The sequence below is a fragment of the Hyperolius riggenbachi genome, chromosome 2 (assembly GCF_040937935.1).
Source record: "Hyperolius riggenbachi isolate aHypRig1 chromosome 2, aHypRig1.pri, whole genome shotgun sequence".
Lineage (NCBI taxonomy): Eukaryota > Metazoa > Chordata > Amphibia > Anura > Hyperoliidae > Hyperolius > Hyperolius riggenbachi.
The window spans coordinates 101,234,693-101,306,781 of NC_090647.1; the positions used below are offsets into that span (position 1 = coordinate 101,234,693).

The window sequence follows — 72,089 nt, forward strand, 5'->3', positions numbered from 1 at the left end:
GGAACACGGGAACCTGTATAATATGTGACACATGACCTACCTAGATGGGGCACATGGGAACCTGGATAATATGTGACACATGACCTACCTAACTGGGGAACACGGGAACCTGGATAATATGTGACATATGACCTACCTAACTGGGGCACATGGGAACCTGTATAATATGTGACACACTACCTACCTAACTGTGGCACATGGGAACCTGTATAATATGTGACACACTACCTACCTAACTGGGGCACATGGGAACCTGGATAATATGTGACACATTACCTACCTAACTGGGGCACATGGGAACCTGGATAATATGTGACACATGACCTACCTAACTGGGGCACATGGGAACCTGTATAATATGTGACACATTACCTACCTAACTGGGGCACATGGGAACCTGGATAATATGTGACACATTACCTACCTAACTGGGGCACATGGGAACCTGGATAATATGTGACACATTACCTACCTAACTGGGGCACATGGGAACCTGGATAATATGTGACACATGACCTACCTAACTGGGGCACATGGGAACCTGGATAATATGTTACACATGACCTAACTAACTGGGGCACATGGCAACCTGTATAATATGTGACACATGACCTACCTAACTGGGGAACACGGGAACCTGTATAATATGTGACACATGACCTACCTAGATGGGGCACATGGGAACCTGTATAATATGTGACACACTACCTACCTAACTGGGGCACATGGGAATGCTGCTATTTTAGTTGTTGGATATTACTTCCTCCTCTAAATCCTCCTTTCACCTACAATCTGGGATCGCATTATTTAATTTGGGAAGGGCGGCTTGTGAAAGTGGCCCTTGGGTGATGAAAAGTATTTGGCCGGGGGGCTTTTTTAAGTTTGAGCACCCCCTGCTTAATGATCCTCAGGTCAAACAGTAAGCAAGTGTGAGTTTGGTCATTTTTCATTGCATGCTTTTCAGTCCAACTTTCAGAGCACATGCAATCTGCCAGTCACAGGGACTCTCGCTTTTTCAGGGTTATTGAGATACTTACTTTCCACTGCCTGCGCTGCAATGCACCACGATCAGGCCACAAAAGCAGGTGAAGTTCAGAGGGAAAACTGTTGAGTTCTCCCATGTGCACTTGTGATTTGAAGAGGAAAAAAGGGCTTAAGCTAGGTGTTCAGTGATTGTGCCGCATCAGTTGCCATCCAGATGTGCCAATGCAACGTAATGATAATGCACACACAGCACACTGGTGGATGCATTTGTAGCGCATGCCATTACATTGAGACAGGCACAGAATCTGCCCGGCAACTGATGCACTGGCACAGTTTCGCTGCGGGGCACCATGAATTGTAGCTACGCTACTCCCCCAGCCTTTAGGCTACCTTCACATTGGTGATTTGCGTATGACAAATTTATAATCGCATTGCTGAAATGATGCAACTATACTATAATGGTACGTTCACATCGGTGTATTGGCTGTACGGGTAAGTGTCGCATTGTGCAGCACATTTGCAACATGTAGTACATACAAAGTATGCTTCACCGCAAGTGCTAACATAAAGAGGAGACACCGTGAGCCCAATACAGTGTAATATGTACTGGTAAATGGTTAATAGATGGAGTAAATATTAATACTCACAAACCAGGGTTATCCTTCAGGCACCCACTGAATAAGCAGGTGGGGAGATTAGACCTGTCTCACTTGCATGAGTTATATGCTCCGCTCACAGCCTGAGGAAGAGGGATATGCCTGCGAAACGTGTTGAACTTTCTGGAGTATGTAAATAAATATTTTTGTTGAATATTATCAACAGTATCTTGTGTCTACTTGGAGAAGGCAAGTCCACCTTGACCGCCTCTTATTTTATCTTTTTAGTGATTTTTATCCTTTTGGCACCTCGGTTTTTGCCTATACATTGCAAGCAACATTATACATGCATTACACAATGCATGCACATTATACATGCATACATCATATTATTCAACTGCACCGCACTGCTAACAGGTCAACGGGCTCTATTCTCAATGATCTTCCGCATGCGGAAATGCACTTGCGGTAAATTTCCGACTGAAAAAAAAACATCTTGACATTCACAAATGTTTACGCATGAAATTTACCGCATGCATAAAATTTTACGCATGAATTACCCGCATGCATAAAAAATGTAAAAGTCCGCAAAAGTCGGTAGTTTCCGCAAAAAAGTCCAAATTCACAAAAAAAAAGAGGCGCCTTATTTCTGACTTAACTACCAAATTTTTATCACCTACTAGTACTTGGTGATATATTTTGCTTCCCATTGGCTTAGGGCTCGTTTCCACTATCGCGAATCCGCATGCGTCCAACGCATGCGGATTCGCACATGTAATGCAAGTGGATGGGCCTGTTTTCACTGTAGCGTTGTTAAGGTGCGTTTTTTTCAGCGGTGAAAAAGAGCGGCAGAATTTGCCTGCGAGTGGAATGCATGCGAATCGCCGCTAATGTATTTAATAGGAAATTCGCATGCTGATTTTGTATGCGAATTTTCATGCGGATTCGCATGCGAATTCGCATGAAATCAATAGAAAAGCACACCGGCATTGCCATGGTTAAATTCGTATACATCGTCATCCATGCGAATTTTCATGCGAATTCGCACGAAAATTCGCATGCACACGCATGCAAAATTTGCATCCGCATGAGGATTTTGACGCAGCGACTTTGCAACGCAATAGTGGAAACGAGCCCTCAAATGGAGTCTGGAGCCTTGAGTGCTGTGTTTGGTGGACTTAAATTTTTTTTTTTTTTGGACAAGTTTTTTTATGCAACTTTTTTTCCGCATGGTTTCCGCATGTTTACTATGTAATTACGCATGTTTCTCAAATTTTTTTACGCATTGTACCCGCTTGCGGGAAACATGCGGAACATTTTTAGTGAATGTAGAAATTTTTCTGTGTTTTCCGCAGGCGGTAAGTTTACGACCAAAAAAAACCATTACCGCTAGGGTTGCCAGGTGTCCGGTTTTACACCGGACAGTCCGGTTTTTGTGCGCTGTGTCCGGTGCAAAAAGGCATGCTAAACCGGACAATTAAGTTGTCCGGTTTAGAGCCCCCCTGCAGCGCAGGAGGAGAACAGCGCAGCAGAGAGAGAGCTGGGAGCAGCGGTGGAGAAGGGGGGCAATCTCCCCCCCCTTCCCTCACCTTAGGGTGCTCTCTCTCCCCCGTTGTCTCCTCCAATATAAAGTGCAGGCTGGCGAGTGGCTGCCCCCCTTCTCCACCGCTGCTCCCAGCTCTCTCTCTGCTGCACTGTTCTCCTCCTGCGGGGGGGGGGGGGGGGGGGGCGGGGGGCACCTGGCTACCTAACCTATTCTGGGCACATATAGCCCCTGGCTACCTATTCCGGGCACATATAGCCCCTGGCTACCTATTCCGGGCACATATAGCCCCTGGCTACCTATTCCGGGCACATATAGCCCCTGGCTACCTATTCCGGGCACATATAGCCCCTGGCTACCTATTCTGGGCACATATAGCCCCTGGCTACCTATTCTGGGCACATATAGCTCCTGGCTACCTATTCTGGGCACATATACCCCCTGGCTACCTATTCTGGGCACATGTACCCCCTGGCTACCTATACTGGGACATTTACACCCCTGCCTACATATACTGGGACATATATACCCCCTGGCTTTATATACTGGGCACATATATCCCTGGCTACATATACTGGGAACACTGGCTGTTTGTCATTATGTGCATTTAGTGGTGAAAAGCTGTCTCTTTTGTGCATTTACTGGTGAAAAGCTGTCTCTTATTATGTGCATTTACTGGTGAAAAGCTGTGTCTTATTATGTGCATTTACTGGTGAAAAGCTGTCTCTTGTGCATTTACTGGGGAAAAGCTGTCTCTTATTATGTGCATTTACTGGCGAAAAGGTGTCTCTTATAATGTGCATTTACAGTCAGTGGCGTAGCTAAGGCGTTGTGGGCCCCGATGCAAGTTTTACAATGGGGCCCCCCACGCACTCTATACATAGCAATTGATACGACGCACAAAAACCTGCCAATGGCAACTACAGTGTCTGAGGTGCAAGAAGGGAGTGGGGAACAGTTTATTAATAATTACCACTATTCAAAGTATCTGTAGAAGTGATTATTATGAGCACAGGACCAATAGAGAGCTAATACTGTAGTTGAGGGAGGGCCCTTCGGGGCCCCTCTGGCCCAAGGGCCCCGATGCAGTCGCAACCTCTGCAACCCCTATTGCTACGCCCCTGGATTTACTGGTGAAAAGCTGTCTCTTATGTGCAGTTACTGGTGAAAAATTGTCTCTTATGTGCACTGGACCAGTACTACTGGTGAGGACAGTTAGTGACATGGCTATGTACTCTGTAATGTGCTGCAGAAGATGTCAGTGCGATATAAATACTATAAATTTTTTTTTAAAAAAGCCCATTGCTTAGCCCCACTCTACATAAAAGTGTGCTTCTGACTCCGCCCCTAACTCCGCCCCTAACTCCACCCCCTGTCCGGTTTTCTCCATCAGCCGACCTGGCAACCCTAATTACCAGAGCCGGGACAAGGCCCTTCAGCACCCAAGGCTGAGACACCAAAGTGCGCCCCTCCATCCCTGCCACCCCAGCCGTCACACACTGATTGCTATTAGACTAAGAGGCGCCACAGGGCCCACAACCTCCCCAACACCTTAATATCTAGTTATCTGGCTTGCAGTCACTGCCATGTATCCCCTTTTCTTATTTCTTTCTGCTTCAAACACAATTAGGAATGACAGCTGAATGAATTCTGCGCCCCCTCCTACCCTGCGCCCTGAGGCTGGAGCCTCTCCAGCCTAGGCCTCGGCCCGGCCCTGCTAATTACCGCACATGGTTTTGTGAATAGAGCCCAATGTGAATGAACCATTACAATCGCATTGCATCAGCAATGCAATTGTATTGTCCAATTCACTGCCCACCAAGGTGTCAATGTGACTATAAACTTACTTCAAGCATCAAAAGTTCATCTACAGTCATTCCAGGTCAAGAATTATGTAATGTATGCCGGGCTGGATATCAGGTTACACTGCTCTTACTACACAGGATGTCTGGCTGGGTGTGGCTGAAACGCTTTGTGGTAATGGATATACATTTATAATATACGAGAATTACAAACATTTCATTTCAAATGCACTTCCAATAAGTAAGATCATCTGTGACTGTCTCTGCTGACTCTGAGACTGAGTACAATACAGCGAGACCACCGTCACACATCACTGTTACACAACGGAGGCGGGATACACCTAAAGATACGTCACGGTGCTCCCCCTAGTGGGCGTGGCTGGAAGGGACTCCTAGCTGTCAGCAGCATTACTTGCAGCAGTGTTTTGCTGCCGTGGTAGGAGGTCTTAGCTGCAGCCCATCATCATGTCTCTCTATAGAAACACGGTGTGGTTCCTGAAAGGGCTGCGTGAATACACCAAGTAAGTGGTCATGTAGCTGTATGCATTGCCCACTGGCAGCAGCTATATGCTGTGTGCTTCAGTCACTGAACTATACAATATGGCTTCTTCTATGCAGGAGTTCAGTGTGGCTTGTTGTACCCCGATTTAGAGCTATGGCTTTCATAAGAAGCCACAACAACTAATTTCCTGATGCTACCACTCTCTGTTCACCTGTAATAGTAGGGTGGTCATACTGTGCAGGGTCTTAACTGTGTTCACTTTTATCAAATCTGTGCAATACAAAGCAGTGTTCACACTTTACTGTTTTGCATTTGTTTTCCTGCATGTAAAAAAAAGTTTGCTTTCACAGAAAGAATTTGCGATAATTCAGGTTGGAGTGAGCTCGAGATGTCTCCCAGGGCATCACTGCTGAATATATGCAAATTAACCATTGTTACTCTTAGAAGCTAAACACACCTCCAGAACCGCTGAAATGCAATGATGTGTCAGTTTGTTAATTTGTACTTTGCACGGTGTCGATGGGGATCATAAAGATCTGATCTGCTGTGACGGTCTTTTATCGCTGTGTGACGAGACATTGCGATGCTGGTAAATGACCACTTGCCGCTCAAAAAATTGCTGGTCGTTAGGTAAATCGCCACGTGGGTACACAGCTTTAAAAATTACCCAGCAAGCTCCTGGTGAACCAGATCTCCTGGGAGTGTGTAAGGGGCTACAATGGACCAAAAAGACCTCTTACTAAAATTCACTTATAATTTACATCCCATGTAAGTCAATGGGCTTGTTCATAGCTAATGCATTCTATTGTAGCATAATATTGCACACTGTGTGCATTGTCTCTTTACCACTCACTTAAAGAGACTCCGTAACAAAAATTGCATCCTGTTTTTTATCATCCTACAAGTTCCAAAAGCTATTCTAATGTGTTCTGGCTTACTGCAGCACGTTCTACTATCACCATCTCTGTAATAAATCAACTTATCTCTCTCTTGTCAGACTTGTCAGGCCTGTGTCTGGAAGGCTGCCAAGTTCTTCAGTGTTGTGGTTCTGTGATGCATCTCCCCCATCCAGGCCCCTCTCTGCACACTGCCTGTGTATTATTTAGATTAGAGCAGCTTCTCTCTTGTCTCTTCTCTTTTACAAGCTGGATAAATCCTCCTCTGAGCTGGCTGGGCTTTCACATACTGAGGAATTACATACAGGCAGAGCTGTCTGCACTCTGCAGGAAGAAACAGCCTGACACTTCAGTGGAAGATAGCTGCAGGGGGAAAGAAACACACAAATGATCTCTTGAGATTCAAAAGGAAGGCTGTATACAGCCTGCTTGTGTATGAATGTATTTTCTATGTGTGGACATACTGTACATCAATCTACTTCCTGTTTTGGTGGCCATTTTGTTTGTTTATAAACAAACTTTTTAAAACTGTTTTTAACCACTTTTAATGCGGCGAAATTGTGTCAGAGGGTAATAGGAGATGTCCCCCTAACGCACTGGTATGTTTACTTTTGTGCGATTTTAACAATACAGATTCTCTTTAACTGCTGTGGCAAAATGCAGATGATGGAGCGCTGACGAATGCAGATGATGAAGCGCTGACGAATGCACATGATGGAGCGCTGACGAATGCACATGATGGAGCGCTGACGAATGCACATGATGGAGCGCTGACGAATGCACATAGTGCCAGAAAAATCACGTGTGAAAAAAAGCTTGTTTTCCACGCAGACAAATGCGATCCCTTACTAAAGGTGGCCACTAATGATACAATTTGAACAATTGTTTACAAAGGATTATTTGTATGAACGCTTGAAAATAATCATTTGGGACCACTAATGGATAAAAACCTCCTAACCAATCCCATCAGATTAAATTGATCCCATTTTTAATTGACCCCGTTAATCTGATTGAATTGGTTGGATATTTTTGTCCGTTTAGTGGTCCTAAACAATCATTTACAATTATTCATACAAATAATTGTTCATTCAGCAAATTCTATCATTAGTGGCCACCTTAAAGGAGTTATCAGGCTAACTAACAAAAACGAGGTTTACTTACCTGGGGCTTTCTCCAGCCCCTTGCAGCCGACTGTCCCACGCCGACCGCTCTGCTCCCCCTGCCGCTGTCCCGGTCTCGCTGCACGGTGCAGAGGCCGACCGCGGGGTCGGGGGCCTTACTGCGCCTGCGCGAGCTGCCGCTGTCAATCATCGCTACGTGGTCTGCGGCGAACTGTGGGGAGCAGAACAGTCGGCGTGGGACAGTCGGCTGCAAGGGGCTGGAGAAAGCCCTAGGTGAGTAAATCTCGTTTTCGTTATTTAGCCTGATAACTCCTTTAAGGGCTTGTTCACACTAGGGGCGTTTTTGCCCTTTTTTTCAGCGCAGGCGATTTTCAAAATTGCCCACAAAACGCTTGTGCAATGAATCTCTATGAGAAGGTTCATATCGGCACGTTGCGTCCACTTTGAGGTCTGAAAAGCAGTACCATTTTGGGGCGATTTTCGTATAATGGAAGGTATAGGAAGACCACTAAACGCTCACAAAACCGCTTTATGTGGCGATTGTGTTTGCGTTTTTTAGAATAAATACATTTGTATTTATTATTTTCAGGGTCATAGAGTTCACTTCCTGACTTGCGTCAGGGAGTGAATGGCAAAACCGCTGTAGAAAAGCGATTTTTTTTAACAAAAACGCAGCGTGCAGTGGAGCGCTGGGAGAGGAAAACGGCATGCAAAATGCTTGCGTTTTCTTTTTTAGGTGTGAATGGGGCCTCAATGTGATTTGAGTAGATTGTTTATGGAGACTCACAAAGTGGTGTGATTGGGCCAGATTGTGCAATTAAGATTGTGTTGCCAGTTTTGCCATACAATCTTACTACTTCGATTTAGCATGAGAATTTTCCTAAACAACTTGTTCTGTTCAAAGAATTCTGTCTGCTTGCTCCTATACTTAGGCGGGCCCCTTTCACAATTGTTTTTTAATTGCACTGCAACATTCCCGATATTTTGCACTGCGCAATAACAGCCTATACAGTGAGGCATACACAGTCAAGTTTTTTTTGCTTTCCTGACTCCTGCGGTAAGACAGCTGGAGCCCTGAACTCTGGGCTTAAAGAACTACAGGAGGGGGAAAAGAGTACCCCGTGACTTCTAATGGTCCCCCGCAGACGTCCTGTGCCTGCGCAGCCACTCACCGATGCTCCGGGCCCTGCTTCTGGTTCACTTCTGGAATTTTCGACTTTAAAGTCGGAAAACCACAGCACCTGCGTGGCCGTATCCTTGCTCCCGCTGATGTCACTAGGAGTGTACTGCGCAGGCGCAGACTGTACTCCTGGTGACATCAGTGGGAGTTAGGATACGGCCAGTGGTTTTCCGACTTTAAAGTCGGAAAGTCCATAAGTGAACCAGAGGTAGGGACCGGAGAATCGGTGAGTAGCTGCGCGGGCACAGGATGCCTGCGGGGGACCATTAGAAGCCCCGGATAAGTTCAACAATTTTTTTTCCCCCCTCCCTACCCCCCTACAGTACTCCTGTAAGGCCACATGCCTGGGAAAAATGCATTTTACACCGCCATAAAACCGAGCATGTGGCGCCCTCTGAGTCCTTCACAAAGGGAATGAACCCCTAGGCTTCTCCTCCCTCCGAACAACAGTTCGGAGGGTTGAGGAGCCCTTGTCCCCTTGCCAGAGGCTTGGGGTGGGGGGACTTGGGTGAAGGTTTGCCTCACTTCTGGAGTAACCACACACATCAAACTGTTAACCCACTGCATTTGTGCCTGCCAGGCCATTCCGCAATCAATGTAATAGCCCCATAGGGCAATCATTGCTTCTGTGTTAGTATGCACCGGTTTTGTGTGACCCAACGATGCAAGTGAGAAATTTTTAAGTGCAGTTTCAGTATCAATTTCACATTCCATCCTTTCCTTATGTAAGGATCCATCCCTCTCTGAACCCCCATGTCTTCTGATGCATAGCCCCGCCCCTTGCAGAAAAGGGCCATGGCACTTTCTCTACATGAGATAAAAAAAAATGTCGAAGCCCTGTTCTGCAAGACGGTGCAGCTATGTGCCCTAATCTGGCGGACACTGTGCTAGGGGTGGAATTTGTAAGAAAAAGGCCCCGGCAGGTAGTTAGAACTTCATATAAGAAGAAAACCAACAGAATGTGAAATTGACACTGAATTTGCTCTAATTTTTTTGTGCAAGCTAGATAGGGGCCACTGCAGTGAATGTAGCATGTGTACTGCGGTCCCCGATCCCTCTTGATGCCCGGCGAATTGTCTTGGCCAGGCCAATTGTTCTAATCGTCGTGCGCTATACACCATTGGCATCCTTCCCCCTGCGGTCTAGCCACACATCTGCCCTGAGCTGTCACCCGAGAGAGTCCCGATCCTGACAGTCCTCTAATGTGTGTACGAGGCTTTAGAAGCAGGTTTATCATTGAATTGATTTGTAAATATGTGCAAAGTTTACATACAACTTTACTAGTGTGCTCAGAGATGCATCACAAGCAGTCATCATCTGCTATTATCCCACAAAGTTAACATTTCTAGCTGCACAATTTCCCCTCAGTTGGTGTCACCCACCAAGATAGAAATTGATTCTGTGGGTGAGACTGTGGGCCCCCATAGCTGTGCATACATGCTGCTAGGTAACAGAAAAGCAATGGGTTCTATGTCCTTAGTTTGCAAGCCTTTGGCAGGGTCCTCCCTTCCAGTGGCGTAGCTACAAACCTCTGGGCCCCGATGCGGAATCTGGATGTGGCCCCCCACGGCAACAACAGCCCCCCTCCCCCGGCAACACCCGACGCACACACATATCCAAATCCCTATAGCCAGCTATAGGTCCCCCCAGTATAGGTAGCCAGGCATAGGTAAGCCAGTATAGTTGCCCCCGGTATAGGTTAGCCAGGTAGGTGCCTCCAGCATAGGTAGCCAGTATAGTTGCCCCCAGTATAGGTTAGATAGGCAGGCGCCGCCGGTATAGGTTAGATAGATAGTGCCCCCAGTACAGGTTAGCTAGGTGGGTGCCTCTAATATAGGTAGCCAGAATAGTTGCCCCCAGCATAGGTTAGATAGGTAGGTGCCCCCAGTATAGGTTAGTTAGGTAGGTGCCTCCAATATAGGTAGCCAGCATAGTTGCCACCTGTATAGGCTAGCTAGGTGCCCCGAATACAGGTTAGACAAGTAAGTGCCCCCAGGTTAGATAGGTAGGTGCCCCCCAGTATAGGTTAGATTAGGTAGCTGCCCCCCAGTATAGGTTAGATGAGGTAGGTGCCCCCCAGTATATGTTAGGTAGCTGCCCCCCAGGATAGATTAGGTAGCTTTCCCCCAGGATAGGTTAGATTAGGTAGCTTTCCCCCAGGATAGGTTAGAGTAGGTAGCTGCCCCCCAGAATAGGTTAGAGTAGGTAGCTGCCCCCCAGGATAGATTAGGTAGCTGCCCCCCAGGATAGATTAGGTAGCTGCCCCCCAGGATAGGTTAGGTAGGTAGCTGCCCCCCCCAAGGATAGATTAGGTAGGTAGCTGCCCCCCCAGGATAGGTTAGGTAGGTAGCTGCCCCCCCAGGTTAGGTTAGGTAGGTAGCTGCCCCCCCAGGTTAGGTTAGGTAGGTAGCTGCCCCCCCAGGATAGGTTAGGTAGGTAGCTGCCCCCCCAGGTTAGGTTAGGTAGGTAGCTGCCCCCCCAGGTTAGGTTAGGTAGGTAGCTGCCCCCCCAGGATAGGTTAGGTAGGTAGCTGCCCCCCCAGGATAGGTTAGGTAGGTAGCTGCCCTCCCAGGATAGGTTAGGTAGGTAGCTGCCCCCCCCCAGGTTAGGTTAGGTAGGTAGCTGCCCCCCCAGGATAGGTTAGGTAGGTAGCTGCCCCCCCAGGATAGGTTAGGTAGGTAGCTGCCCCCCCCAGGTTAGGTTAGGTAGGTAGCTGCCCCCCCAGGATAGGTTAGGTAGGTAGCTGCCCCCCCAGGATAGGTTAGGTAGGTAGCTGCCCCCCCAGGATAGGTTAGGTAGGTAGCTGCCCCCCAGCAGGATAGATTAGGTAGCTACCCCCCCAGGATAGGTTAGGTAGGTAGCTGCCCCCCCCCCCAGGATAGGTTAGGTGGGTAGCTGCCCCCCAGGATTAGTTAACTAGGTAGGGCCCCCCCCCCATAATGAAGGGGGGAGCCGCAGCTGCGGGGAGGGCAGCCCGACCTCTCCCTCCCTTCCTCTCCCCGGGGGCCCCCCCCTTCAAATGCAGAGTGCGCGGCGCACGGAAGCGCTGTAGCAGGCAGAACTCACCTCTGTCCCTGCGCCGCTGATCTCCTCCCGCTCTGTATAGATGTTGTTACACACTGCTTCCTGTTTAGCCGGAAGCAGTGTGTATCAGCATCTATACAGCGGGAGGAGATCAGCGGCGCTTGGAACGCAGGGACGGAGGTGAGTTCAGCCTACTACAGCGCTTCCGTGCGCCGCGCACTCTGCATTTGAAGGGGGGGGGGGGCCCGGGGAGAGGAAGGGAGGGAGAGGTCGGGCTGCCCTCGCCGCGGCTGCGGCTTCCCCCTCCCAATAGCGCGCACTACAAAAAGACATGGCATGGGCCCCCCGGGCCCCTCCCCCGCCTCTTCCGGAGCCGGGCCCGGTCGCCAGGGCGACCGTTGCGACCACAGGCCCTACGCCCCTGCTCCCTTCCCTAATATATTCTACATGATTGTGTGCTCCTTTCCTATGACAGCTTCGTACTTGTACTACTGGACTTACCTAACAGATCATGTATGTTTTGTGGAAATCCACAGAGATAGTTAGACTCTAATTACCTCACCTGTGCATGTTTATGGTTTTCTGCAAAAAGTGTACTGTTGGTGGGTCTTGAGGACAGGGTTGGGGAACAATGGTCTAGAGCAGTGATGGGTAACCTTGGAACTCCAGCTTAGGTGGAACTACAAGTCCCATGAGGCATTGCAATACTCTGACAGCTCTAAGCATAACTTGGGAAGGCAGGGACATGATGGGATTTGTTGTTTTGTCACAGCTGGAGTGCCAATGTTGGCTATCACTGATCTAGAGTGTGTACAAGGCTTAAAGAGAATCTGTAACATCAAAAATTCCCCTGGGGGGTACTCACCTCGGGAGGGGGAAGCCTCAGGATCCTAATGAGGCTTCCCACGCTGTCCTCTGTCATCTCGCTGCAGCCCTCCGTACAGCAGCGATGTAAATATTTACCCCCGTGGGACAGAGGATGGCGTGGGAAGCCTCATTAGGATCCTGAGGCTTCCCCCACCCGAGGTGAGTACCCCCCAGGGGATCTTTTTGAGGTTACAGTGTCTCTTTAAAGAGTACTTACGGTCACAATGAGTCTGTTATGACAGGCTTTGTCTAAATGATGGATTGAGAGGGCGCAGGGTTAAATACTCCCCTGGCCTGACGTCTTCCCTCCAGGCATGTGATCTCTCCACCTCCCCTCCGAGTTGGGTCCAGGCAATTTTTTTTTCAAAGTGCCCGCTAAGGCTCTGGTTACCTGTGTTGCTGTGACCCGCCCCCAGCTCAGCAGCCGTGGCCTAATTGGTGGCTGCTGAGCTTGGGGCAGGCCATGGCAACGCAGGCAGAAGTTTCCGAAGAGCTTTGTCAGTCTTTAGAAACATGACCGGCACTGCCAAGCAAGGGGCGTGTAGCGTCGCGTACGTATGGTCCCATCCTTGTTCATTTGGGCCCAGGGTGAGCTGAATGGCTAGGTACGGGGACAGATGGCACAGTGTTTCAACTTTTTGATAGATTCAGGTTAAGAAGGAACCCACTGTCCCTATCTCGTTTGTTAACCACTCTACGACCGCCTAACGCAGATTGGTGACTGCAGAGGGGCTCCCCCAGGACCGCCTTAAGCCAAAAGGTGTCAAGTCCTGGGGAAGGAGATTAGCGGAGATCGCAGATGCGTGTACACTTACACTACTGCAGTGCTGTACAGGGGACAGTTCTGTCACTTGGCTGTCCCCTGGAGCAACTCTGAACAGGATCCCCTCTCATAGGCTGATACCTATGAGAGAGGATCACCTTGATTGGCCATCGGGGGGAGGGAGGGGGAGAGAGAAAAAAAAAAAGCAACACATTTATTTAAAATTAAATAACACCTTTAATTAAAAAAAAAAAAAAAAAAAAAAAAAAAAAAAGCCTGCAGCAGCGATCAGATGCCACTAACAGAAAGTTCTGTTGGTGGCAGGAAAAGGAGGAAAAATGAATCTGTGTGCTACATCGTATGGCTCTGTAGCGAACTGTTAGGCCTAGTGCACACCAGAGCGGTTCTGCTGCGGTTTGCGATCCACTTGCGGGTGCGGATCCTCTAGGGTAATGTATTTCAATGGGCTGGTGCACACCAGAGCGGGAGGCGTTTTGCAGAAACGCATACTCCCGGGCTGCTGCAGATTTTGGATTGCGGATGCGTTTCTGCCTCAATGTTAAGTATAGGAAAAACGCAAACTGCTCAGAAAAACGGCACTTCAGAGCGGTTTGCCAGGCGTTTTTTGTTACGGTAGCTGTTCAGTAACAGCTTTACTGTAACAATACATGAAATCTACTACACCAAAACCGCTACACAAAACCGCAAAACGCTGGCTGAAACGCTACAGAAAAAGAAGAAAAAGCGTTTCAAAATCTGCTAGCATTTTGCGGATCTGCTAGCGGTTTTTGGTGTGCACCAGGCCTTAAAGCTGCAGAGCACTGAATTGTAAAAAAAATTAGCCTGGTCTCTGGGGGATGTAAGCCTGTGGTCCTTAAAGGGAACCTAAACTGAGGAGGATATGGATTCGTTCTTTTAAAATAATTCCAGTTGCCTGACTCTCCTGCTGATCCTGTGTCTCTAAGGCTGCATTTCCACTTGTGCGGTGCGAATCGCCGCGGTAATAATTCGCATGCAGATGGAAATTTCGCACGCGGGTCTATGCAAATATTCATGCGAATTTTCATGCAAATTCGCATGGATGACGATGTATGCGAATTTAACCAGGGCAGTGCTGGTGTGCTTTTCCATTGTTTCTATGCGAATTCGCATGCGCATACACAAACCTCATGCGAATTTCCTATTAAATATATAGCAGTGTGCGAATTCTGATGGCTCTGCCATGCAATTTTTTTCTGCACAGAAAAACGCAAAGGAATCCTGACAAGGGGAAACAGTCCCATTCACTTGTATTGCTATGCGAATTTGCATGCGAAAAACGCATACGAATTCGCGATAGTGGAAATGGGCCATCATACTTTCAGCCACAGCCACTCAACAAACATGAAGATCAGGTGCTCTGACTGAAGTCAGACTGGATTAGCTGCATGCTTGTTTTAGGTGTGTGATTCAGCCACTACTGCAGCCAAAGAGATCAGCCTGTCTGCCAGGGAAAAGGAAACATCCATATCCTTCTCAGTTTAGGTTCCCTTTAAGTGGTTAAAAGGGGACTACTGCTGTACTGCATTGCAATGTACATGCACAACACACATGGGATGCCCAACGCACTCCTGCTGCTGCTGTGCTGTGGGATTGTTTACCTGTCCATTTCACACAATGCCCACCACTGCATTGCTGTGATAACCTAACTTGTTCCAATGATTGTTCGTCTGAGAATGGTCAGTGGTTGGGCATCCGCAGAACTTTTACTAACAGAAAGGGCTGCATCATCAAGCTTGTGCTGTGTTTACTGTTTTTACTGCAAGCGTCTCAGGAACACAGAGCTCACACTTGCAGAACAGAGCTAGAGGGGTGTTCAGAGCATTGCTATCACATGTGGAAGATTCCCCCCTCTCCCTGTCGAGGAAATGTTGCTAGAAACCGTGCTAAGCTGCCAGTTGTGTAACGCACCGTGATGGGTGTGTTCTCAGTATACTTCAATCATGTGGTGAAGTTCATATCTTTGCTTATGAAACAGCCTGTGTGCCAGATATGTAACAGTTCTCTGTGGTGATTCATTACCCAATGAATGGATGATTTACTAAGGCTCACAATGGGTACTCGTCAATTTCAACCCAGTGTGGCAAAACAATCAGTCCCTCCTTAATCAGAATGGCCAGACTCAAGGCAAGGCTAGGGCCTAGGGCACCAGGAAGCAAGGGGCGGGCTGGCAGTTAAACTGCCAAACTTTTAGGGCCCGTTTCCACTAGAGCGAATCTGCATGCGTTTCCTGCATGCAGATTGGCATAGACAATACAAGTGGATGGGACTGTTTCCACTTGTCAGGATTTCTGAACGTTTTTCTGTGCAGAAAACATCTGTGCGGCAGAGCCCTCAGAATTCGCTTATCTCTAGGCGAATCACATACAATGTATTTAACAGGAAATTCGCATGCGGTTTTAGTATGCGCATTTTCATGCAAATTCGCATACGATTTCGCATAGAAACTATGGAAAAATGGAAAAGCACACAGGCACTGCCATGGTTAAATTCGAATACATAATTACCAGTCCAGTCCTGCTTCCACAGAGGCAAGCAATGGTCCTGTACTCCTCCCATCTCTTGTGCTGTGCTCCCCCAAGCAAAGCAGAGGATGGGAGAGCACAGTACCCGGGAAGTAATCTGGATGGTTGGAGCACAAGTTTAGAGCACAGGACCAGGAGAACAAATGGCAGGGGGAATACACATTACTGCATTTCAGCAGGGGGAGGGGGGTGGTCACTAAAGGAGGAGGATTGTGCTGGGACTTTTATGGCACAGCACCAGGGCTGTGGAGTCTGAGTTGGAGCAATTTTGGGTACCCGGAGTCAGAGTTGGAGTCGGTGATTTCATAAACTGAGGAGTCGGATGATTTTGTACAAAATCCACTGCCATTTTGGGTACCCGGAGTCGGTGGTTTCATGAACTGAGGAGTCGGAGTTGGAAGATTTTTGTACCGACTCCACAGCTCTGCACAGCACAGCTAAATTAAAGGGCATTAACCACTTAAGATTCCAAGTGCTGCTTTATGTTTCAGGCTATAGACTCTACGTCCTGCATTAAAAGCCGCCACGCGTGCGCATGCACTGTCCTGTGAATGATTGTTGCTACCTAATAGCAACAATCATTCAATAAAGCTAGGGGAAAGAAAGTTAAAAAAAAAATAAAAATTAAAGTGACATAGTCCCAATAAAACAAGTGTGTGTGTGTGTGTGGTGTTTTTTTTTTGTTTTTTTTATCCCTAGTTAACCACTTCTCCCCAAAGCGGTTTTTACCCTGAGGGACGAGCGATTTTCACCTTTCAGTGCTCATCCCTTTCACTTGCCAATAGCTTAATCACTACTAGTCACAATGAAATGATCTATATCTTGTTTTTTTTCACCACCAATTGGGCTTTTTGGGGTTAATATTTGTTGTTAGTAATTACTTTATTTTCTAAGCATTTTAAAGGGGAAAACAAGGAAAAAATTAAATACACTATTTCTCCAATTTCATCCCCTATAGTTTTAATATAAACCCTGTTACTGTACATAAAACCCACACATTTTATCTGCCCATGTGTCCTGGTTATCACAACATTTTAATTATGTCCCTAGTACAAAGTATGGAGACAATATATTATTTGGAAATAAAGGTGTATTTTTTTTTTTCTCACTGATCTCACATGCACGGGAACACACGCAGGAGCGCGCACGTGCATGCGCACAGTGGCAGCACCACTGTTTGACTTATATAAACGTCCTGGAGCCATTAAGCGGCTTTAGCAGGAAGTTTTTATAAGTCTGGTTGTCATTAAGTGGTTAATTTTTACCCCCATACTAACCCATTACTAACCCCTGCAATACCTATACCTGTTTATAAACTATTAACGACTGCCGCCTGTAGCGATCGGATGCGATCAGTAGGGTGAAAGTTTGTGGCCCCCAAAACTCTGCAGATGTATCACTCTGCCATTGCCTAGCGACCCATCTGTACAGCACTATGGCCCCGAACTGTCGCCCTAGCGAATGCATTACAAACGCACAGGCTGGGGATAACGGTCCTCCACATGCTCAACTAGAAATAAAACATGCCATATGGGATATCATTTTAACCGACAAGGGCCAAACAATTAAACTGTGGGGTGTGTCATATCAAAATAAGGAATGGTGAAGAATGAAAAAATAGGGTTTCTCTGCCTAATTTTCACCAATAAAATAGTTTTGGGAGAAAACTATTATCCACTGCCTAGATTGTACCAAAAAAAAAAAAAAAAAAGCTATATATCTCTTGATGACATAAGTAGTTGAAAAGTTACTGCTGTATAAATACGATACAGCTAAAGTGTAAAAAAAAGACAGGAATTGTAAAGGGAAGGTTCAGGGTGAGGGAAAAAAAATTAAAATCCACTTACCTGGGGCTTCCTCCAGCCCGTGGCAGGCAGGATGTACCCTCGGCGCCGCTCCGCAGGCTCCCGGTGGCCGACCCGACCTGGCCAGGTCGGGCTTCTTCTGCGCTCCAATCTGCGTTTCACGCGGGCGCGATGACGTCATCGGACGTCCTCCGGGCTGTACTGCGCAGGCTCAGAATTACTGAGCCTGCGCAGTACAGCCCGGAGGACGTCCGATGACGTCATCGCGCCCGCATGAAACGCAGAAGAAGCCCGACATGGCCGCCGGCCTGGCCAGGTCGGGTCGGCCACCGGAGACCACTAGGAGCCTGCGGAGCGGCGCCGAGGGCACATCCTGCCTGCCACGGGCTGGAGGAAGCCCCAGGTAAGTGGATTTTTATTTTTCCCTCACCCTGAACCTTCCCTTTAAGGGGGTAAAAACCATGGAATGCAAACTGGTTAAAAACATTTTATCTAAAAACCAGGTCAGGAGTACTTTAAAGCACCTGTGATTTGAAAAGCTCTTGCAATGGTATGGGGGATTTTTTTTTTAAAAACATCACATCCCTCAAGTAGGGTCACACCCATACCATTGCATTAGCAAGAGCTTTTCAAATCACAAGTGCTTAAAGAGACACTGAAGCGAAAAAAAAAATATGATATTATAATTTGTATGTGTAGTACAGCTAAGAAATAAAACATTAAGATCAGATACATCAGTCTAATTGTTTCCAGTACAGGAAGAGTTGAGAAACTCCAGTTGTTATCTCTATGCAAACAAGCCATTAAGCTCTCCGACTAAGTTAGTCCTAGAGAAGGCTGTTATCTGACTTTTATTATCTCAACTGTTATTGGACTATTTACTTTTCCTCTGGCAGAGGAGAGGTCATTAGTTGACAGACTGCTCTGAAAGAATCATTTTGAATGCTGAGTGTTGTGTAATGTGCACATATTAGAGAATGATGCAATGTTAGAAAAAACACTATATACCTGAAAATAAAAATGAGAATATTTTCTTTGCTGCTAATCTTCTAGTAATTATTCATAGTACACAACCAATCATATTTTTTTTTCCGCTTCAGTGTCTCTTTAAGGGGCCCATACACTCAGCTGATTTTTAGCCGGTTTTAAATCGATTGACCAATAGATCGATTTGCGGCCGATTTCGATCGATTTCAATCGATCTGGCAGGATGAAAATCTAGCTCGATCTGTTGAGATTGCTTATCATTTTGCATTGGCCCTAATGGAAATCTGATGGCAAAAAAATGCTATCAGATCGATTTTCAATAGATTTTGAATCGTCAAACTGAAATCTATTGAAAATCTGTTCCTAGTAAAAAATGTTCCTAAACACATCAGATAGATCAGAAATCTATCAAGTGTATGGCCACCTTTGGAAATGGCTTAGTAAGGTACTGCTAGTAGGTTCCTGGCCTGTTCTGTCCTAAATTGTTTGACTTTTGTATTTATTCTGCAAGGCTGTGATGTTCTCATTGTGTTTTCCAGGGGAGGATACGAGTCTGCAGCCAAGCACTTTGTGGCAGAAGATCTACAGGTTGATGTTACAGGCAAATCCTATATGATCACCGGAGCAAATAGTGGGATAGGAAAAGCAGCTGCTATAGCAATAGCCAAGAAGGGTAAGGTTATGGGCTGTAAGTTCGAGTTTAGCCTCTAACACCAACAAAGGACCACACTTGTTATAGTTATTCATCTGATGCATAGTGGATTTCTCCCTCGCTTGCCTGTGCCCCCTACTCTGTGCTCCCACCCCCACCATTAGGGCCGTTTCCACTACATGGAAGTTCTTGTGCATTTTCTGCATACAGATTCGCATAGCAATGTATTTCAGTGGGCCTGTTCACACTGTGTGCAGAATCTCTATTCTGAACTGAGCAGAAAATATATAAACAGCAGTCTTGTCAGTTTCTGCACACTACAGGGTATGGAAATCACGTGTTTGAACGGAAATTCCGGTGCGTTTTTATGCGTTTTCGCCGGCAGCTACAGAGCATTAGATATGTATTTTACCCTCCCCTTGCTCAGGTTCGCATGCCCCATCCCTCGTGGAATGGTCTGTTTCTTCACCAGTGTGAAGAAACGTTCCATTTTCCATTGCCCCAATGCTGCAGCATTTTTTGTCTGGATCCGTTTCACTGGGCAGAACGGTCTGGAAAATTAGGGCCTGCAACAATTTTTAGATCCGGGGTCCGGAACGTATCCGTACCAACGGATGCATGTGAATGGATCCATAGGTTGGATCCTTACACTTCCGTTCGTACAGTGTATGTTCCGGTTCCGATCTGCAAAAAAAACGCTGTGAACCGGGTCTAAGCTCAGTGGTTAGTAATGCTTTTTTATTTTTATTTTTTTGCATACTTCCAGGTGGTACTATCCATCTTGTGTGCAGAAATAAGGACAGAGCTGAAGAAGCAAAGAAGGAGATAACGACAAGCAGTGGGAATGAGGTGAGGATCCCGGATTACAGGAAACCTGTATGGGAGGGGCTTTTGGTGATTTTGAAACCAGATACGGGGTGAACACACAAATGTCATGCAGAAAGTGTCCTGGCTAGATTTGAACTGGGCTTATAGCTTTATCAATAGGCCTCTGTAATGTAGCAACTATCATTTCTTGTGTAGGACATTTTTGTGACTGAAGTTGTTTTTTTGTTTGATTACAATTATTCTTATATACTTTAAGCTTAAAGTGTACCCAAGGTGACATGATGAGATAAATGTGTATGTACACTGCAAAACATGTTAATAACCAGGCTGTTTTACTTGTTTTATTTTGCTGCCCAAAAGAGTTAATTTTTAGCCATGGAGGCATGGACATGGCAGCATCTGTCTTGTCGGGAATATAGTAAACATCACTGATGAGCAAATTACAGCCATCAAAGTTTTCCTGTCAAAAAACAACTTCTGAGAGCAGGGGAGATATAAAAAGGTCAATATTTCATGTATTTTCATTTAGAGACACTTAATAGACTACCACTGAGCAGAGACAACAAAATACAGTCTTGACTTTTTTTGTAATAGGAGAATAAATACAATTGTTTGTTTTCATCTCTGGTTCCCTTTAAAGCCCAGCTGCCATTACTGAGCGCTGGTGAATGCTGTAATGCTGATCACATGACTAATGCTTTCTGGTCTGCTAACATTGGATTCTGTATCTGTACACTTCTTTCAGGTGAGTGATTTAAAGTGTATTGAGCGAGATGATCTGTGTTCTAGGCAGACATCCAGCCTTCTCTAGAAGGAGGTCAGCATGCAGTGCAGTGTTTTAGATGTCTCTGAACTGTTAGGCCCAGTGCACACCAAAAACCTCTAGCAGATCCGCAAAACGCTAGAGGTTTTTGAAGCAGATTTCAGAGCGATTCTAGGTATGTTTAGAAAAGTTTTCTAAACATGCCTAGCGTTTTTTAGAGCGTTTTTGTGTAGCAGATTAAAATATTGTTACAGTAAGGCTGCTTTCACAGTGGGACGTTACAGGCTCACGTTAGAGCAGCCTGTAACTCAGCCCAACTCACAGTAATGAAAAATCAATGGGCTGTTCACAGTGCCCACCTTGCGTTACAGTGTAATGCTGGACGTTCAAAGAAAGTGCAGCATGCTGTGCGTTATAGGCGTTTTTAGCTGCGTTAGACTGTTTGCACATGCTCAGTAAGGGGAGAGTCCGCTATTGTTCCTAGCCACATGGCTAATCAATATTCACTGCACTGTAGTGTTGTCCAGATCATGAACAATTCGGGATCTTTTGATCTTTTTTGTGAGTCGAATCATCCGGATCATCACAATGAAGGATTCGGTTCACAGTGGATGTCTGGAAGAAACAGGAACTGCAGCTTCTGTGCACAAGCACAATCTTACTGCTGCATCTCTCCCTTCCCCATTAGCACCCTCAATGTGCCCTCATTCTCCTGCACCTCTCACTCTGCTGCACCCCTGCTTCCCTAGTAAAATGATTCAAAGATCCGGATCTTTTCAATGATCCGATTCGAATCATCCGAATCATTGAAAAGATCCGAACTTCCCAGGATAGCACTAAGAGCCTCATAACGCGGCTCAATCTGACGTCCAACTTCAACACCACCATGCGTTGCATTGGGCACGTTATGCGACCTTAACGTCCCCTACGTTACGGGGAGCGCAACGCAGCGTCTTGGTGTGAAAGAGGCCTAAAGCTGTTACTGAACAGCTTCTGGAACAAAAACGCCTGGAAAACCGCTCTGATATAGCGTTTTTCAGACCGTTTTGCATTTTTCCTATACTTAACATTGATGCAGAAACTCCTCAGAAGTCCAAAAAATCCTGCAGCCCCCGAGTTTGCGTTTGTGGAAAAAAACGAGCCGCTCTGGTGTGCACCAGCCCATTCACTTTCATTAGCCAAGCGGTTTTCCCCCTGCAAGCAATTTAAAAAACGCTCCAGAACCGCTCTGGTGTGCACCAGCCCTTAATCCTCTTATTAAGGGCTGGTGCACACCAAAACCCGCTAGCAGATCCGCAAAATGCTAGCAGATTTTTAAACGCTTTTTTTTATTTTTATGAGGCGTTTTGCTAGCGTTTTGCGGATTGCTGCTGCGGTTTTCAGTATAGTAGATTTCATATATTGTTACAGTAAAGCTGTTACTGAACAGCTTCTGTAACAAAAACGCCTGCAAAACCGCTCTGAAGTGCCGTTTTTCAGAGCGGTTTGCGTTTTTCCTATACTTAACATTGAGGCAGAAACGCATCCGAAATCCAAAAAATGCCTCACCCCGGGAGTATGCGTTTCTGCAAAACGCCTGCCGCTCTGGTGTGCACCACCCCATTGAGATACATTGACCAAGCAGATCCGCAGCCGCAAGCGGATCTGAAAACGCCCAAAAAGCCGCTCGGTGTGCACCAGCCCTTAATCCTCTTGTCTATTTCATTTTGTAACATTGTTTCTTAAAGCTAACCTGTCACTTACTCGGATCCTTACCTTGAGAGAGGGGAGTCTCTGGATCATCGAGGCTTCCCACGTCCTCCTCCATCAGGCTGTTGCAGCGCTGGGACCCAGCCGCACTGCACCTGCACAGTAGCATGGACCTGCTCAGGATTTGATGGAAAAAGCCAAGCCCGATCGGGTCCATGTTACTGCGCATGCGCAAGCCATCGACAAGGGTTTGTTGATGGTTTGCGGCTGGACCCAGCGCAGGAATGGCGAGGAGGAGCGGGTGGATTATCCAGAGGCTTCTCTCTACCTTGGCAAGTACCCTAAGGGCCCGTTTCCACTTGTGCCGCGAGCGGCTTCGAGACGTGCGGCATCACTTCCTGGTCTGCGGGCACGCAGACTAATCCCATCAGCCAGGCCATGCACGGCTTTGGGACTTGCAGCCTCCCGCACGGAAACTGTGGTAATGTCGGCTGAATCGCTAGCGCAAGTGATTTAGCCGGCGGCATCATTTTTTTCTTATGGCAGAGTTTCCCTGCGCTATTTGCCTGCGGGGAAACTGTGGATTCTGTGCGGAAACCGCACTAGTGGAAACGGGCCCTAAGTGGGCACTTTTTTCACTACAGATTTCCTTTTAAAGTGTACCAGAGATGGTCCACAATTGCTAATTTATACTTACCGGGGGCTTCCTCCAGCCCCATAAGCACTTAGCTGTCCCCTTCAGCCCCTCCATTTTGGCGCTATGACTCCCGGTAATCCGGTCAGTCGCCACTAGTCGAGGTCTTCTGCGAATGCGCGCCCCCTGCCGCTCTCCCGTCCCTTGGAGCATTCTGCACCTGTGCAGTACTATTGCACAGAACGCTCCAAGGGACGCTTGCTCTTTTGGCCGAGCCGTGCATGCGCAGAATGCTGCGACTGCCTGGGCTTGATGGGAGTCATAGTGGCATAACAGAGGGGCCGAGGACTGCGATGGAGGCCGCAGTACGTATGGGGCTGGAAGCCTCAGGTAAGTATAAATTGGCGCTAGTGAATCATCTCTGCTTCACTTTAAAGAGAAACTGTATTGTTAAAATCGCACAAAAGTAAACATACCAGTGTGTTAGGGGACATCTCCTATTACCCTCTGTCACAATTTCGCCTCTCCCCGCCGCATTAAAAGTGGTTAAAAACAGTTTTAAAAAGTTTGTTTATAAACAAACAAAATGGCCACCGAAGTAGGTTGATGTACAGTATGTCCACACATAGAAAATACATCCATACACAAGCAGGCTGTATACAGCATTCCTTTTGAATCTCAAGAGATCATTGTGTGTTTCTTTCCCCCTGCAGCTATCTTCCACTGTTTCTTCCTGCAGAGTGCAGACAGCTCTGCCTGTATGTAATTCCTCAGTATGTGAAAGCCCAGCCAGCTCAGGACGATTTATCCAGCTTGTAAAAGATAAGAGAGAAGAGAGAAGCTGCCCTAATCTAAATAATACACAGGCAGTGTGCATAGAGGGGCCTGGAAGGGGGAGTTCATAGCAGAACCACAACACTGAAGAACTTTGCAGCCTTCCAGACACAGGCCGACAAGTCTGACAGGGGAAAGATACATTGATTTATTACAGAGACTGTGATAGCAGAAAGTGCTGCAGTAAGCCAGAACACATTAGAATAGCTTTTGGAACTTGTAGGATGATAAAAAACAGGATGCAATTTTTGTTACGGAGTCTCTTTAAGCCATGTAGACATGCTAGATTAATCATGGCATTTTGATTAAGAATCTTAAACTCTCACCTGAAACAATAACAAACTTTAATTTCAGGTGACCTACTATAATTGTATTTTCTGTACTTCACAGAGTCGTCTTGTAGAAGAAACAAGACATCGGCATATTCTAATTTTGTAGATCTCATAGGAGTGCAATTATAGAATAAGTGGCAGTTCTGCCAGCTTTCCCATGCAGCAGTGTGTGCTATCCAGTGTTACAGTGGAAGCTGCACACCTCTCCCCTACAGCAGTGTGTGTCATCCAGTGTTACAGCGCAGGCTGCACACCTCTCCCCTGCAGCAGTGTGTGCCATCCAGGGTTACAGTGCAGGCTGCACACATTTCCCCTACAGCAGTGTGTGCCATCCAGGGTTTCAGTGCAGGCTGCACACATCTCCCCTGCAGAAGTGTGTGCCATCCAGTATTACAGTGCAAGCTGCACACCTCTCCCCTACAGCAGTGTGTGCCATTCAGGGTTACAGCGCAGGCTGCACACATCTCCCTAACAGCAGTGTGTGCCATTCAGGGTTACAGTGCGGGATGCACACATCTCCCCCCGCAGCAGTATGTGCGCCATCCAGTGTTACAGCACAGGCTGCACACATCTCCCCTGCTGCAGTGTGTGCTATCCAGTATTACAGTGCAAGCTGCACACCTCTCCCCTGCAGCAGTGTGTGCCATCCAGTATTACAGTACAGGCTGCACACCTCTCCCCTGCAGCAGTGTTTGCCTTCCAGTGTTACTGCACAGGCTGCACACCTCTCCCCTGCAGCAGTGTGTGCTATCCAGTGTTACAGTGCAGGCTGCACACCTCTCCCCTGCAGCAGTGTGTGCTATCCAGTGTTACAGTGCAGGCTGCACACCTCTAGCCTGCAGCAGTGTGTGCCATCCAGTGTTACAGCACAGGCTGCACACATCTCCCCCCGCAGCAGTGTGTGCCATTCAGGGTTACAGTGTGGGATGCACACATCTCCCCCCGCATCAGTGTGTGCCATTCAGGGTTACAGTGCGGGATGCACACATCTCCCCCCGCAGCAGTGTGTGCCATCCAGTGTTACAGTACAGGCTGCACACATCTCCCCCCGCAGCAGTGTGTGCCATTCAGGGTTACCGTGCAGGCTGCACACCTCTCCCCTGCAGCAGTGTGTGTGATCCAGTATTACAGTGCAGGCTGCACATATCTCCCCTGCAGCAGTGTGTGCCATTCAGTATTACAGCGCAGGCTGCACACCTCTCCTTTCAGACCTCACTTGCCTGTGACTTTTGCTTTTCAGAATGTGCTGGTGCACCTGCTGGACATGTCCAGTCCGAAGGAAATCTGGGCTTTTGCTGAAAAATTCAAGGCTGAGAACAGGCTGAATGTGCTGGTGAGTCATGATCTTAATAGTCTCTTGAGCTATGGTTAATAACAAGGCATGATGGTTTTCCTAACTGACATGACCTACAAAAATATTATAATGTGCTTTCACATTTCTGGCCAAGTATATAGGCATATTATAGCTATCTGGATATTACATTAAGTCTCTGCCAACCCCAACCTGATCTTAGACATGTATGGCTTTTGGTGACCTATGTTTATATATTCTTTGGGGCCGTTGACACATTTCCTGCACACCCTCCAGTGACAATCCCCCCCCCCCCACCATGTTACTTTTTCTACAATATAGAGATTTACATAGACTTTAGATCAGGGGTCTCAAGCTCAATTTACCTGGGGGCCGCAAGAGGCAAAGTCAGGATGAGGCTGGGCCGCATAAGGAATTTCACATTCGCGGTGCATCGCCGCCTCTGCCCGCCCCTCTCACTCTTCCTTCACAGAGAGGGGCGGGGAGAGGCGGCGATCTGTGCGGCGATTGACGTCAGGAGGGGCAGAGCTGAAGCTGAAAGCTCTGCCCCTTCCAGGAAATGCCGGCGCATTGCCCCCCGGGCGATTTGGGGGCTCTACAGCCCTTGTTTAGCGGCGGGGATGCGGCGGATTACTTGGGAGCACTGAAGCGAACTATAAGGAAGCTTTTGCCGGCGAGGGCCACAAAATATTGCACCGAGGGCCGCAAATGGGCCGCGAGTTTGAGACCCCTGCTTTAGATACAGGGACCCTTCTTCAATTCACGTTTTCTCCTAGTGGATATTGTCACACCTTTATCTATAAAATGCCCTTTAAGCCATCAGCAAACAAGAAAATACTCAAGGTAAATTTGACAGACCTTTTTTTAAATTGCAGAGTGCTGAAAAGTTATTTTAAACTTGGAGCGTGGAGCGCTAGCAAGCACCTGGCCGGTGTATGAGAGCAACACATGTGGAAAAGAGGCTAATCTATGTGCAGAAGCACTCACACTCTGTGAGATCGCCACTATTACAGTTTTACAATGTAGCAAACTAGTCCAGGTCACCACCAACTGGCAAATTATTCTTTGTATCCTCTGTGTAGCAGTTTCAGATATCTGGTTATTATCCTGACAGTCTGAAGTGCAAATGGTATGTCAGCCCCAGTATTACATCTTTTGGCAACATTTAACAATTATTCTACTTAGTTTCTACTTTTGAGTTCACTTGTCATGATACTACCTAAACAGTTGGTAAGAGTGATAAGCAGGTGGCCAATGGTGTTGCCACATACTTCAGGAGATCGAGAATTTGAGGTGCAAATCTCAGCTGGGAGTTCAGGCCTTCAACCCACCAATCCTCAGTCACTGTTAATTATGACGGATGCCCCATTGACCAATAGAAGCAAGAGGAGACCTGGCTGAGCTCAGCTTTAGGAACACGTGAGATGAGTGTACGCCAGGCTTTAGGATATCTGGGCTACTTGGGAAGGCTTGTTTGGTTGGTGTATGAACAATGTTAATGGTGTGGACATAAAGAGCTTAGATTAAAATGAAGCTTTCTTAGAATATTCACAATTTGATACATTTATCAGACCTGGTACAAGGAAAAGTAATCAAAACTAAAACAAAACAAGAATAAAAATGGACCTGTTGCTCAATCTGTGATCTTGATATTTGCTCCAATTTGTCTTTCACTGGCTTTGAAAAATCTGTCTACTAAGGGTAAGGTTGCAGCCTATGAAGCTATACTCTTCTATATTCATTTTCGCACAAAATAGACCACAGAGAGCTGTAATAGGTCTTTCTGCAAGTGGCTTATCTCTGTGGAAACCCCACTGTAGTGACCTGTCATGTCGACTAAAGGTTCATTTAAAGTTAGGTGGGAAATTTGGATTGTATCTGAGTCTGTGTAGCCATTGCTCTGCCCATATAACTGAGCCCTCGCATGTACGTCAGTGAGGACCCCCACCCACTCTGTGTAGCCATTGTTCTGCCCACATGACTGAGAGCTTACCTGTATGTCAGTGAGATCTCTCACCCACTCAGTGTAGCCATTGTTCTGCCCACATGACTGAGAACTTACCTGTATGTCAGTGAGGTCTCTCACCCACTCAGTGTAGCCATTGCCCCACCCTCATGACTTGAGACCTCCCTTGTACTTCAGTGAGATCGCGAACCCACACTTTGTATAGCATGGACAGTTGATAGGCTGTCTGTCAGATTTTTAGAGCTTTTTGTTTGAATGGCTCTCTGTATAAATGTTTGCTGTTTTATTCTCTCTCTCTCTCCCCAGATAAACAATGCGGGGTGTATGGTGAATAAACGGGAATTAACAGAAGATGGCATAGAAAAGAACTTTGCAACAAATGTCCTCGGTAAATGGCACAGTTTTTAGTAGAATCTTATTCCCACACATTGTCCATAGGTTGCATTATGTAGGCAGAATCATTGTATGTCAGTGATGGCTAACCTTGGCACTCCAGCTGTGGTGGAACTACAAGTCCCATGAGGCATTGCAATACTCTGACAGCTCTAAGCATAAGTCGGGGAGGCAGAGGCATGATGGGATTTGAAGTTTTGTCACGGCTGGAGTGCCGAGGTTAGCCATCACTGTTGTATGTGAAATGCTTATGATCCTCACAAAATTGCCCAGCAGAGGGCATTGCAGAGGAAAACACCTTCTCATCCCTAAATGCTGACCGGTTCATCAGTGGGTTAAAGGACAACTGAAGTGAGAAGAATATGGAGGCTGCCATGTTTATTTACTTTTAAATAAAACCAGTTTCCTGGCAGCCCTGCTGATCTGTGTTCAGACACTACTGCTGGCTGCAGTAGTGTCTGAACACCACCAGAAACCAGCATGCAGCTAATCTTGTCATATCTGACTATGTCAAAAAATGCCTGATCTACTGCATGCTTGTTCAGGGGCTATGGCTAAAAGTATTAGAGGCAGGGGATCAGCAAGGCAGCCAAGCAACTGTTATTTCTTAAAAGGAAATAAATATGGCAGCCCCCATATCCCTCTGCTTCAGTTGCCCCATTTTTTAGGGAGACTACACACCCACTTGTGTGACCATGAATAATTGTATACTGTATGCTGCTTACGGTACTTATCAATCGCTATACCAAAGTCCTTCTCCAAGTCTGATGTTCCCCATTGATAATTAGAATAAGGACTCACACTCACAGGATTCAGTTCCCATCAATTTGAATAATCTGTGTAGCATTCAGTCAGTATTACACGGCATGTACATGTAGTGCAGATAAAATAATCACCTACTCAACAGGAATAATGGGCATACTCTGTCCTAGAATTAATTGATAGAAAAGGCAAATGAGGCAATGCACCAGGACAGAGCCCCAAAATAAGACTAAAAAGAAAAACCTAACAGGCAAAAAATTAAAAACAAAGGGATACAAAATTGAATGTTTTAACCTGGAAATGATTGTATAGGCCACCTTGCAAACTTCTCACATAAATGCATTTAAGAGGAGCAGACAAGAATGAGTCAAAGAACACAACATATGTGATGGACAGTCACAAGTCTCTAGTAGCAAAGAGCTAGTGATGGTCATGTCTAGAACTTATGAAGCATGTGATTGATAGATATGGAAGTCTCTGATTTGCCAGTTATGATCATGTGCTAAAGCGGGATATGATCTCAGGAAATCAGAGACGGAATCGCTGGAAACTGTCAGAGAAAAAAGTTTCCATGAGGTTTATACTAAAGATCTTTAGCGATGGGATGTTGACCACAGCAATAGACCACAAGTAGATTGCCAACGTCAGGATCGTTAAACGAAGAAGTATGAAGAGGGATGTTCCATAGACTTTAGCAGAAAGATCATTAATAGGCCTATACACACTGGGGTCGTTAAGCAAATCAGTCATGATGGTCTTTCAAAATGCATGAGCATTGACGTACATTGGCTGTCTCTAACCAATTCCTGCTTTTTTCTTTTTCCTTTAGAAGATAGTTACACAATGTCGTATTTTTTGATTGAAGCTGCCTTATTTGCCTTTTCGCATATCGTGACCTGAAGAATTGAGATTCTTCATAGACCAGTTTCATGAAAGTGTCAGTTAGTTGAACAGATAGTGGCTTTTATGGACAGCTTTAGAATTTGGTCTTGAGTACAATGCAGAGTACTTTGCAAGGCAGAGTGAGAAGTCTCTTGTTCCCGCTGCAGGAGGTGGTGGCAGAATATGCCCATTATTGAAGTGCTGTGGTCTGAGTCTGCACTGCTGGCAGCAGGCCAGGCCCCATACAGTCTGATGGGCAATGTTATTCCACAATACAAGCCGCTTCTCTGGAGCCTTGTTGTTCTGTCCGTGAATTAATTACATGAATGTGATACAAATCAAGCCAGTAAGAGACAGATTGTGCTGTTTTAACTGTGTGGTAAATTGGTTATTTCAGATCCTTTTTTTTTTCTCCTAATTGGTCTGACTTGCTCATACTGAAATCTGATAATGGTTAGCTTGCTGGAGGATTCTTTTTAAGAGCAGGACCTTGTTGTTCTGAGGCTGCAGATATCGGAGGTCCATGAGGATCTGGAGAGGTTCCTTCATTTTGAGTCATACGATGTACTGAATAAACAGAGTTTCAATAAACTGGAGCTGTTGATTATGGATATGAAATATGAAGTTTTTAAAGAGGACCTGAGCTGAAGTGCGGGTTAAAAACCAAATACTTACCGAAGAGGAGGGAAGCCTCGAGATACTGTAGAGGATTACCGTGTCATCCTCGCTGTTAGGCTACTTACACACCAAGACGTTGCGTTTTAGGGGACGTTATGGTCGCATAACGTGCCCCTAACGCAACGCATGGTGGTGCGGGAGAGGACGTTGGATTGAGCCGCGTTGGGCGGCTCTATCCGCATATGGTCTCCCAGAGTGGCGCTGATTGGCCGGCGGGACCACGTGATGCGGAGCGAGACACTCCCCATCACGTGGTCCCACTGGCCAATCAGCGGCCGCCAGTGCAGTGCATATTAAGTAGTCATGTGCGCGGCTACTGTAGCGGCATCTCCCCGCCTCCTCTCCGCCCCCCACTGAGCATGTGCAAACAGTCTAACGTAGAACGCACAGCATGCTGCATTTTCACTACAACGTGCAGCGTTACATGTAATGCAACGTGGGCAGTGTGAACCGCCCACTTGTGTTACATTGCTGTGCGTTGGGGGAGCGTTACAGGCTGCACTAACGTGCACCTGTAACGTCCCACTGTGAAAGCAGCCTTACTGCTGCTGGCCTGGGCCCTCAGGAAGATCCAGGCTATCCTTCTCTTCATGCCTGAGCATGGCCACACCTGCACAGTAACACGGAGCCACCCTTGCACAAGCGTATCAGCTTACAGTGCAGGCGCAGTATGGCTGCACAAGTATTGCCGCGCATATTCTATAATCTTCAGGGAGTCCACACTCGATGGAGGTCCAGAGCATGGCGTGGGAAGCCTCTACAGCAAAGCTGGGCAAACTACATGACTCACCAGCGTATTGCATGCTGGCTGCCAGCCAGGGAGGGTGAAGGAGAGAGGAGGAGGCCAGGCATGTTAGGAATGCAGCCCGCGATCTGCATAATGCAGCCCAGGCCGCGCAAAGTTTGCCTAGGCCTGCTCTACAGGATCCAGAGGCTTCCCTCTACCTTGGTAAGTAAGCTTCTTAACCCAAGGTTCACCTTGGGTACACTTTTTAAGGGATGTGAAAGACTATACAATGAAGGGGATTTATGGGTGGGGCAGATGGGATCTTCTACCTGTGTTTATTTTTTCAGAGGATTAGCATTAGAAGTATTAAAGTACATGAAGTAAATATAAACTGATTAGATAAACAATTGTATAAATAATCCTAAAGAAGATTTTCCTGTTATATTGCATTTAAAAGTTAAAATCTACCTTTTTAAATTTTCTTGTACCCATATGGGTACATTCATGTACCCATTTGGGTACATGGCGGCAGGTGCAGCTCCCTTACAGATAAAATATACCCTACATTTCAGAATTGGATTTATTTTGCCAACTGCGACAGTTGTCATACCCGGAAATGGTTATGGTACACACCGCCATTGGACATAGTGCAAATTTACATACAGTGAAGAACAGCCATAGAATGAAAACTTAGGCCTAGTGCACACCAAAAACCGCTAGCAGATCCGCAAAATGCTAGCAGATTTTGAAACGCTTTTTCTTATTTTTTTGCAGCGTTTCAGCTAGCGTTTTGCGGTTTTGTGTAGCGGTTTTGGTATAGTAGATTTCATGTATTGTTACAGTAAAGCTGTTACTGAACAGCTACTGTAACAAAAAACGCCTGGCAAACCGCTCTGAAGTGCCGTTTTTCAGAGCGGTTTGCGGTTTTCCTATACTTTGAGGCAGAAACGCATCCGCAATCCAAAATCTGCAGCAGCCCGGGAGTATGCGTTTCTGCAAAACGCCTCCCGCTCTGGTGTGCACCAGCCCATTGAAATACATTACCCTAGCGGATCCGCACCCGCAAGCAGATCGCAAACCGCAGCGGAAACGCTCCGGTGTGCACTAGGCCTTACAGATATTGAAGCCTAGGTAAAAGAGATGCAGGGGTACCATGTTAGGTTTTGCTGTGTGAGGGACTTGAGTTCAGAAGTAGCACTGCTTGGGGGGGGGGTTGGGGGGGGGGGAGTTCCTGTGCCTGGGGGTTTTGGTGGGAATAGTTCTGTAGCAGCAGCTTGATGGCAAGCGGTTGAAGAAGCGACTGCCTCTCAGCCTGAGGTGTGGAGGAGGTCAAGTGGTGGCAGGGGTGTGCCAATTTATTCTTTCTGCAGTGTTTATTACTCTTTATAGTCTGTGCTTGTTGCTTGTGTTAGCGCCTGCATACCTTACAATGATAGAGGGGCAAAGGAAAGCCTCTATGGTAGCAGTGTAGAAACGTCATCAGCTCCTGTGGCACACCGAACTTCCTCAGTTATCTCAGGAAGAACAACCTTTGCCGAGTTTTTTTTTTTTTTTCTTTTGGCATTTGGTGGTGGAATCTCCCCATATCAAGTGGTTGGTGATGTTGTGCAGATGATCCGAACATTTCTCTCAACCACACTCTTTTACACCTTCTAGAAACATTTTATCAGAATCTGACTCCTCTTCCTCTGCAGAGAAACCATCATTCTTTAAAGGGGCACTACAGCGAAAAACTGTAAAATTTAAAATATGTGCAAACCTATTCAAATAAGTTGTACATTTTTTTTTTTATTTTTTTTTTTTCTGAGTAAAATGAGCCATAAATTACTTTTTTCCTATATTGCTGTCACTTACAGTAGGTAGTAGAAATCTGACAGAAGCGACAGGTTTTGGACTAGTCCATCTCTTTATAGGGGATTCTCAGAAATAGATTTATTTTCAAAAGCACTTAGTGAATAGCAGGTGCTCTGTTCAACTGCCAAAAAACTATGTAGCGAGCAAGGAAGCTGGCCAGCATCATTGTTTAAAGCCTTTTTTGGGAATATCTTTATAAAGAATAAAAGCCTTGCTGAGAATCCCCTATGAAGAGATGGACTAGTCCAAAGCCTGTCACTTCTGTCAGATTTATACTGTCTACTGTAAGTGACAGCAACATAGGAGAAAAGTAATTTATGGCTCATTTTACTCTGGGAAAAAAATGTACTTCTTATTTGTATATGTTTGCACATATTTTAAATTTTACAGTTTTTCGCTGTAGTGCCCCTTTAAAGAACTTATTTTGACCTTAATTACTCTGTATTTATGAGCATATAAAAGACTGACATTCCAAAGTGTTTCTAATGGCCCATACTCACGGGCAGCAAATGTTGCCTGTCGCCAGCACACGTGAGCGTGTGGGCGACAGGCCGGCGACAGCTCCTCACCAGGTCCTTCCGCTTACACACGCGGAAGAGGGACCAGCGGCATGACGGAAGCTGTCGCCGACGTTCCTCCTCCCTCCGCCGAAAGCTCTTCATACCTCAATGGAGGTTGCTGTCGCTAGTCCGCGTACTTACGCGGACTAGCGACAGCTGCGGCGGAGTTGCGGCGGCGACTGTCGCCAGGCGATTGAACTTTTCAATCGCCCGGCGACATCAGCGACGAGCGACAGTCGAGGTGCGCGCCCGTTGCGACAGTTCGGGGTGCGCGCGGCCCATACTCACGGGCGACCTGTCGCCGCAACACACGCGCGCGCGCGCGCCGCGTGTTGAGGCGACAAAAGTCCCTCGTGAGTATGGGCCATAAGGGCTGGTTCATACTGTGAGCAATTTGCTTTGTTTGCCAGGCAGTAGATTTGTAATGATGTGTGCTGCTGGAGGTCGGGGGAAGCACCATTACTTACCAAGGCAGGTCCTAGAATTTTGCTGCTTGAAGCAAATTTGTGAGGGTGCACCCCCATCCCCAGGAGAACATTAATTAAGGGGCGTGGCAGCATACACAGACTGGCAGCAGGCAAGATCTGTGCTCTGTGAGTCAGACAGAAGCAGCAGAGAAGAGGGGGAGACCGAAAAACGTCAGCTGAGTGTAGAGCTGATGCTGACCCCTACAGTCTGCTGCCCTGAATCACATGATTCAGTCGTTTTCATGGTAGAGCCGCCCCTGCCAACGAGGTGCTGATCCTCTGGCCCCCGGCCTGTACGGGATTTTCTATCTTCTCAAGCCGACCAGCAGCTTCAGCAGGCCGGGGGCCAGAGGATTAGCACCTCATAGGAAGGTAATGGTGCTTCCCCTGACCCCTGGCGGCACATACCATTACAACCTACCTTATGGGGAGGTTTGTTGTTTTAAATTACTGCTCAGGTTGCTTTAAATCTAAGTGTCAGGAGTTTATATTCTGTGTCTCCATGCATCAGGGAATGGAGTGTGATCTGATGCCACAGGCTGGCATTAGAGCTGACCTTATACTGATGTATCAGGCATTATGTTGTTACTGCAGCAGAGGCTGGTATACTTCTTCTGACATTCCACATTTATTGACACTGAAAGCTGGCATTCTATTCAATGTACAGAGGGCAAAGGCTGGCATTGTGCTTTGTGCTGAGGTTGCACATTCTGCAATCGCCTACACTGAAGCGGCAATCCTAGCATGCCGCACCGGTGTGACTGTACTGCACTGAAAGGGCGAAATAAAGAGGGGATTGCCCATATATCACAGAAGTGCACTTTATATGCCTGATCTCATCAGTGATATATGTAGCCCCTGCTTTTCTTTCACTGTCTTGTAATTGTTATCGCTATTGGAAATGGCCGGGCTAACTTGCGATCCTCTCCTTAGGTACCTACATTCTAACTATAGCACTGCTGCCAGCACTGGAGAAGGAGGAGGATGCCAGAGTGGTAAGTTTTTTTTTTTTTGTGTGTGTGTGTTTTCAATGGTAGGTATTAAACTATCATTGCCACAGATAGAATGCCTGGGAGCTTTTGTAATAATCCAAATCCCCATGCACTGCACAGACTAGCTTTAGGCTGGTTTCAGACTGAAAACCAGCATTAGTGATGCGACTATATAAAGACTTTTTAATTGCAGGGGAAGGGGGTTTGGGGTTGCGGCAAAAATACGGTACCACGCCGCCTCTGTGTAAAAGGGCCCTCAGTCTTATACCCTGCAGCAAGTTATCACTGCAGCATCAGCAGAGTTACTGATGAGCCTGCAGAGCAAAGAAAAACTGTCTATTAATCAGGCACTTAGGTTCATAGAAGGGCTTATAGTGTTGCCAAACTGTTGGTGCGCAGGGTACACACTTGACTGTGTTTGTGCGCGTTTTCTGCACAGGAAAACTGAGAACTCATGTTAAAGGATCACTGTCGCAAAAATCGTAAAATTTTAAATACCGGTATATATAAACCCATACAAATAAGAGCACTAGATAACAAGGAGATAAGCGCTACACCATTTAAAATAAGCACTATTGGCACTTATTGAGTCGGAGCTGCCCCTTCTATATATCATTTCTGAGTCTCTTCAGAAGGTAGCGCATACACAACCATCACTTTTTGGGTAAGATTGACAGCAATGCTACTTCAAAAGTCTAGATCACAATCCACATCTGTTAGAAGCAGGTCTGTGGTCTTCATAAATTCTTCTATAACTTCCTACTGCCTCCACCAACACCCTGTGAGGAGACACTCACCGGATTCCAAGACCTCCACTCAAGTCTAGTAGCGCTTTGGGACTCTTCAGGCCGTCCACCACCATACGGAATTAAAGCTTGACACCATAGACTTTCCCTCTTCAATCAATCAACCAGAGCAGATTTGCCTCCGATTTCCATAAAAGCATGACCTCAAAACAAATGCCTTACATAGTGTAAAACCGTAAACACCCATTGCCCTCACAGATTGCGCTCTTTAATTTCCAGCATAGCGTTTGGTTACGGCTCTCCCCCGTTCAGTTGGGCACTGGCTGGTACTTGTAGTTCCTCTGCTGCAGCGGGTTGGCGTGCACCTCCAATACTGCTACAGATCGGGACAACGCTCGATAACCGTCACGGTTCACCGCTCTCACTTCCGCAGCCAAACTCCGTCTTACATGTTTCGTCGTAATGACTCATCAGAAGCCTATAAGGCGGAGTTTGGATGCGGAAGTGGATGTAGTAGGAAGTTATTGAAGAATTGATGAAGACCATAGTCCTGCTTCTAACAGGTGTGGATTGTGATATAGACTTTTGAAGTAGCATTGCTGTTAATCTTGCCCAAAAAGTGATGGTTGTGTATGCGCTACCTTCTGAAGAGACGAATACAAATAAGAAGTAGGTTTCTTCCAGAGTAAGATGAGCCATACATTACTTTTCTCCTATGTTGCTGTCTCTTACAGTTAGTAGTTGAAATCTGACATTACCGGTTTTGGTCTAGTCCATATCATCATGGGGATTCTCAGCTTGACCTTTATTATTTATGAAGACACTCTCTGAGAGCTTGTTCAGTTCACACTGCAGGCGTTTTCGGCTTTTTTTTCACCCACGTGCGGTTTTTAAAAACGATTCCGCCTCAATAGAAAGTATAGAAGAAATGCAAAACGCTCACAGAATCGCTTTGTGCAACAATTGCGTTCGCGTTAAGAATAAATACATTGTTCACAAGGGGACAAAATTTGGACTCTGACACTCTGGCTCGCCTGGGACCCTTCCCCTCTCCCCCTTCCCACCCCCGCCCCCTATTCCCGACTGGATGGGGGAAGCTGTATGATCTGGATGTAGAAGTGAATGAGGAAACATATGTGGATTGGATGTAGAAGTGAAAGAGGTAGTATGCGTGGAACGAATAGAAATGTCGAGATTATATTATGGAAATGGGGGAGACAAATAATAATAGGAACTTGATATAAATGTAATCATTCTCTGCCTATTTTTTAACCCAGAGAGCCCTAAAACCTGGAAGGAATGGTCCTCCAGATAACGGGCCCGAAAGATGAAATGTACTAATATTGAAATATAGAATATGACTGGATATGGTTTATATGTATTTGAATGTAAAAACTTTTTGTATAAATAAAGAATCTGGAAAAAAAGAATAAATATATTGTACTTATTCTTTTTCGGGTCAAAGAGTTCACTTCCTGACTTGCGTCAGGGAGTGAATTACAAAACCGCTTGGGAAAACCGCTTAGAAAACCACTAAGCACAAAAACGAATCGCCCACCCAAGCACCGGGAATCGGAAAAGAAAGGCGCCTCAAAAAAACCCCAACGCAGACTGACACGCGAACGGAACGCAATGTGAACAAGGCCTGAAAAAGATTTATACAAAGATGCTGCCAAGCCTCCTTGCTCAACATACACTTTTCTGGCAGTTGGACGGAGCAACAGCCATATTCACTAAGTTCTTTTAAAAACAAAGAAAACCCTGAGTATCCTTCATGAGGAGATGGGCTAGTCCAAAACCTGTTGGTTATGTCAGTTAAGTGACAGCAACATAGGAGAAAAGTCATGTATGGCTCTTTTTACTCTGGAAGAAATGTGCTTCTTATCTGTATATGTGTAGTATCACTCAGTAGCGCTCCGCTTTCATCAAATTCATCAAGATAAAACCCATAGGAATTGCACTCACCCGTTCCTTATGACCACCGTGAGACCGGTCATAAATCGCTTGTGTGTGTGTGTGTGTTGCCTCTGGTCTGAGGGGTCTCCACTCCGCAGGCGGGCTGTCCAGTCCTCAGATGCCGTATTATTTCTGGTACCTCACTTGTACAGTCCTCTATGAGTTCTTGACTTTGGAAATTTGAGGTTGTCCCAGCGTGAGCGAAAGTTCCGTCCCCGGTATTCTCCAGGCAGCGGCAGCTCACGCTGGGACAACCTCAAATTTCCAAAGTCAAGAACTCATAGAGGACTGTACAAGTGAGGTACCAGAAATAATACGGCATCTGAGGACTGGACAGCCCGCCTGCGGAGTGGAGACCCCTCAGACCAGAGGCAACACACACACAAGCTATTTGACCGGTCTCACAGTGGTCATAAGGAACGGTGAGTGCAATTTCTATGGGTTTTATCTTGATGAAAGCGGAGCGCTACTGAGTGATACTACACAGACTTTTAAAGGGAATTTGCTTAACCCTCCCCACAGAGCGGAAACGCACAAAACGGACGAGTGCGCAGTGGACAGTTATTCAGACTGCACTCTAATGAACTTTTAATATGCACTTTTAATACTTTTAATTTATGTGGAATATTCACAATTCTTACTGAGTAAATAACCATCCAATTATTGTAGCGCTGTCCAACAAACAATATCGTCTTATCTTTATATGTTTACACATATTTTAAATGTTAAGATTTTTGCAGCAGTGGTCCTTTAATGAATGGGCTAGTTCACACTTAATGCGTTTTTCATGCGCTGAAAAAAAAAAACCTTGACATTCTGCATGATAATTCTGCACATTTTGTCATTTCTCAATCACATTGTCCGTTCTATCAATTACATTAGCTGCTGGGAAAAAAAGCAAACATTTTCCTGCATACAAACACACATGTGGCTTGATTCACAAAGCCGTGCTATGCATTTAGCACACAAAGTGACGCGCGCAAAGGTGTACATGCGCGCTAATGTGGCAAAGTGCGCACGACAACCTTTGTTAGCGCACGCACGTAAATCTTTACATGCGCAAACCTTCGCGTGCGTCCCATTGCGTGCCAAATGCATAGCACGGTTGTGCTATGCATTAGCGCGGCTTTGTGAATCAAGCCCCATGGTGTGCAGAAAAAATGCGCACAGAAAACTGAAAGAAAAGTGTGTTCCCTACCTTACATATTTCTCCATAGATGTCACTGAACATCTCCCTTTACATTACCATATTTTTCGGACTATAAGACGCTCCTGACCATGAGGCCACATACAGACATCAGACCATAGTCTTTGGAAAATGAAAGATCACAGACCAATCTTACCACCCTTCCTGTAGTATATGAGCCATACTTTACACAGTCTTTTCTATGGAGCTGAACTCCACATCAGAAAAAAATCATTGCAAGATGCTGCACACACAGATGCTGTACAGACACAAAAGATCAGTATCTGCAAAAGATCTGTTCCTGCCAAAAATCCATTCCTGCAAATTGCAATGATAGTCTATGAGATCTGCAGATCATCATACACACATGATTTAACTGACATTCATCTGCAGATCTGCAGATCTGAAAATCCATCCTGGTGGATCTGATCTGCAGATGAATGTCAGTTAAATCATGTGTGTATGATGATCTGCAGATCTCATAGACTATCATTGCAATTTGCAGGAATGGATTTTTGGCAGGAACAGATCTTTTGCAGATACTGATCTTTTGTGTCTGTACAGCATCTGTGTGTGCAGCATCTTGCAATGATTTTTTTCTGATGTGGAGTTCAGCTCCATAGAAAAGACTGTGTAAAGTATGGCTCTTATACTACAGGAAGGGTGGTAAGATTGGTCTGTGATCTTTCATTTTCCAAAGACTATGGTCTGATGTCTGTATGTGGCCTAAGACGCACCTAGGTTTAGAGGACAAAACCAGGGGGGAAAAAATATACTAAACCTAGTGCATCCATTGTGAAGGGGCATTAGGTGGATTATGCCCCTTTATGCCCCCCTGTAGCCTCCATTTGTCCCCCTGTGTCCTCCTCTGCATGGGCACAGTACAGGGAGTCCCCAATATTTCGAGGGTTGGAGGTTTGTATTGGCAGGCATTCACAAGTCAGGGACTCCCTGCATTTGGACTATAAGACTTTGTGGGAGAAAAAGTGAGTCTTCTAGTTCAAAAAATACAGTAATTAACTTGGAATTTTAGTTGAGTAGCTTTTAAGAACTGTTGACAGGTTTTCCCGCAGTCAAATGTGTGCACTGTAAATCTGATTACATTATTTTCATTACAGGTGTTTTCTGTATTGTTCTAAGCCTAGAGCATATTATTATTTAGTATTCACATAGTGCTTCATCTTCCACATCGCTGTACAGAGTATATTGTTCCTAACTGTCCCTCAGAGGGACTAACAATCTAATACCTACTATAGTCCTATGTCTATGTATGTATCATGCAGTGTATGTATCAGTCTAGTGCCAATTTAGGGATGTGGGAGGAACCTGGAATGCCTTGAGGAAACCCACACAGACACGGAGAGAACATACAAACTCTGTGCAGATAGTGCCCTGTCTGGGATCTGAACTGGGGACCCAGCACTGCAAGGCGAAAATGCCATCCTCTACCCCACCGTGCTGCCCTCTACATCTTCTTCTTCACCAGCTTTTAGCGTGTTGAATGACTGACTTGGCTGCCTGGCTTGTGTTAGATGCATAGGCTGCACTGCATACAGAGGCCAGCAGTATGCTCACCATGCCCTTGTTCCTTGTTCTATTTCAGGTAACGGTCTCCTCAGGTGGCATGCTGGTGCAGAAGCTGGATGTGTCAGACCTGCAGTTTGAGAAGGGCACGTTTGATGGAACAATGGCATACGCACAGAATAAGGTCTGTCCTGGTACGGTTTTCTTTTCTTTTTCACATTTCCTTGGAACTTTCACTTTGGGAAAATTAAAGCTGGCATCATTTTAGTTTACTTTCCCCATGGGAAAAATATGCTGCTAGAGAGATCTGCAGCAGCCCAGCACATCTCCCTGGAATCATCACTGCAGTTTTCCCTCCATCCTCCAGGTGGCGCCGTAACCCTGTAGTGGGAACGGCGATCTCACCAGGGGGCTCCAGCGCCTACGTGGAGAGGAAGAAGCATGGCTGCCCACGTCTGGATCCCCCGGGGGTGGGGGGAAGGGGGGGGGGGAGTGTGAGTGAAACCGGCCGCTGCTCAAAAGGCTCTGCACAGTCCTGCTGGTGGCTACCACGAGTCATGCTAGGGGTTACCGCGCCTGTCTCGTGATTACCGCCAAGGAGGTTAAAGGACAACTCAGGGCGCAGTGTAGGAGGGGGCACACAACTCACTCAGCTATCATTCCCCTGTCATGTTTGAAGCAGAGAAATAAGAAAAGGGGATACATGGCAGTGATTGCAAGCCAGATAACTAGAGATAAGGCTGTTGGGGGCCCTGGGGTGCCTGTTAGTCTAATGGCAAACAGTGTGTGACGGCGGGGTGGGAGGGATGGAGGGGCGCACTTTGGTGTCTCAGCCTTGGGTGCTGGAGGACCTTGTCCCGGGTCTGTTAAAGGGAACCTTAACTGAGAAGGATATGGATTTTTCCTTTTAAAATAATACCAGTTGCCTGACTCTCCTGCTGATCCTGTGTCTCTAATACTTTTAGCCACAGCCCCTAAACAAACATGCAGATGAGGTGCTCTGACTGAAGCAGAATATTAATGAAGTTATGGCAGTTGGGATGTGAATGTAGTTTGCAGTATGATTAGGGGGAGTAAGGAGGAGTGAGGGAGCGGGTCCAGGGTTGTGGCACTTGGCGGTAGTGGGACTGTTATAGCCCTGATACGATTTAACATGCTGATTGCTGTGTATGTATTTCTTACAGAGACAGCAGGTGATCTTAACTGAGCGCTGGTCCAAATCAAACCCAAAGGTCCATTTTTCTGTCATGCACCCAGGCTGGGCAGACACACCAGGTAAGACTGGGTATATAATTGTATTTGTAGTAAAGCTGACAAGACATGCATGGTCACTTTAAAGGATACCCGAGGTGAAAATAAACTAATTAAATAAACAATTGTATCTAGCCTTCTTCTCCTAAAAATGACTTTTTAAAATATTCCACAGTTTTATTTTATGTTTAATTTACTTTTTAAGTTTGTACTCTCTTTATTCTTGCTCAATGACACATTCATTGAAGTATGCCAGAGCTAAAATCTATTAACTATTAAACATTTGTATCTCTTTCCTGCTCTCAGAAGCCGTTTTCTGCTAGGAAAGTGTTTTATAGTTGTCATTTCTTATCAGTGAGGGTCATACTGTAGTCTGACCCAGTCCTGTCACCTTTGGGGTATCCTTAAAAGGGATCTCCGCATTCAATTTTGAAAAAAACAATAAAATTAAACAACCCTCCCTCTAAGGGAAGTTTAATTATGTGGCCTTTAGTGCTGGAGCAGGCATTAACTTCATGTAAGCAAATCAATTGGATCTACATTTCCCAACATGCGTTGCGCGACCCCGACATACATTGCACAGCCCAGAGACCATAATGCGTGGGTTGGCTCTGTTTCACAATCCTCCAATGTGTATCTCCATTATGGAGAGAAAGACAGAGTAGGTGTATCCGATAGGTGTTTGTGGACAATTTATTTGTGTTTCCTTCGTCTTGTGCCAAAATAAGGAATTGCTACCTGTGTAAAGCCTTAAAGGGAAGGTCCAAGCAAAATAAAGAGTTTCACTTACCTGGTGCTTCTACCAGCCCCATGCAGCCATCCTGTGCCCTCCTAGTCACTCACTGCTGCTCCAGTTCCCCGCTGGCAGCTTGCCAACCTCGGAGGTCGGCGGGCCGCATTGCGTACATTTTTGGATGCCCCAGGTAAGTAAAACTCATTTTTTTATTTTGCTTGGACCTTCCCTTTTAATGATGCACTTCTAAATTTAGTGTGGCAGACTTGGCATTGCTAGATTTCAATAAAGCGTTATGGATTCCCTGCCACTCCTAATAAGACAGTCTGGAATCTCTTTATGCACTTCAATAACAAAAACAAAAGACCGAGAGCCCAAATTGTGCAATATCTTCAAACTGTTGGATTGTTAATTATTGATAAAGGTTATACTCACAAACATAGGTTGCCCCTAGGCAACCACTCCATATGCCAGTGGGGAGAATTAGTACCTGACCCCACTCAGGTATAAGATGTCGCTCTCTGTAGATAGAAACCAGGAAAAAATCCTTACCACCACAGGTGGATCACTTGTTATTAGGATGCAGACCAGAGGCGCCAAAAGAGTAAAAATGCAACAGGATTTAAAAATGGGGGGAGATTGTTTGTCACGACTCACCACCCATAAAACCAAGAACCAGCATAAGACTCAGTGTTCAGATGAACAAAACAATTTATTGGTACTCCCAGGTGCTACGCGTTTCACGGGACAATCCCGCTTCCTCAGGCAATCAAACAGGAGTACAAGCTAATAGGGGTCTGGTATGCTCTCAGCGCCTTCAATGGAATCTCTTTATAGTGGTGTGGAAAACGCACGTGCTGCACTGTGCATAGGAGGAATGTAGTATTATTATTTATTATTATTGTTGATTTTATATAGCGCCAGCTTCTTCTGTGGCGCTGTACAATAGCATACAAGGTATAACAATACAGAGTATACAATACAACAGTTGATACAAGACAAGAGGGTATAACAGCTAATACAGTGAATAAATTAACTACATGTTTTTACAAAAGGTGGGAGGTATGTACACCCATTACACAGCATTGTGAGACAAAAGGGGAGAGAGCCCCGGCCAAAAGGCCTTACAGTCTAAACATTTAAGGTATAGGACAGTAGGTAAGGGAAGCTGTGTATGGGGTGGTAGAAATGGTGGTCAGTGGGCAGGGTCCAAGGTAGGAGAGTATGCTTGCCTGAAGAGGTGAGTTTTCAGATTGCGCCAAAAAATAGTAAGTGTGGGTGAGTGGCGGATGTGTTGAGGGAGAGTGTTCCAGAGGATTGAGAGAAGTCTTGTAAGCGGAAGTGGGAAGAGGTGATCCAGGCTCCAGGCTCATCTACAGCCTTTTCTCAAAGCTTCTTGTTTATTCATGGCGATGCTTGCATGAAAGTAGAAATCAAGCCCACACTGACTACAAGTGAAGCTTGAATGGAAAATTACAATGCTGCTCACGTGATAAAATGTTTTCCTTTTTAACCAAATGACAGTCTGGCAAAGTGTACCTCCTGGAAGTTCGTGGCCCTGCTTCTGTGCAGTGCGGCCGCACTGCGCAGGGCACATCATGCTCATTGGGGAAAAAAAGCAAAACCCAACCAGCTCCGTGCTACTGCGCAGGTGCAAGCACCTCTTGTTCATGGAAAGATGCACTGCCACGCCCACTCTCCAGTTACAGTTTAAAGGACCACTGTAATCAGAAGAATATGGAGGCTGCCATATTTATTTCCTTTTAAACAATACCAGTTGCCTGGCAGCCCTGCTGATCTATTTGGCTGCAGTAGTGTCTGAATAACACCAGAAACAAGCATGCAGCTAATCTTGTCACAATTGACAATAATGTCAGATACACCTGATCTGCTGCATGCTTGTTCAGGGTCTTCGGCTAAAAGTATTCAAGGCAGAGGATCAGCAGGATAGCCAGGCAACCGGTATTGTTCAAAAGGAAATAAATATGGCAGCCTTCATATACCTCTTGTTATTGTTGTCCTTTAACCACTTCACCTCTAAATGTGACCACACACCATACATTTTTTTTTTTTTTTTTAAATATCTTTTCAATTCAAGAATTGCAGTAAATTTTTCTGACTGATTGCAACATTTCAAAACTCTGACCAATGTACCACACACGTTTAATTTTTCCCCAATTATGATAAAAAATGATTGGGTTTGTTCACCATTCAATCTTCATATACATTGATCAGAAAAATCCAAAACTGCTGATCATCTTTTATCAAATAAAAAAGGGAAATTCAGATTGCTCGATTGAGTGAAAACATTTTTTTTTTTTTTTTTTGGTTCAACAGATCGTATTAATCGAGTGGTGAAAAATTGGACATTTTAATTGTATGGTGTGTGTGGCAACCTTAATGGTTTTTTCCCCTTAAACACCAGAGCGATGTTCACATTTCAGCCCATGTGCCCTTGCATCAGGAGCAAACAGGGGTGATGATCTATGCCCCTGGGAGCTCAGGTGAGATTTTCAGGGACATAGATACTAATCCCAGGGGAGGGGAACTAATTAAATACTAATTGGTATACATTGGGAAGTGGTGTGTAGATGGATGAGAGTTTGGTATGCATTAGCACTGACACATGCTTAACGCCTATCTGTTCCATCCCCATGGTCCATACTTTATACAGTATCTGACTGCTCTTTTCTCTCATTGTTAACAAGCTGTGAGGTCTTCAATGCCAGACTTCTATGAGAAAATGAAGAACAGATTACGCACGGAGGAACAAGGAGCAGACACTGTGGTGTGGCTGGCCATATCTCCTGCAGCAACCAAACAGCCAAGTGGACTCTTCTTCCAAGGTATACACTGCATGCATGGTCTGTGGAGCCCTCATACTGCCCCGGCATGCAGCTCTCATAGAAAATGTGGTCTTCTTCAGTAAAGCGGTGTGCTCAGGGTTGTGACCTGTAGCAGCCAATCACGTTTTCGTGTACTGAAATCAGATCCATTCACCTGTCATTAGACATATGGAATTTGCCACTGTGGACCACCTACTGAAGATGTATACCATGTATATACTGTCTGAATGATATCTATACACACGTAAAATGTTATTTTTCGATATAGCACCATCATCTTCTGTAGCGCTGTATAGACTGCAAGTTAGACAACAAGAACAGCATGCAACAATACAACTTCATACATACATACATACATACATACATACATACATACATACATACATACATACATACATACATACATACATACATACATACATACATACATAAATAATGCATAATATAATCAGAAATAATAAAATGGGTATGTTTTGCTAGAATCCCTGCAGCTGGGTAAGGATGGTCAATAAGATGCAAATCTTTCTAAGTTGATACAGGGTTATGTACATTTTCAGTGCCTATTTATACAGCTTGAAAATGGACAAATCAAATTGCACCTTGGAAGGATTTGATTGGTCCATCTTCAAGCTGCATACATTTGCATAATCAACTGGGAATTCTTATCATCTCAGTGGCCATCACTACAGCTGGGACATGAAACAGTGGAGGTAGTGCTGGATTTCTGCAAAGATTACATAAGCTGTGGCCTAGCGAGCTGCCCTCCAAAGAGGACGGTGGATATGGAAGAGCGGGGCTTCTGCACATGGAAGGCCAGGCAGCAGACAGCTGCACATGCAAGAGAGGAAGACTGCACATAGATGAAAGGAGCAGCTACCTATGTATGGGGCTATGCATTGAAGGGTGGCCTGCTGCTAATTCAGGTTGCACATGGGAGGAGATTGAGGGAAACGCTTGATCTACATCCAGTTACAAGCGAGTGATGTGGAAAGTTGATGTCTGCTTGCCATGCTTATCATGATGCCGCTGACTGTATCATAACTTGTCCCAGAACCTGAAGTCCCAGTCATGCTTATTGTGGGAGAGCAGCAATTACATTATATGTTTTTCACAGATTCTCTTTAATAATGAGGCACTGCAACCAACAGTACTTTGTATCTCACACCTGTCCCTTCACCCACAGAGACATTTATTTATCATCTCTGTACATGCACAGCACATCAGCCTGCCCTCATTACTACAAGGGATGAGGGGATGAAGATCACAAGAGACAGGATGTTTGTATCCAACCCAAAGGATGGTGAAGACACATAATTTTCTGTGTCAGTGGTATAATTGCATGCTGTACAGATGTGCAATGAATAAGTGGGCTTGATAATGTATGAAGATCAGGGCGAAGAGCACAATTACAGCAGTTGTCCATGACAACAGGATTAGTTGCTGTGGACAACCACACTACTTTTGTTCCATTTTTCTGTAAAAGTGTTGAGCTAACCCTAGAATTTCTTTCCCATGATTTAAAATACAATGGGCCAGATCTATAAAGACAAAGCTACCAGAGCAGATGAAGAATGGTTGCCCAGTGCAGCCGGGTAAATGATACATGTTAAGTGGAATATTTATTCAGTTGTTCTGGCAGTTTGGTTACCCTTTTGGGCAGTGGTCACACTTATGTCCGCAGAAAAAACTGCCATGTTTTTCCACTGACAAATCTGCATTGTTGGCCGACAGCCAGCTGAGAGCAGCTGACTGTCGGCAATAGGTGTGACCATTCATAAGAGAAGAGCCATTCGGTGGAAATTATACTGCGCTCAACAATATGGGAGGAGCTCTGCCACACCTGCACTATAAACCATTCAAATAATTATAAATATGCATATATGCTAGCAGGGCTGTGGAGTCGGAGTTGTGCAATTTTGGGTGCCTGGAGTCGGAGTCGGGAAAAAATGCACCGACTCCGACTCCTAATGAATTTGTAACTGTAGTTAAAATAGAAAATATGATAAAATGTTCTATTTCTCAGATAATAGTCATTAAAAATAATGTATATATACAGTAATAGCTGTGCTTAGTCCACAAAAATGAAATAAACCAATCAAAATTAGTTACTTGTGCTGCTTCAATAAAGCAGTCCCCGTATTTTTAAGGTCAGATATACATATCTGATTGTGACTGTATATATGATGTGTACACAGGAATCTCTTATATATACTAAATAACATCTATGCTGTAAGAATAAAGCCTGATGTGTAGCTGTGTCACTAATAGAGATGGTCAATGAGATGGAAATAATTCCGCAGTGATGCTGATTTATGCAAATGTATGCACTCCCTTTGCTGATGAAATCAAATAATTTGATATGTTGTTAAAATTTGGTTTGGTGACTACAAATTAAAGGGTACCTGAGACGGATGAAAAGTAAAGTTTTATACATACCTGGGGCTTCCTCCAGCCCCCTTCAGGCTAATCAGTCCCTCGCTGTCCTCCACCACCCGGATCTTCTGCTATGAGTCCTGGTAATTCAGCCAGTCAGCGCTGTCCGGCTGCATGCCGCTCCCACAGCCAGGAACCTTCTGCACCTGCGCAATAGTGCTGCACAGGTGTAGTATGCTCCTGGCGGCAGAGTGTGTGCATGCGCACTACGCCCGACTGGCTCAAGTACCTGGACACATAGCAGAAGATCCAGGTGGTGGAGGAGGACAACGAGGGACTAATTATCCTGAAGGTGGCTGGAGGAAGCCCCAGGTATGTATAAAACTTTAATTTCATCTGTCTCAAGTTTATTTTGTTACACAGTAGTACTATACTCTACATATGCTCTCCCCACAGAGCTGCAGGGAATCCACTGAGAATGTTGTGCACATTGAACATAGAGGTGTTGTCTGTCACCCATAAACCTTGTTCAGATTGTGCATGAAGAATGTGTAATAGAGGAAGAATCTCCTCATTCCCCTGCAGAGTACCTGCACATCACTCTTACATGTACCCATACTTACATTGCCTAGGGCCTGATAGATGTTCTTTGTTCCGGTTTGTACCTTTTACAAGTACTCTTACCAAGGACTAGTTTTAGTCTAAAGGGAATAAATATAGTAGTCTACATATCCTTCTCACTTCAGTTGTCTTGTAAAATTCCTAAGCGTTGGCAGTTAAGAGACGAATTTCATGTTACATACTTTTAATCAACAAAATTGTAATATGCAAATTAGAGGAGTCGGAGTCGGTGGAATCCTAAACTGAGGAGTCGGAGTCGGTGGATTTTTGGACCGACTCCACAGCCCTGTATGCTAGCATGTCTGACGCATCATTTTGAGAAAGTGTGGGGACTCGGTGTAACACAAGGGAGGTCCATCTATGCATGATGTACTTAATGGATGAGCTTACCTGATCTCTGAACAACTATCCTACTCAGTGGTGAGTAGATTGTTCGTGAGTGGATTGTTCAGAATCAGCCTTATCAGTCCGCCGACAGCGCATACACGCGCGCTACTGTTGGCTAAAAGTCTGCCCAGCGAGAGGGTCCGGCAGACTCGTAGTTGCTGCTGGTAGTGCGTGTGTACGCACCTAAGACTGCCTTATCCATGATTGACTCTCATGGCCTTTGCTTTATTCATGATTATGATGCTGATATTAATAGTAGTAGATGGTTGTGTTACAAAAGTGTTTTGTTTTTTTTTTTTTTTTTTTTAGACATGTGCACATTGTTATTGTTCTTTCATGCATAACTGTTTTGTATTCGATATGATTATTAATAAAGCAAAGTTGTGAACACTAAAAAAAAAGCGGTGGCTGCTATGCCCACCCCATGAGGAATGGATGTATGCAACACTTCCATGTCGATGCTTGCAGTGAGGTCAGTATCAATGACCTCCACTGTATCAAGCAAACTCTCTAGGCATCTCCAGTATCTCTCATATAGGATGGAAGGGCCTCCACCATATCCTTCAATTTCACATCAAGATATTTCCATAAATTCTCCAGTGGGCCACCATTGCCAGAGAAAATAGTGTGGCTGGACAACATCTTTGTGAATTTGATCTTGTGGGATTCGATAGATCTCAACTTTGCAGACCTCAAATACGCTCTCAGAGACAACCCTGCCACGTATTATTCATCAAGGAGTAAGTTGACCTTTTCTTTCACTGCTGGGAAGGGGTCGACCTAAGCAGTATATATGTATCTGTGTCATTTAACAGCCGCAAACATCCCCCCGGTAGTATTCCGTGGTTCAAAGCGCTGCGTTTCCCTATTTTGTATTTTGACTTCCTTTTAACGGCTGCTGGATCAGGGTTGGACCTGAGGGAGCGTGAGACCAAGGTAGGGGATGTTTCAAGTGAAGAGTCTGTCTCATCTAGGAGGCAATCGAGAAATCTGAGGGCTTTCATCTCCCCCAGAATATTAAGTTGAATGGGTGTTCTGGAGAGGGTATCCTCAGCCCCACCATCGTATGTGAGAGACAACTGAAGAAACCTCAAGAAAAGGCACAGATCTCTAAAAAATGTAAATTGGGCCCCATTCTGTCAGCTATGGGGAATTTCCTGCAAAAAAAAGCAGTGCCAGCGGGGTTTTTTTTTTACCGCTGTGGGAAAATGCCCATTGCATTGTGATTGTGCATTGGGAAGCATGTGCAGCATTATAGGAAGCATTATACGCATTGCGTAAAACGCATGCGATTTTGACCCCTGCCTTAGTTTCCTTTGCACCCGTCTTTATAGATTTGCCTCAGTGTGTCCTCATTTAATATACTATACAAGAAACCACAAATCTGATGCAAGTTTAATATTGTGTATTTGTTTTATTTTCTGTTTCAGATCGGACACCGGTTTCTACTCATTTGCCCCTGGCCAGTACACACTCCTCCCCCGCAGATGAAGAGAAACTCCTGCAGACATTACAGGACATGGCACAGCGGTTCAGCCCAGAGGCCTGTACAGCATAGAAGGCTGCCCAGAGTCCATAGAGAAGAGAAGAATCCCCTCCTACAGAGTATTCACAATTCATACTATCCACAAAATCTTTTCACTGAATTTTTTTTATATATACGCCTTCAAGTTGTGAATATTTTGAAGGGGTGATTCTTTTCTATAGCCACTGTTTGTCAGTCCTATCTTTCTCCTATTGGTGGGATGGTGACTTGCATTTGGTACCTGGATCACTGCCAGGCTCCGATAAATGTCTGGCCAAAGTCCATGTATGTATTTTACAGTGCAGTGATGGTGATAAGACTGATGAAGACTACAAGACCTGTTATAATATATAGTTTACCTCAAATTATTAAAGGTACTCATAGACTTAATACTTTGGCAAGCTGAAAGGGTTGATATTGGTGATTTTAACTGACCATCAGCTGCACAGAAGGCTGCTAACTATGAGAACATTAGATCTTTTGCAGCCAAAACCTTCCATTAGGTACTGGGGAGAGTTGTGTAGTCATGACAACCTACCTAGTCGTGAATACAGAAATACCATTTGTTGTTGAATCTGTCCATTGCCGGTCAACTTTTCTTTGCTGCCGCCAGGTCAGTAGGCTATTGATAATTCTTGCTATCCATAGGTGTTTACTGACCTGCCATGCACAGACTGCAGTTTCAGGACTAATCCATTAGCACCAGTTTGATTGTCCCACTTATAAAGCTATATTTATAAAAGAGCAAAATCATATGTTTTGTTTTTAAATGGTGGTGATTTGGGGTGACCAATATACTTATGCAGCTTGAAAACTGGTCAATCCAAATGCCACTGTGGCATCTCATCCATTATCGCACTGTGTAATTTTTACATAAAAAAAGCATAAAGTATGTATCAATTTGGAATTCTTTCCATCTCGGGTGACCATCGCGAGTAGGGATTAGTTCACTGTGGCAATTGGCACATATTAGTAATGATCATTTAAACCGATTATCATGCAAATTTTTTTTTCCTCTGGCTTAAAGGGGAACTGAAGAGAGAGGTATATGGAGGCTGTCATGTTTATTTCCTTTTAATCAATACCAGTTGCCTGGCAGCCCTGCTGGTCTATTTCTCTGCAGTAGTATCTGATTTAAAACCAGAAACTAGCATGCAGCTAGTCTTGTCAGATCAGACTTATAAGTCTGAAACACCTGATCTGCTGCATGCTTGTTCAGGGGCTATGGCTAATAGTATTAGAGGCAGAGGATCAGCAGGGCTGCAAGGCAACTGGTATTGTCTAAAAGGAAATAAACATGACAGCCTCCATATACCTCTCTCTTCAGTTCCCCTTTAAGTGCCTAAGGCCTGATTTCTGCTGTAAAAGGTCAGGTGAGGGAGCAAGGGCTAGAGCTCTATGTATACATACCTGGTATAATAATTCATCTTTAGCCTGTACTTCCCGCCTAACTCTGGTACTACACAAGGATGCCCTGACATCAGTGTAGGCAGAGGAGATATGGAGCACTACAAATGCCAAATGATTGTGTGTGTGTCTTTAATTTAAAGAAATAATAAAGTGCCTGAGTCCATCATCTTTCACTCACAAATGGTAGGGCTTGTGATGTCTAAGTCAGCACTGCCCTGCACCACTTGCCACACTCCACCTCCGTGTGCGTGATTTGCAGCTTTGCTATCTCTGGTGAGCCATTCTGTTTTTTGTTTTTTGGATGTTTTTTTTCAGAAGGTTTCTGTAGTTGCACAAATCATTTTTTTCACGGGGCAAAAACTATAAAAGCAAAATATGAGCATAAGGTCACACATGCACGCACACACGCGCTTTTAAGGAAACTCCCTGTTGTCTTGAGAAAGCCCAGGTAAGTGGGTGAAACATGTAGGATGGAGAAGGTGGAACAGACTGGACCTCTAAACCCATGTGGCTGGAACACGTATGTTCGTGATTGCAGCATGGCTGTGTGGCTGCACTGCCCCCTTACCCAGTGTTACCGCTATCCCAATTGTGGTCTTACAGTCTGACTGCTGGAGGATCAGGTTTTTTCTGTTTTTAGGGATTGGGGCTCTCTGTTGTTTGGAAAGCTCGTTTTAGACTCCATTTACTTTAGTCTAGTGTTTTTGGAAAAGCGCTGTAGTGGGCCAGAGCCCTGAGAATGTCTGACATGATTTTACCTACTCTGTGTTCCTACTGAATGGTAACAGCGTGCAATATCGGGACGAGCGATGGAACCCCCGGTGCTGTGCCTCCAGGGTTATAGGTGTCCCCATGGGCCCTGTGTGTTAATACTTTACCTGTTTGTGTCCACTATTGGCTCCATGCACACATGCCCAAGTATATGCTGGCAACAACTTGGGGCACATGTATGTATGTATGTGGGTGGAGCCAGCAGGTAAAGTATTAACATGGGGCCCAGGGGGACACATTTTACACTAGGGGGGGGACAGTAACGGATGCGGCATCACAAGACTGATTCCCGAGAGATTTATGCTGAACTCAATTGGTAATCGGCCTGCGGTGTATGGGCAGGCAACAGACCTCCGAACAGATTCCAGAACAGATTTGTCGATCTGATGTATGGACACCCTAAACGGTGCCATCAGAATGAGGATTTAAGTTCATATGTATCACAGCTTGTTTGAACATTTTACTTTATGCTGTAAATTACAGTATTTGTATTGTGTGACTAAGTGAAAATGCCACACTGTTACTATGGATCATGGCTGCATAGTACAGAAATGGCACATTGCTGTCAGCCAAATTGACAAAGAGCCTTTGTGTAGTGCTAAAACGTCACAGCTTGCGATATTGGAGGAACTTGTGTGAGGACAATAAAGCTGTTCAGTTGCTTTTTTTTTTTTGTAGGAGATGAAATGCACAGCATGCCTTTCTTCTTCACTGTATAATAAATCTATGGTCATACATATGAAATCACCACCGGGAGACTTTGGTGCAGGATACAGCCGGTATATGACTTATCCTGCTGCTCACAAGTCCCGGCAGTGTTAAATACTATTCCCCCTCCAGGTCCACGTGTATGGTGGGGAATAATGTAATTCGGCTTCCAGCTATGGCTGGCGGCCGAATTAGTGTTTTAAATGTAACTTCAGCTCAGTCTTCAGCCGGTGCTAGTTACTCAGTATGCGCTGCTAAAGCTGTAATTCCTATTACGGTTTATGATGGTGCTGGCTGTGCCCAAATCTCCTGCGCTGAATCAGCGTGCTCGATCCATGGTGGGTCCTATTCCCCATTGGGTGTATTGTGTAGTAAAGGGTAATATATTCTATTCATGTCCATGATGAGGCGTGGTGATTCCCTCTGCATTGCTCACGTGGTCAAGTGGGAGTTAATACAACTACTTATATTTATACATTTTTGATCCTTGATTTAATCTTAACTGGCCTTCGCAGTGGCTAATTTTGATGTAACGTTTGCTCTAGCAGTCACACAGAATATACTCTAGTGATTGCTTCCTCTGAATAATTGGTTTGGTGATTTGGTAACATTATTATCAATATACTTTCACATGTGATGAATGATAGCCTTTGGCACTAATTTTCAGTCTATGGTGACATCCGCGGGAGTGAGGACATGGCAATGCAGGTGCAGTGGGTTTTAGACTTTAGTCTGAAATTCCAGAAGTGAACCGGAGGCGGGGCTGGAGCATCGGTGAGCGGCTGCGCTGGCACAGGATGTCTTCGGGGGACCATTAGACGCTCCGGGTAACTTCAACTCATTTTCCCCCAACAGTATCCATTTAAGTACAGGAATATTTTTTTGCTGTTGTGAGAATGTAAAGGTTTTTACTGGTAAGTCTTCTTTCCTTTTCTTTGTAAAACTACTAAATATATAATTTACAAAGAGCAAGAAAGCTGCAGTAATGTGAATAAACTCCTATTTAAAGGGAACCTGAAGCGAGAAATTATTTAAAATAAACACATGACATAGCTGCAAATGAATATTACATACGAATCTCACCGTCAGTTTCTCTCAGAAGCTCACCATTTACTTCTTACAGTGATCCCTTCCAGTTCTGACAGTATTTTGTCAGAACTGAAATATACCAGTTGCTGTCAGTTACAACTGAATGTGCAAGGTAATGTCCATATTTCCCTATGGCTCAAGTGGGTGATATTACAGTTTAAAAGTGCGCTAACCAGGAATCAGCTATGGGGTAATGGCCATTTTTAAAATGGAGGACAGAGAATTCCATTGATCTCTATGGACAAATGGGATGCAGGAGAGGAGAAAGATTGAGTAGACTACACGGGAGGCAAGTATGACCTGTGTATGGTTATTTTGACTTTTTATTTTCAGTTCAGGTTCTTTTTAAGGTATTTCCTCTAAAGAAACTCCAAGGACTGGCACCACATGATTAATTAATAGCGCAGTGTATCTTTATTGCAGCATGTCGCAATAAAAGCAACGACAGCCCGCTGTTTCGGCCTGTTGGCCTTTGTCAAGTTGCATTAAGGTATTTCCTCTATAATATTGGAACTTTCCTTAAAGAGAACCTGTACTGAGGAAAATTATTTAAAATAAACACTCGAGGTAACTTCAAATGAACATTACATAGTTACCTTGCCATCAGTTTCTCTCAGAAGCTCACCATTTTCTTCTGACAATAATCCCTTCCAGTTCTGACAACATTTTGTCAGAACTGAAATATATCAGTTGCTCTCAGTTATATATCAGTTGCTGTCAGTTACAGCTTAGAGGAGAACTGATGTGTCCATGGTTCCCTATGGCTCAAGTAAACTATGTTACAGTTTAACAGTGTGCTGACCAGGAAGCTGTTATGAGGTAATGGCTATTTTCAAAATGGACAGAGAATTCCCTTGATCACAGTGGACAAACAGGACGCAAGAGAGGAGAAAGAGATTGATGAGTAGACTACACATGAGGTAAGTATGATGTGTGTATGTTTATTTAGACTTTTATTTTCAGTTCAGGTTTTCTTTAACCACTTGAGGACCCACCCTTTAGGACCAGCGCTGTTTGTTGGGATCTGTGCTAGGTGGGCTCTGCAGCCCCCAGCACAGATCAGCAGGCACGCAGAGCGATCAGATTGCCCCCCTTTTTTCCCCCCTATGGGGATGATGTGCAGGGGGGATCTGATCGCTCCTGCCTGCAGGCATGTTGCGGGGGGGGGGGCACCTCAAAGCCCCCCTCCGCGGCGACATTCTCCCCCTCCCTCTCCTATCTGTCTCCTCTGGGGATCGGGGCTGCACAGGACGCTATCCGTCCTGTGCAGCATGGCGGCGATCCCCGGCCGCTGATTGGCCGGGGATCGCCGATCTGCCTTACGGTGCTGCTGAGCAGCAGCAGCGCCGTACAATGTAAAGAAAGCGGATTATTTCCGCTTGTGTTTACATTTAGCCTGCGAGCCGCCATCGGGGGCCCGCAAGCTATTCACGGAGCCCCCCGCCGTGAATTGACAGGAATCAGCCTGCAGCTGGCGACGCAGTACTGCGTCGCTGGTCCTGCAGCTGCCACTTTGCCGACGCACGGTATAAGCGTGCGGTCGGCAAGTGGTTAATTTACCATCACATCAATCAGTGGGTTCATCTTCTACCTCTAAAATGTCACTCTGGCAGAACTGCAGGCTGCCCAGTGTCCTGATTTCCCACTCTAGCGGAGCAGCAGTTGGCCCACCCCTCCAGCTTCCAACTCTAGCGGAGCAGCAGTTGGCCCACCCCTCCGGCTTCCCACTCTAGCGGAGCACCGGTTAGCCCAATGCTCTGGCTTTTTCCTCCAGAGAAAAGGCAGCTAGCACAACAGTTTGGAATAAATAATGAACATTGGCTTTTGACTGCAGGCATGCATTTTCACAAGACTATTGTCATTGGTAACAGTGAAAATATTTTACTTCACATCTGTTCTCTACCACAGCTGCTACATTGGAATAGTACATGGGTGATTCCTTCACAAACAGCTACTTACAGTACCTGAATACAGATACCATCATAAAGCGTTGCTGTGTTAGTAACCCCTGAATGGGGGCAGTACAGAAGAGCTTTCTAATAATTTTAGGCTGATGCAAATTTTTGCAACTTTGCATTGGACCAAACAAATGACTGAGTGGTCAAGTTTTAAGCTGCATACATAATTTAGTTGGAAGAAAAAAAAAAGTTCAACTAGGGAATATATATATATATATATATATATCATATTGTACTAGTGCTTTTAAAGAGGAGCTGTTAGGTATAGGGTCTCAGAGAAAATAAACACATATATCAGTAGCTAAAGATTGGCTGTACTTACATTACATATGCATTTCACTGTCCACGTTTGGATTTCACAGATTTTGTATATAGTATATGCAGAGATAGATGCTCCTGACAGCTCATGGCAGGCTCCATGTTTGTGAAGCCAAATGTGTCGTCATGTCCTGCCTGCTTCTGATCACAGATAAGCTCGTTCTTGAACAACACGGTGTGCAGTGAATATTAATGAGCCATGTGGCTAGGAACAATAGCTGACTCCTGCAGTGTAGTCTGCCCGAGATTTATCAGAGAAGCTCCTGTACCGTCTCATTAGCAGCCGAGGGGAGGGCCCCAGAATGCTTTGCAGTTTAGCTGCGGCTTGCGTCTTTATGGGTCTATAACAGACTTTAAGATAAGCACACATCAAAGGTAACTGAAATGTTTATCTTCACTAATGGCTTTTGAGCTTCCTTCTAAACTGTTTAACACAGGAGAATAGAGGTTTAAATTAGCTTCTGCAGCCTGACAGTTACTCTTTAAGGTGATTTTTTAAAAACTTTAGTGTGAACAAGCCCTGAATGTCTACTGCAAAGCAAGGTTGCCAGCAGGGTTGAATTCGGACATTTCACTAGATAAGACTTGCTGTACTTAGGGGAGAACAGCACAGGTTGTGGGGGTGGGACGGGGTACAGGTCCATTACTGTTCAGACTGGGTTTTTGACTGCTGCGGTTTACATATTTGACAGTTTAACTGCCTTAGTGTGCCAGCCTGCTGCCGCCCCTTGCTTCCTGGTGCCCTAGCCTAGGCCATGGCCTTTTACAGCCTTGCCTCAAATCAGACCATGGTCGTCAGGCTTGCTGGAAAGAAAAAGACACACCCAATGCATGGAAATTCTTTTATTAACAGGATTATTAAGTAGCAAAATACTTATCATAAAATAAGCATGGACAGAAATCATGAAACATACAAATTAAGTGCTTCTTTTACTTAAAAGCTCAACAAGATTAATTTAGGAGTTACACAGAGCAACCCATAAACAACTAAAATCTGGTCCCTTGTAGTTTGTCATTTTGTAAACAAAGAAAACATAGCAGCAATGCAATGGTGTCAGAATGAGAAAGAAACCTTACAAACCGCACACTGGTCCATAATAAGCTGAGACACTGATTCATCTCCCAAGGAAATACAGTGACAATTCCCTTCATGTTCAGCGTTTGAGTGTACTAAGATCACCCCAGCTGTGACTCGCAGAGCTCATCCAATACTTTGCTTATGGGCAAATGCTGGCAGGCTGCATCACTTCTCTGTCCATAGCTCCACCCATTTCCTGCAGCAATTACACAGAGATTGGCCCTTTGTACTGGAAAACACCAGGGGCTTGATTCACAAACCTGTGCTAAACAGCACGTGAAGTGCCATGCGGACTTTTGCACATGCAAGTCTCACGATCACGGACATTTGCACGCAATAACGCTGTTAATAAAATTCAGCAGTATCGCGCGCAAATGTCCGATCGTGGGACTTTGCGCGCGCAAAAGTCTGCGAGCGGCACTTCACGTGCTAACTGTTAACACGGCTTTGTGAATCAAGCCCCACATGTCAAAGCCATTACTAAAACCTCTGCAACCCACTTTTACATGAATGTGGTAATACACAAGAGGTATTGAGCCATCCTATTTCCTGTTGACATGTAGAGTGTTGGCCATTAGAAAGGCGTACCTATTAGTCAGCAGCCGGGAGATTTGGGCGCAGGATAAAGCCAATAAACAGCTTACCCTGCTCCTGCACAAGTCCCGGCTGCGCTAATTACTAGTCCCCCTTCAGGACGCCATGGATAGTAGGGAAATATATAATTCAGCTTCCAGCAGCTGAAATAGTGTTTTTGTAGTAATTTGTGCTCCGTCTTGACGGCGCCCAAATTACTCAGTGAGCGCCACTATAGCTGTAATTCCCATTACAGCCTATGGTGGCGCTGGTTGCGCCCAAATCGCCTGCATTGATTTTACAGCACCCCACCTATTGAAGAGATTACATTTACACAACGACTCATTTGAGAAAGCTTGGTGACAAAACAGACTAGGCACTTGCTTGAGGTTTATGGCTGGAAGGCTACACCCAATAATGCAGCATACTCAATACTCCTGGGAACATTACATGATTCTTTGGGCAGGTCACTCATGCATCATTTCTAACAGAACTCTACACACTCGGGGGGGGGGGGGGGGAGCCAGCTAAGAATTGCTATTTTTTTTATACAGACACCTAGGATTTTTACATGTAGAATAGGATTGTTCTGGTTAATTAACACACTTGGAGAATATGGATTATTAAGTTCATCTGCTAATACATTTACAAGTTAAAGACTTAAAAGCCCAGCGCATAGTACAGCCATATATCACGTGTGTAAAGACAAGTCCAAATATGTTTTTACTTTCATTATACTAAAGAACGAGCTGGCTGCCTCAATTCTCGACTTTCTATAAAGAGGAGTCTTTGTAGCTGATGTGGGAACTCCCTTTGAGGTACCTTTAGATCGTACATGTCAAACTGGTCCAGTTTCTCCACTTAGCATTGTTTGGCTTACTCTAGACCAATAGCCATATGGGGAAGGGAGGGTGGAAACACTAGACACCAGGGAACTGTATAGGGGAGGGAGGGGGATAATTAGACACCAGATAACTGTTTAGGGTTGCAAGGGAGGACCACTAGACACCAGGAAACTAGGGGTGGGAGGTGAACCATTAGACACCAGGGAACTGTGTTGGGAAAGGGAGGGGGGGCACTACTCCACTTAACTGTATAGGGGAGGAAGGGATCTTCTTATAATCAAGCTTTATTTGGAAGTACCAGTAGCCACAGCAGAAGCTCCTGATGTATGTCTATGAAAAGTGTAGACCAGCAAAGTCTATTGGACAACAGGCATGGTCAATGAGTTGCAAATATTTCAAGCTGCTGTAGAACTATTCTTCCAAGTAGACCAAACAAATCCCACTTCATTTTCATTTGATTGGTCAATTTTCAAGCAGGGAAGTAGGTGTTAAAAGGTAAAGCAAGGAACAGGAGAGATAACAATAGATGCCAGGTACTTTCTGAGGTCCCTTTTACACTTACCCAGTCGCGGTACTATACCCCACCACAGACCGTCATAGTGGCCATTAAAGTCAGAGATGACTGCAATGGCCATAGCAGAAGTAACGCACAAGCTTTGGTTAGTTCAATCTGTGACTCCCAGAAGTGCACCAGAAGTCGTGTGTTCATCTTTTTTCTCCAAACATGTACAAATGGACAGCACTCCTATGTGCAGAAGAACAGTTGATGTGCCAAAGTCTCGCAGCACTCCTGACTCCAAAATTAGATTTGTAAAAAAGTGAAGCCCGGCAGCAACTGGATGCATCAATGTTCTTTTATTGTTACATAGACTCCAAAGACATCCTATGCTTAGGATTGATACATCCAGATGGTGCCGGTCTTCACTTTCTACATCTTTTTTTTCTCCAGTCGCACGTTGGTTAAACCGCGTGGTGCTTTTTTTTGGGGGGGGGGGGGGGGGGAGTTCTAGGCACCTCTGGACATGCAGGGAGCGAAGCTAAACTTGGATGGGACCATTTCCACAAAAAGTGCAGTGACCAGACACCGCCCCTCCCCCCACAGAGGTGACCAGAGACAACCCCCCCAACAGAGGTGGCCAGAGAGCACTAACCTACAGCTATTTTCTAGCCTGGAATCTGTACCCTGCATTTGTAATTTATACCTTTTAACCGTTTCTGACCTTCAAAAGTTATCAGCTGCGAATGTGAACACTCCCTCCAGCCAGCTGTCTGAATCGCCTATTAGAATGGATCAGGAGATAGAGAATACAGGTCAATATCTTAAATGACAAACAGATGTAACTTTTCTTTTTATCATTGCTTACAGGGCAGGGGTGTGACAAAAGCTTCAGAAAAGCAATTAAAACTCACTTCAGACCGGTTTCCACTAGCGCCAAATACACCACGAATCTGCACCGAATCAGCAGATTTTCCCAGTTTATGACAGTATAAGAAAAGTATGAACAGTATGAAGGATGAATTATAATAACTGGTATTTTGTAGTAGATCCCAACTCTTGTGGATTGTCCATAACATTTTTTTGCATTCATTATTATAAGAAACCTGCCAGGTTGGGTTTAGCAGAGCTGACTTCCTGTGCTAATGTCAGATACTGCTTAGCTGGGCGGAAAAGTATGAGCTGTTCAACTCCTTTCCTAATGCCATCTTCACCAACAGGAACCAGCTAGGGAAGAGTGGGTGACGTGCACATAGCTGAGTACTCATGGTTCCAAGCATGCATCTGAGCAAGTGTCTTTCTGTAGGTAAAGTGGTGACCACAGCCTAGGAAAAATAAAATTAAGGCTTAAAGGAAATCTTAAGTGACCTAAGTAAGTTAGGAAATAAGTGGACTCAAAACTTCCTCTCTGCTCTAAAAGATAAGTAACAGCATAACGTTTAGCAAAACATTTCTTTGCTGCAGCTGATACAAATCCTGAAATAAATCTGCACTGTTTCTACTTCCTGCTTTCATGGAAGCAGCCATATTATTTAACATCCTGCACTTTCAAATGAGCTTATCTGCCGTGGCAGTCAGGTGACAGTGGAGAGATCAAATTACAACTTGTGATTAGTTGCAGATGAGGGAAGGGGGATTAGACAGGCTAAAATCTCAAAATTCATAGAGGGTGCATTTCTCTAAGTTTTTCTTCTGTCCTGTGCAAGAGTTCAGGTCCACTCTAACTTACCTGGGGGCGGGGGTGCTAGAGGGAGGGGTGGTTATCTTTTTCTGTTGGAAATCTATGTAGTGACTGTAGATCCCCTTTCAGTGCCCTTTCCTACTCACATGCTAAGAAAAGGTAAATGAGCTCCAATATATTTTAAAGCAAAGTATACATGTGACTTTTTTATATTATTATTAAAATGTAAATTTACTTTTGAGACATTCCTCACACGTTTTAAATAAATACTTCCTTAGCAATAACACAGTCTGCATTACTTGTTTTGCCCAGTTAGTATTTTCCATACAGCAGAGGCGGGGCCACTGCTTATACGGCCCATTGTCACTCGGGCCGAATGCAGCTCAAATCTGTACTGAATTGGCGGTGATTCTTTGCCGTCCAAATCGCACTGTGGCATGGCTAAGCGATCTGGATGCGTGCTGGCATCACTTCATGCCCCAGCGTGCGCCATGCAAGATGGCTGGAAACAGGCCAATAATGAATGACAACAATGCAACCCTTCTCGGTCTCCTCTTACTGCTGTACGAAAACATTCAGTCAGAAGCGGTTTATCTACTCCCAGAAGCCCATGCACCACATGTCCTATGCACTTTGAAAGAGGGCAAGAAATCTACTAGACTCGAGTCATCGGCTTTGTGTTTTCTTTTGTAGCTATTTTTGCTAATAATCAAAATAGTACGTGCTAATTAAATGTGCATATGGGGTGGGTAGATCTCATTTCAAGCCGGCCATACACCGTTAAATCTTTACAGTTGATATTCGGGCCGATTCAATCATTTGATTGAATGTATCAGCTAAAAAAAAAAAGGATGCCCTAACAGGCCAGTCTGATCAACCGATCTATGTGTTTACGGCCAAAACGGATGGAATTGGTTAATTTACCGGACGGATTATATCAATCAGCAAACAGCCTCTTTATACATAACGCTGACAAGGGGACTATGCTGAGACTGTAGCAAAATCTGCTGTATGCCTGGTACACACAGTGCAATTTTCCAGTAAAATCGGCAAGGTTTTTTTTTGGTGTTCGATTGAGACAAACAAGTTTGATCTGCTTCAGATCAAGAGAGGGATTTATTTTGTGCAGTACTGATCTCAAAATCCATCCCTTTCTTTATCGAACATGTTGGAATGACCGCAAACTTCCCATCAATCTGATGGGAAAATTGTATTGTGTGTAACAGCCCTTAAAGAGACACTGAAGCGAGAATAATTCTCGCTCCAGAGCTCATAGTTAGCAGGGGCACGTGTGCCCCTGCTAAAACGCCGCTATCCCGCGGCTAAACGGGTGTCCCTTCACCCCCAACCCCCCCCCTGCAAAATCAACGACCAAATTGGTCGTAGATTTTGCTGCTCCTAGAGGCAGGGCTAACGGCTGCAGCCCTGCCTCTAGTCGCGTCTATCAGCGGCGCATTGCCGCCTCTCTGTGAAGGAAGGCTGAGAGGGGCGGAGATACGCGCTGACAGACGCGCGTAGGGCAGGGCTGCGGCGGTTAGCCCTGCCTCAACCAGGAAGAGATCCCCGGCTGCTCGGAGGGGATTTGTGAGGTGAGGGACCCCCGTTTAGCGTCGCAATGGCGGCGGTTTAGCAGGGGCACAGGTGCCCCTGCTAACTATGAGCTCTGAAGCGAGATTTAGTCTCTTTAAGGGCTGTTACACACAATACAATTTTCCCATCAGATTGATGGGAAGTTTGCGGTCCCCCGCCCCTCTCAGCCTTCTTCACTGAGAGGGGCGGGGAGAGGTGGAGATCCGCCCCTGAGACGCGTGTAGAGGCAGGGCTGCAGCTCAAAGCTCCGCCTCACACGGAAGAGTAGAAGGCAAGAAAGTCGTGGATTTTTCAGGGGAGAGGGAGGGCGAGTTAGGGGGGATTTAGATAGGTTACAGCGGCGGTTTAAATAGGGCTAATATGTTAAAGAGGATTTTGTTATTAAAAAAAAAACGTATTTTTAAGAGACTTCAGTGTCTCTAATGTGAACTATCTGTATTATTGACTAGTATTTGTATTAAAGCATTCAGTAAAGAACATGTACAATTTAAACTGTTGCTTTAAAGTGGACCTGAACTCAGAACTTCCTCTCTGCTTTAAAAGATAAGCAACAGCAGAATAACCTTTAAAGCAGTAGGATCAGCCATACTATGCCAGGGGAAAAAAAACAATACATATATAAGTAGATAAATACTTGATCTACTTACGTAACATGTATTGTACTGTCCACGTTTTGATTTCAGTGAATTTTATATAGTAAATGAAGAGCATTCTGTTCCTGGTGGGGGCCATGTCTTTTGCCCACAGCTGAGGCTAAATACTGATGTCATTTTTCCCTTAACTTTTTTTCTTTTCTCCTCCAATCGCTGAGTCACCTTAGCCTTGCTTGTAAACACGAGTAAGCAGGGGGTCGTGTTTCAGATAAGCAGCTAGGCAGGGAAATAAAGAAAAGAGGAGGAATGTATTATAGATAAAAGGAACCCCCAGCATGCAACTGCTTGGCACTGACTACTAGAGGGCCAGTGCTCCTTAAGTATGTGATAACTCCAAATCATAACAGCAGAAAAAGTTTTGAAAGTTTTGAATGCAGGATTAGCATCTTTATCACTTCATACACTCAGACCAGTTGCTGTTGAAATTTGATTTTTATGGTGACAATCCCTCTTTAAAGAAAAAGAAATGTGTTACAGCTGATACAAATCCTGCAATAAATCTACAGTGTGTCCACTTCCTGCTCTCATGGAAGCAGACATAGGGTTAACATCGTGCTTACAAATTAGCTGTTCTGCCTTGGCAGCCAGCTGACACAGCTATGAGATCACACTACAACTTGTGATTAGTCACAGATGAGGGGGAATGAGGCCTGGAACCTACTAGAGCGTTTTTTTTGAGCATTTAGGAAGCGCTCTGCCAGTGTAAATAAATGTAACAAATTCCACAGTAGCGATTGCGATGAGCAAAATCGCTGTCGCAGGACATGCAGCATTTTGGGAGCGTTTGCGCTTCAATGTTCAAAGTATTGAAACGCAGGCAAATCGCTCATGAATCGCTACACATAGCAATTTGTGTGCGATTTTAAATTACTGCTCACTGTAAAAAAATGTTTTAAATAAACTGAAAGGACCAATCAGAATTAAAATGGCCAATCACAAAGCTCTATCACAACCGCTGGCAAATAGATTACACTTTTTAAAAATCGCTACCAAAATCACTGGAAACCGCTCATGGAAACGCTTATAAAGCGCTAATTAAACATGCAAACAATTGTAGTGGGTTCCAGGCCTTAGATGGGCTAAACTCTCTAAATACATACAGGAAGCATTTCTCTATGTTTTCCCTCTGCCCTGTGCAAGAGTTCAGGTCCACTTTATGAGAACACTGCAGTCAGCCTCACCCTGCCTGCAATGCCGTGAATGCAGATTCTTTGCAATAAGCTCATGGCAAATACTAAAACAATCTACATAGGTAAAGTGTGGTCATTAAGAAGTCATAAGTCTTTATGTACGTTATTTTGCCGTTTTGATTTCATGCTCCTATAAATAAAATCTCTTCCTTATAATGTCATTTTAATCGCCATTATTTTAAAACGTATAAATCAGGAAACTCCTGAAAGCGAGGCTGGGGAGATGAAATGCAGTAACCGTGATTAAATTAGCTGCCATCATGTATCAAACGTTAGCGGACTGTTCGGCCGTAAGACTTTCCTGTGCAGACACGGCACAAAATCAACACTGCAGTAAAAACAAGAGCAAACACTATGGGTTCAGCAAGGGTTAAAACTAGCAGAGCCCTGAAAATGTCCTCAGAAGGGGGCGCCACTTACAGAATTCAGAGAACAGAACTCAATATAGAGCAAAAAAAAACCCTCTGCATCCAACTCCAGGAGGAAAATAATCCGCACACTGAAAAGAGTTTGTCCAAACAGGGAGAAGGAGGAGTTGTGATGAGCTGAGGGCTCATAAGACTTCCAGTCAGTATAGCAAGAAGTGACAGGCTCTCCTCTTCATGGACTGTAAGAGAAAACCGTATCTACTGCACTCCAGAGTCCGCAGAGTCTTCTCCTCTGTGTGACTGGTCTCAAGGTCTGTCCGCAGAACATCATCAAGATACCACTGGTGTCATGTCCCACAACTGTTAGAGGAGAAGAAGATTATTATTATTTAGTACTTATAAAGCATCAACATCTTCCACAGCGGCAGTGCTGTACATAGTATACGGTCTTTCACTTAACTGTGCCTCAGAGGAGCTCACAATCTTATCCCTACCATAGTCCTATGTCTGTATGTATCATGTAGTGCATGTATCGTAGTCTAGGGCCAATTTAGAGGGAAGCCAATTAACTTAGGAGTATAATTTTTTATGCTTTTGGGATCATGTGGGAGGAAACTGGAGTGCCCGGAGGAACCCATGCAGAAATGGGGAGAACAAACTCTGTGCAGATAGCTCCCCGGGTGGGATTCGAACCAGAGACCCAGAGCTGCACCGCAAGAGTTCTAACCACTACGCCATTGTGATGCCCAGAAGAAAAGTGCCCCAAATGGGTACTCTTACTTCAGTAGAGGAGAGCCTCTGGATAATCCAGAGGCTTCCCTGGTCCCCCTCGCCATTACAGTGCTGGAACCCCCACAGAGCTTGTCAGCAAAGGCTTGTCCCTGGAACTCGGCCACGCTACACAGTAGCACGGAGCTGAACGCGCTTGGCTATTTCTGCTGACCCTAAGCAGCGGCTCCTTGCTTCTGCACAGGCAAAAGCTGTCCTGCGAATGCGCTCATTGGTGTACGGGAGCTCGGCCGCGAACCTGAGGATGTCAGCGCTAGATCGGTGGTTGGGAGGAGGACGTGAGAATCCTCTGGGAGGATCCAGGTGCTTCTTTCTACTGACTTAAGTATCTAATTTTTTGACCTGTGAATCTCACAGGTTTCCTTTAAAGTGTACTGGAGGCGACATGTGACATGATGAGATAGGCATGTACAGTGGCAAGCATCCAAATAACTAGTCTGTTTACCTTTTCTTCTTTTTCTGCCTGAAAGAGTAAACCTTTGGATATGCATGTGATAGTTCCTCTCCAGTCTGGGCTTAGTTGGACTATAGTGCAACTCTCACTGATAAGGAATTACAGTACATTCATATAGCTCCATACACATGTTCAACCAGTGTCACTCAAAACGAATAAGTAATTGCACGATGGCAAAAAAAAACGTTAAACAAAGTGTCCCAATGACAGTAAAAGAAAGCAATTAGAATTATCATGGTGTAGCCTGGGTAAACATGGGGTATGCTTACTTTTTCATGTAACATTACAATAAATCCATGATACACTTACCCATGCTGAAATCCATAAAAGACTATAATACTGACCTTCAGGACCTTATCTGTTCCAGATGTCAATAACCAGACCCTCGTCGGATCGAAGTGCACATGAATTATGTTGTGTTTGCTGTCATGGAAGGAAGCAGTTGGAGCGCGTCTGAAAAGGAGGGGGGAAAAAATGAATGAATGCACTTCTTGTATGGAGAAAATACACTGTAACATATGACAATCATCGTGTATTGATCATGTGAGTATCTACAAAGTGCAGCCTCTGTTCTATAGGCAGCCATACACTGGTCGATTATGCCAGCAGATAGATCCCTCTGTGATCGAATCTGGTCAAAGTGGGATCTATTGGCTGCCTACACCGCAAACAGATTTTGAATCGATTTCACTATAAAACCAATTCACAATCTGTGGAGCTGCCGCCGCCGTCCCCTGCATACATTACCTGATCCGGCCGGGGTGAGTCCCCCGGTCTCTGCTGCCTCTACTCCGCTCTGGGCTCCAGCTTCACTTTACTTTCAGTCGGGGGAAGTTTAAACAGTAGAGGGCGCTCTACTGTTTAAACTTCCCCCGACAGGAAGTGAGCCCAGCGAGGAGAAGGGACCGCGGGGACACACGCCGGCGGAACACGTAATGTATTGCCGCTAGAGTCAGTCGTCGGACATTCGAACGCCGCTATCAACACACTCCCGACCTGGCGGCGATCAAGCGAAATTTTTCACGCGGAAAGATCGATCGTTTTCAGGTGGAAATCGGTCGGTCAGTGTTTGCGCATCGATTTCACAGCAGATTCGATCACTGTGATTGAATCTGCTGTGAAATCGATGCGCAAACGCTGTCTATCGGCAGTAAATCGGGCAAGTGTATGGGCACCTTTAGTGAGAGTAAAGGTTTAATAAGTGAGGGTTTTGCTATTTGTATGGACTTCTCTAGTCATCACTGAATAATAGTGTGTAATGTGGGTCAGGAACTTTATGGCAATTTAACAGGAAAAGACAGATTTGTCACACACAAGCTGGGGGTTTATCACACAGCCAGGAAGCCACATTTGGAGGTTACTGTTGGGCAATCCGCTTTGGCCGAGCGGATCTATTAAAAGATCTCATCATACAGGAGCTCTGTGCATTCAGGTAAGTATCCCTCTGCTATGCGCAGCATTGACTGACAGAGCAGTGCGTATGATTATTAGTCACTTTCACTGATTAATACTACAGTGACAACCAAGTTCCAGTAAAAAGCTAAATGCTTCAGCCAAGACAAAATGTATTTCTGGTAATTAGAGAGATTCCTTTTCACTCCAGTTATGGACAAGAAGTTCATGGAATCTCTTTAATAAGGTCAAAGAGTCAAGGAAGTCCATGAAAAATCCCGCTGCACCAAATGATGGGATATAATCAAAAAAGACCTTTATTTATAATCCAGCATCAAAGTTACAGATGAAAGCTCACACGTATTGGAGCAACGGCTCCTTAATCATAGCTATGCCGTTGCTCCGATACGCGTGAGCTTTCATCTGTAACTTTGATGCTGGATTATAAATAAAGGTCTTTTTTTTTTTTTTTACTATATCCCATCATTTGGTGCAGCGGGATTTTTCCTGGACTTCCTTGATATTTTGGCTTCTACTTCCTGGCTCCCATATGTGCAAAGACCATGAGTGTAGCAGCCTCTTCTTCAGTCAAGGTCAAAGAGTGTAATAATGATCTGACAGATGTTGCTGTCTAACTCATTATTGCAGTTTCCCTTACATTCAGTCACTGGTAACACGACAGCAAGAGGAAATCTCTCCCGGACTAGGAAAGGCTGGGACTGTGCTAGGACTTGAAGGGCTGGGGCGGTGTTAGGACTTGAGCTAATGCTAGGAATACACTGCATGTTTTGTACCGTGTAATCGAGGCGCTGGATCGATTTTAGTGCGTCCCCACTCGTCCCTGCGGGCGCTTCTTATCTTCTCCTCGTTTTCTTCCATTGTCCTGCCCACGGTATCGAGCGTGGAATCGATCCGGCGGCTGATTGGACACGTCAGATTTTATCAATCAAGCCATCAGCGGCTCGATTACACGGTACAAAAACGGTTATGCTAGGACTTGAAGGGCTGGTGCGGTGTTAGGACTTGAGCTAAGGCTATGCTAGAACGTAATGGGGTGGGGTGGAGCGGTGCTAGGACTTGAGCTGGGGCTATGCTTTGACTTGAAGAATTGGGAATGTGCAATAATTTGAAGAGCAGGGGCTAGGAGTTGAGGACAAATATTTAGACTGTCCTAGTAACACAATCTCCGTCTGTGGAATACTCCACCCTCCCACCAGAACGGTTATTTTGCCCATACAGATAGTTGGGATTGGGCGCGGTCACGTCTGAACACTTACTGCTCGTCTGTGATGGTGTCGTAGCAGCTGTCACACACACGTACTTCAAACTCAAAACCCATGAGAGGAATGGTGGACCGTCTGGAGCTACATTTTCCACATACTGCTTTCCCACATTTCCTGCAATGGTGCTGACAGAACAAAACACAAAATCCACAGTCATATCAAGTTTTCAAGCTCATCATAGAACCATAGAGGTCGGCACTGCTAAAAGCGGGAGGAGAGTCGGATTATAAAAAGTCATAGAAAAATCAATTCAGCATTGATTTAAATATATATAAATCCTTTCTCCACCAATAATTAATAATGACACATTCAGGAGTATGTACGGTACCTTTTTAAACCTGCAGGCCCCTAGTGACCCATGAAGACTAGGAGGAAGTAGATTTTAATGCGATCACAATTTTGGAGGGACTTATGATTGCGATTTTGGAACGATTTTTGACATGATTGAGATTTTTGAGCAATTGCGTTATTCATATAGAAGTGAGCTCACAATGGATGCTCACCCAGGATGAATATAAAGAAAAGTATTTACAAGACAAGATAAAAAAACAACATTTATATTGCGCTTTTCTTTTGGCGGACTTAAAGCGCCAGAGCAGCAGCCACTAGGGCGCGCTCTATAGGCAGTAGCAGTGTTAGAGAGACTTGCCATGGTCCCTGGCTTCAGACACAGGAAGAGGTGTTACAGGTACAGCACATTTATTGTGAGATAATATATAGAGGTTTTTTTTTTAAAATAAAATATAGTTTCACCCAGAAAGAGATCAGCTAAGAATGAAATGTTTACTTTAAGAGCTTTGTATTTTTCAAAACGGTTCTCTGGTGCCATCTTATGGCCATTTTTATGTACTGCTAGTTGCACATGATTTTTCAGTCACTGTTGTAAAAGGTTTAGTAGGGACAACTTGATTAAGGACAACTGAAGTGAGAAGGATTTGGAGGCTGCCATATTAATTTCCTTTTAAACGACGTCAGTTGCCTGGTAGTCCTACTGATCTATTTGGTTGCAGTAGTATTTTAATGCACCAGGAACAAGCATGCAGCTAATCTTGTCAGATCTGACAATGTCAGAAACACCTGATCTGCTGCATGCTTGTTCAGGTGCTATGGCCAAAATGATTAGAGGCAGAGCTGCCAGGTAACTGGTGTTGCTTAAAAGGAAATAAATATGGAAGCCTCCTTATACCTCTCACTACAGTTGTGCTTTAAAGGCTAATGAACCCTTCTTTACCTTGTCTGATCTCCTCAGTTATTCCTTTAAGCTTGTAAGGGTAAGGCTCTCTACCAGGCATACGAGAGGAACCGGCGCGGGAGACGTGGGCGCAGGATACAGCCGGTATATGGCTGATCTTGCTGCTGCTCCCAGCAGTGTTAAATACTATTCCCCCTCCAGGCCGCCATGGATGGTGGGGAGTGAAATAATTTGGCTTCCAGCAATGGCTGGAAGCCGAATTATTGTGTTTTAAAAGTAACTTCAGCTCTGTCTTCTGACGGCTCCGAAGTTACTCCCTGTGCACCCAAGTCTCCTGCGCTGGATTCACTGTGTTCGCTTTACCAGATTGTTTCTGTCTACTATTGTAAATTTTCATTATTCAGCTATCTGTATAAAGCTGGTCAAACACTTTTCTATGTATGTAATAGATTAGATGTTGGATTTGATAAAAAAATCATTTTCATGGTGTAGGTTTATGCTTTTCATGGGGTGTTTTATGCCCCTTGTCGAGTTATCATAAGTGATAAAGTAAATTATCTTTAAAGTTTATGCCAATATCATTGGAGCTGTTAAGCAATCCGAGGCCTGTAACCCACAACAAATCGCTAGCGCAATCACTAGCGTTTTTAATTAGTGTTTAGTATGCAATTTCATGAGCGTTTTCTGAAAATTTTGGTAGCGATTTTAAAAAAGTGTAAGCTTTTTGCAGCGATTATGATTTGCAATTAGCGATTTTATTTCTGATTGGTCCTTTCAATTTATTTTAATTTTTTTTTTTTTTACAGTGTGCAGTAATTTAAAAACGCACACAAATCGCTACAGGTAGCGATACTTTACGTTAAAGCACAAACGCTTCCAAAATGCTGCATGTTCTGCGATTGCGATTTTGCTCATCACAATTGCTACTGTGGAATTTGTTACATTTCGCTACCGATTTAAAGCGCTCCCTAAACGCTCAAAAAAAGCTCTCTAGTGGGCAGGGCTGTGGAGTCAGTACAAAAATCTTCCAACTCAGACTCTAGTTTATGAAACCACAGACTCCAAATCCCACTCCAGGTACCCAAATTTGCTCCGACTTCTCGACTCCGACTCCAAAGCCCTGCTAGTGGGTTCAAGGCCTAATTCTCCATTTATCACTGGGCTGGTTTAAATAGCATGATACCCACAGCTGGCAAGAGAGAATTGTTGAAGGGAACTTGAAGTGAGAGGAATATGGAGGCAGACATATTTATCTGCTTTTAAACAATACCACTTGCCCAGCAGTCCTGCTGATCCCCTGCCGCTAATACTTTTAGTCACAAGCATGCAGATCAGGTGCTTTGACTAAAGTCTGACTGGATTAGCTCATGCTTGTTTCAGGTATGTGATTCAGACACTGCAACCCAAGAGATCATCAGGATGCCAGGCAACTAGTATGGTTTAAAACAATATAAATATGGTAGCCTTCAGATACCCTCTCATTTTAGCTTCCCTTTATAACATGTGAAGAGAACTTCTGAAGGGCATCATTTTTACAAGATATGAATTACAAATGCTTCCAGTGACTAATCCAATGACATTTTATAGAACATTTATATGAATCTTAATAAAACAACTGTTTGGTTCAATTACCAGGAAAAAATGTTCTGCTGTTTGACTGCAGAGTAAACGTCTCAGCTAGATCTATCATAACAGTGTAATAAATAACATCTTCCTGATAAAATACCAGAAATCAAGCTGCACCAGCTCTGCTGACAGCAGTGCAATTACAAGCCTACTTCAATGTCCTGAAATAAATGTATGCAAAGCTATATATAAAGTACAATAATACATTCTTGTAGAAGACAAAGTGGCTACTCTTGTTTCCAATGTAGAAAAGGAATATTCCATCCTCCTCGCCCCAATATCATTAAAGTGTTGGTATACTCATATTTATGTGGTTATAATGTTATAAAATGAGGCTTGCAACAATTATTATTACTTAGTATTTACAGTGCTGGGCGTAATGGAAAAAGTTACGCTTACGGATCATTACGCGTAATTTTACGCTATTACGCATTACGGAATTACGCTTACGGCGTAGACATTGAATTACGGTACATGTCTGTAATTACGCATAGCCCTTACGCAATTACACGTAAGAA

At 44.9% G+C, this 72,089-nt stretch overlaps 2 protein-coding genes across 2 annotated transcripts in view; one reads left to right on the forward strand and one right to left on the reverse strand.

Moving 5' to 3' along the window:
* The first annotated feature begins 5,316 nt into the window (after window positions 1-5,316).
* Window positions 5,317-51,001, forward strand: DHRS12 (dehydrogenase/reductase 12). Its single transcript, XM_068267126.1, has 10 exons — window positions 5,317-5,446; window positions 19,174-19,307; window positions 20,053-20,135; window positions 25,607-25,699; window positions 27,951-28,032; window positions 34,901-34,962; window positions 40,451-40,555; window positions 41,556-41,646; window positions 45,064-45,201; window positions 50,013-51,001. Exons 1-10 carry the CDS (start codon window positions 5,391-5,393, stop codon window positions 50,138-50,140), a joined length of 972 nt encoding a protein of 323 aa, XP_068123227.1. The 5' UTR covers window positions 5,317-5,390; the 3' UTR covers window positions 50,141-51,001.
* Window positions 51,002-63,690: 12,689 nt separating this feature from the next.
* Window positions 63,691-72,089, reverse strand: part of WDFY2 (WD repeat and FYVE domain containing 2) — a 107,344-nt gene continuing 98,945 nt past the window's right edge. Inside the window, exons 10-12 of the mRNA XM_068267127.1 lie at window positions 68,748-68,878; window positions 66,423-66,531; window positions 63,691-65,195 (exon numbers count right to left, since the gene is read on the reverse strand). Coding sequence (XP_068123228.1) covers window positions 65,166-65,195; window positions 66,423-66,531; window positions 68,748-68,878 — 270 coding nt within the window. The 3' untranslated portion in view covers window positions 63,691-65,165. The remainder of the gene's footprint in view (window positions 65,196-66,422; window positions 66,532-68,747; window positions 68,879-72,089) is intronic.

What these genes read in the sequence shown, in the direction of transcription:
- DHRS12 (XM_068267126.1), top strand. Translation starts at nt 5,391, where the DNA reads ATGTCTCTCTATAGAAACACGGTGTGGTTCCTGAAAGGGCTGCGTGAA. An exon ending in GGGCTGCGTGAATACACCAA is followed by an intron (nt 5,447 to 19,173) that starts GTAAGTGGTCAT and finishes TGTGTTTTCCAG; the next exon opens with GGGAGGATACGAGTCTGCAG. An exon ending in AGAACAGGCTGAATGTGCTG is followed by an intron (nt 25,700 to 27,950) that starts GTGAGTCATGAT and finishes CTCTCTCCCCAG; the next exon opens with ATAAACAATGCGGGGTGTAT.